Source organism: Mustela lutreola, chromosome 3 (assembly GCF_030435805.1).
Source record: "Mustela lutreola isolate mMusLut2 chromosome 3, mMusLut2.pri, whole genome shotgun sequence".
Taxonomy (NCBI): Eukaryota; Metazoa; Chordata; class Mammalia; order Carnivora; family Mustelidae; genus Mustela; species Mustela lutreola.
In genome coordinates, this window is record NC_081292.1 from 49949467 (window position 1) to 50003386 (window position 53920).

The window sequence follows — 53920 nt, forward strand, 5'->3', positions numbered from 1 at the left end:
TATATATCACTCCTTTACTCTCCTTTTGTACTTCAATGTATGTTGGTGCAGTTAATGCGATCCACATTTCTGAGGCTGTTAATTTTCCTTCAGTATTTTTTCTCTCTTCAGATTGTGTAATCTCCAAGTTCAGGTTCTTCTACTGGTTCAAATGCACTGTAGAGACCCTAAAGTAATGTGCCTGGGTGGCTCAGTGGTTTAAGCCACTGCCTTCGCCTCAGGTCATGATCTTGGGGTCCTGGGATTGAGTCCCACATCGGGCTCTCTGCTCAGCGGGGAGCCTGCTCCCTCCTCTCTCTCTCTGTCAAATAAATAAATAAAATCTTAAAAAAAAATGTTTCTCTTTATTCTTTATTTGGTAAGCACTACTAACCCAGCTTCCTTTACTTTTAAAGCATGCTTTCAGTCTTTTGAACATATGGTGGTTGCCTTGAAGTCTTTTATCTAATATCTGGGCTCTCTTACAAGTATTTTTCCCTGTCTGCTTTTTTTGCCCTCTCTACAGGTCCCTCTTTTCTATTTCTTTACAGGTCTCTTTCTAGGTGAAAACCGGTCATTTTAAGGAATCTATTGTAGGCTTTTGCTTTTTTTTTTTTTTTTTTTTTTTTTTTAGATTTTATTTATTTATTTGACAGAGATCACAAGTAGACAGAGAGGCAGGCAGAAAGAAAGGAAGGGAAGCAGACTCTCCGCTGAGCAAAGAGCCCAGTGCAAGCCTTGATCCCAGGACCCTGAAATCATGACCTGAGCTGAAGGCAGAGGCTTAACCCACTGAGCCACCCAGGCGCCCCAGCTTTTGCAGTTCTTATAGAGAATAAATTTTCTTGAAGAAATGTTTCTTCATTTGCTGTATGCTCTTAGGACAATTTTCAGACTTTAAATGGGTGTTTAAAAATATTTTTTACAGGGCACCTGGGTGGCTGAGTTGGTTAACTGTCTGCCTTCAGCTCAGATCATGATCCTGGGGTCTTGGGACAGAGCTCCAAGTTGGGTCCCCCCCTCAGCAGGGAGTCCATTTCCCCCTCTGTCCTTCCTTCTGCTCTTGCAAATAAAATCTTAATAGATAAATAAAAAATAAAATACTTTTTACCAGTTGTGGTTGTTTTGCTAGAAAACATGTCCACAGAGCTCCTTGAGCTACCATTCTAGAAGTGGAACTCACTCTGTTGATTTTTCAAGTATAATTGTGTTTTCTTAGTGGCTATTGTAGGAATTACAATATGGATTTTATCAGCCATCTTTAGATTAGTATTAATCTAGCAAAATAGCCATTCCTTCCCCCAACTTAATGCTATTTTTGTCACACGTATCCCACCTACATATGCTGTCAATTCAATATACTGTTACAATTATTGCTGTATATAATGTATTCTAATTAACAGTAAAAATATCTATACAGTCTTAGGAGAGCTTACCTACATATTTACTGTTCTCAATATTCATTTCTTCCAGTGAATTTGAGTTACTATCTGGAATCATTTTCTTTCAGCCTTAAGAACGTCAACATTTCTTTTGAGGTAGATTGGCTAGCAATAAATTTTGTCCATTGCCTGGACACGCATTATTTTGCATTTATCTTGACAGTTTTGCTGGATTTTTTTTTTTTTTTTTGGATGTAGAATTCTTGGCTGATAATTTATTTTTCCTCCATACCTTAAGTATGTTACTCACTGCCTTCTGGCCTCTACTTTTTTTTTTTTTTTTTTGCCTTTATTATTTCTGATGAGAAGTCAACAGTTAACTATATTGTTCATTTACATGAATCATATTTTCTTGCTTTCACGAATTTCCCACGAATTTGACTATTAAGTGTATAGGTGTGGTTCTTTTTGTGTTTATCCTGGGTTTTACTGAAGTTCTTGGATCTATGGGTTAATCTTTTCATTACATTTAGGAAATTTTCAGCTATTCTTTTTCCAATTTATGCCCTACTCTCCCACCCCCACTGTGCATGTTGGTATGCTTGGAATTTGTCCCATAGATTTCAAGGAGCTTGCCTCTCACGAAATGGAGCCCTCTCTTTTAGAAGCATTCACCTTTTTTCTGATTGCATTTAATTTTTAAAACTTAGTTCAGGGGTGCCTGGGTGGCTCAGTGGGTTAAGTGTCCAACTGTTGATTTCAGCTCAGGTCTTGATGTCAGGGTCATGAGTTCAAACCCCATGAGAAAAAGCAAACAAAGAAAACCCCAAACAATTTAATTCAGTGGTTATTAGTTAAAAATGTGATATTATATTCTTTCTTTTAGAAATAGTAATAGTACTTAGGTTTTTGTTCTGCATACATACTAACAAAAGAGATGACAAAAATGAAAATAAGAATTCTTTCAAATACAGTGATTAGAATGGAAAATGAAGGTGGAACAGGAGTGTTCCTCTTGAGGAACAATATTTATAAAATCTTACATGTAATCTTTAATGAACTCATATGCATTATAAAAAAGGGGTCATTATGAGTGATCTGGAGATGGCTACATATGCTTTGTTAAGAATGCCATATCTTTTATCATACAGACTTCAAATACTTTTCAGCTACACTTATGAGCATTTAAAAAAAAAATGGAGCTACGTCAACTACAGGATGACCAATAAATATAATTAGTTCATCAACACAATAGGGTAACAACAACGATGAAAATACTTGACCTCATATAGTCCAAATACTAACGTTAATTTCCATTTACATATTTGAAGGCAAATGTGTAATTACCAAACAATGTATAGCACAGAAACAAGAAAGTGTTGTAAGTCTAGTTATTTTGATAGGTTTTTCTACACATAATTATCAACAATTTATTATAAAAACCTACATATACAATTAAAAAATACTTGATCAAAAGTCTTTTAAAATATAATCAGAATGAAATGTGTAGAAAGAGACATTTCAAAGTCGTAGCAGTTACTACTATTACAATATTTAATCATTTTTACAATAGGTCTGTTGTTCCATTTCAATTAAATTCATTTCTTGGAACCATCACATTTCTTGCTGAATTTCAGTCAGAGCAAAAGCAAGTTGTCTAATTTTTTCTTCCATTGCTTTTTTGTTCTTGCATGTTTCTTGAAGAAGTTCACGCATTTCCTCTTCAACCCGATGAACCTAAATCAACATGTAAAGTTTGCATTTAAATTTTTTAAAGAAAATATATTTAAAAAATGCATTCTGAAAGAAAAAGTCAAACTTTACTCTCATTAATTTTGTAACTTGTGGTATTCATTTAAAGCAAAGAGGTATATATATAATGTAACTTGTTTAAATACTAATACTGTATACAAAGTACTTACATTTATATTGTCTAGATCTCACAGGTTCTTGTGATGAGTACACAGTAATTTAACTTAACTGTATTTTAGAGCTTAGAAAATTTGTTCAAGGCTGTGCAATTTCTCAGTAGCATATATGAATAGAAACTCAGTCTTCTGACTTATGTTACGTATGAATGAGGAGTCATGAGTTCAACTAAAACAATTCCTCACAGACTTTTAAAACTGAAATAACCTCCCTTCCTATTTAATCTGGTCTACTGTATTTTTCTTTTCTTTTTTTTTTTTTAAGGTTGTATTTATTTATTTGATAGACCGAGATCACAAGTAGGCAGAGAGGCAGGCAGAGAGAGAGAGAGGGGGAAGCAGGCTTCCTGCTGAGCAGAGCCCGATGTGGGGCTAGACACCAGGACCTGGGATCATGACTTGAGCTGAAGGCAGAGGCTTTAACCCACTGGAAAATGGTGCCCCTGGTCTACTGTATTTCTAAAATTGCTGTTGGTTATCATCTCTTCCCAACCTATATTCTCCTAGAATTCTCTGTACTGTATACTATTAATTTCTGCTTGAAATTCTCTCTCCTATGATGCAACATTCCTGATAGTGCTAGCAATATGACCATTCCTTTTTATTTACTTCCCTCTTCTGAATCTCTAATACAGATTTCCTAAACTTTTTCCCTTAGAAAACTAATATTTCTCCTACTTTAAATTATCATCTTTATGTAATAATTTGTAATTTTTTTCAGTTATCACATTTAAGCCCTGGTGCCATTTCTGTAACTCTCTAACATCCCTTTGATATTACACCATATTGGCACCAGAGGTCCAAAATCAAACTCAGTATTTTCCTTTCAGCTAAGGGCCTAATCTTATGCTTTATTTGGTATTACCTGATGCACCCTTGTTAACACTTGGTAGATTTTAAAGAAAACTTCTGAAACATATGTTGACCTGAAATAAAATAAAGAGCTACATTTTGAACAAGTTATACTTCCTTATTTATTGTCATTATTTCCAAAGACCTTGTTGCTTTTTTTTTTTCCACATAGACTCCTGAGGGTAATGTCACCTAATCACACAACTGTCATTAAAATTTTAGGAGTTACTCTTTCCGTTTATGAACTCTTTCCCAGTTAGCTGATTTTCAATCGCTGTATCACAGATATGTTTCTTACTGCCGCTTCAAAATCAAGAGAAAATGGAAATTTACAACTCTTCACTCACCTAGTGGATGTCAACAGAGGGATTATATCAAACTAAACCGGGTACCTGTTGCATTTTTAAAATACCTGGATATAACCAGAGACAGGAAATGAAAGTCTCTGAGGGGGAAGCTCATGCATGTGTATTATGAAAAAGCTCTACAAGTGATTCTGATATCCACCTCTGATTTATCATCACCCTAAGTATCTCTGTCAATGATATTAAATGATATCTTGATATTAAATGATCTCATTCAAGATAATCAGTGACAGTCTTAAACCCTAATTAATAAAATACTCTTTGGAAACTTTTTCCAAAATAGTGATGGATTATACTTTTTATTTATATAGTACCTTTAAATTTGCAGAATCGATGTATTTCTGCTTTTCACTTGCCAGTTGTATTATTTCAGCATGATGAGCTTCAACAATTGCATCAACTTGTTTTTTAAAGGCATCATCCATACTGTGAAGCTTTTCCACTGCATCCCTTAAAAATAAAATAAAAACCATATTATCTTTGTGCGTAAAAATTAGCATTTTTTCTCTTCTTGGATGGCAACTCTTATATTCATATTTTAATGGAAGTATACTCCATTAAGTAGCAAAGTGCTATCTTGGGTAACTAAAGATATAAGTGGTTCATCATCCAGCGGCATCTGTTAGTAACACAACAGGGTAGGGTAACATCAAGGAAAACTTGTTATACTTTTACCCTCTGAAAGTTAGAGTACTCTGATTCTCATTTATTTTGAGTCTAAGGATCTGAGTTTTAAGCACATTCGCAGATGACTACTATCAATCTTTTTTTTCCCCATGTGTTTGTAGTATAACTTGAGAGGTATACACTACGGGAAGATTTGAGTCTATGCATATGTATTATATGTCTGACTTCTTTATGCTAATGCTTAATAGATAATACTCTATATTAATAAGCACATTAAATAGCATTCACAAAATTTTAGTGCTAAGAGTTTCTTAGAGGCCAAACCCAAATTCCTTTATATTAAATATGAATATAAGAAAGTTAAGTCCATAATGAACACACTTTCTGCTTTTGGTATAGCCCATAGTAAAATGGATTGAAATTAGGTCCATGAATCAGATTTTTATTCCCAGTTGCAACACTTATTAGCCATATGACTTAAAAGCAAGTCACAAGCTCTGCATTTAAGTTTTTTGGGTAACTATAAAACAGGATAATTCTACTCTTCTGCCAACCTCACAGAACTGTTGCTGGGTTCAAATTAAGATATAAGAGAAAAAATCAATTTATATGTTATAAAAGGCTATATAAATAAAATGTTTTTGTGAAAATTCTATTAAGTCAAAAATCATATATGCATATATACTAGTCCTAGTCATGAAAGTATTAATGTATAAAATCAGGTCTTCATTGTTTTGCGATTAACATAATAATGTAATATAAGAGATTCTGAAAACTATCAGGCTTTATGATTTATATTAAAGTTTAGAAACTGCTCTTTATAGAAGATGCTATTTCTTTTAGGATTGAAAATACTCCAAATTGTGACAGGCAAGAAAGAAAATTACAATAGGTTTCAAGCCATGGTCCTTGAATTAGCACTGCTGAAAGCAAAGAGGAAAAGGTACACGTAACTGTATTATCCATTAAAACTTTCTATAGAATATAATATTTTTCCACGGCAATTACTGTGTGTCAGGCACTAAGTACTAATTAACTCTTATAAGCCATATATATATATATATACACACACACATAAATATACATATACACAAAATTTAAACCTCACACCAAACATTTGAGGTAGGAACTATTATCTACATTTTATAGATAGAATGGAAGTAAAGTACTTGGCAAATAACTAAGTCCAACACACTTTAACCCTTTCCTCTGTCCTTCTTTTTACATTATCTCACCCATTCCAATTCAGTGTTTATGTTTAAAGATCTCCCACATACTCTAGGACTCAGTGCTTACTTTTGTAGTTCAACACTTTTGTCTCTTTCTGCTTTAAGTTTCCTTTCCTTGTCTTCAAATTTTTCTTTCACTTCTTTTACTTGCATTTCAAGATGACTTAGAAGCTCTCCTTTATCATGCCATTTCTGATTAAGTGTACTAATACAAAAAGAAACAATTTAAAAAATAAAACTGGTTATATGAAATTATTTAGCCACATTTTATTTCTCAACAGGAAATACCAGATACCTGTAAGCTTTTCTAATTTCTTCAAGTTCTAATTCCTTTACTTTCAACTGTTGTTTTAGTTTTTCTTTTCTTTCATTGTGTCTTTCCAGTTTTTCAATTATGTCATCCAGTTGTGAAGATTTCTCATCAAGTTGTTCTTGAGTACATCTTTGTATTTCAGTGATCTTTTCTTGTAATATTTTGATTTGTTCTTCTCTTTCTTGTACACACTTGAAAAAAAAAATCAGCACTTTACTTTTATTAACCCTAAATGTCTCATTTTGTAATTAATTAGATATGGTTTAAAATTTTTCTCAAAACTACAAATTAAAAAAATAAATTGAGAGACACCTGGGGCTCAACTGGTTAGGCATCCCCCTTCAGCTCAGGTCACAATACCAGAGGTCCTGGGATTCTGGGATCAAGCCCTGTGTTGGGAATCTCTGCTCAGTGGGGAGCCTGCTTCTCCCTCTGCCTCTGCCCCTTCCCCCTGCTTGTGCTCTTTCTTTCTCTACTAAGTAAATAAAATCTTAAAAAAAAAAAAAAAGTAAATTGAATGTTTATTGAGTGTTTTCAAAGAGATTTATAGGACATATACTTAAGGCAGATGCTTAACCCACTGAGCCACCAAGGTGCCCCTCAGGATGTTTTAAAATCATAATCAGTACGAAACATTACTACTTTAAATGTTATTAAGAAAAATAAAAATTTTTATTCCTCTCACATTTTTTATTTCAGTAAATTAGGCAATTATCAATCATAGAGTGAGAGAGAAGGAAAAGAAAGCAGCACAATAAAAATTTCAATTACCACAATTTCACATTTGAAAAGATTTCATGACAGAAACAGAAAAAAACTCTTGAGTGGATGACTGATACAGCAAAGACTGATATTCACAGTATATGTCATGGCACAAATTAAACTGCTATTTCTACTGTGCTAAACAGAAGTGCTTTCTGTATCAGGATGAGCAAATACTTCACTTCAAAATAAAGTACAGTTTTATCACTATTAAAATGCCACATTAAAAAACAGGTTTTATAGGTGCCTGGGTGGCTCAGTGGTTTAAGCCTCTGCCTTCGGCTCAGGTCAAGATCCCAGGGTCGTTGGATTGAGTCCTGCATTGGCTCTCTGCTCAGCAGACAGCCTGCTTCCCCCACTCTCTGCCTACTTGTGATTTCTCTCTCTGTGTGCCAAATAAATAAAATCTAAAAAACAAACAAACAAAAAAACAGGTTTTATACCTCTCAAAACATTTTTTATTCTATCTTCTATGCCATGAGCCAGACTTTATCCTGTATTTACATAGTAAAAATCAGATGATAATGAAAGATCAAAACCACCATGGGTACTGTTAGAAGTCTGCAGGTACTAGGCTTCATATAAGTTATTTACTCCAGTGAACATTTGTTTGCTTTATGTGGGCATGCCTGGATGTCTGGGATAGCCCTGCTATATACCATCTACTGATACTAGTCGCTGTGAGTGAGAAAAAGAGGAAATTGGTAGTTCTGAAATAGAGTAGTTTTTAACCCCGTTTCCTCTGGCCCACCTTGCCCTTTTTCCTTCTGGGAAGATGGAGGCAAACAAACAAATACTGGAAAAGGGTAACTTAAGTATGTATCCATACGTATTAGAAGGAGGTGGTTTAATTCCTCAGTGTGTTACATATCTAAAAACTCTAAGTGAAGATGTCGGGTAGTCTTGTAATCTGGACCAACATCTTCATAAAAGCCATGAATTGTTTATTTTCTCCCTGTGACTCTGAAACACTTAATGAGCAGAAGTCTTATGAAATAATCCCATTAATAAAAAAGAATAAACATTGCATCATTAGAGAGTACTGTAAGCCATATATACTGAAAAATACCAAAATAATATATGAGGAAGAAAAAGAGTTTAAAAAAACTTCTGCTTCTGATTTCCAAAATCAGAAGCTAACAGAATCTATTTAATTTAAATCAAACCCCAATCTGAAAACATCAAACATCTTTATCATGTTCATTTGCTTTTTGCAGACTTGTTTTGTCTGCTTTGTCAGACTTTGTTTTGCAGACTTCTCTTTCTACATAAACTTTCAATCTGAACCCTTGGTTTCCTATGATTTGGGGCTAGAGACAAGTCTGAGAAACAATATTATCAGTAACAAACTTTAAAAGACCCAGAGAATTTCTATTTTATGAACAAATATAATTTAACAATGAATTAGGATCATTATCCATTTTAGGTATTAGCGATGATGAATTTGCTGCTGAAAGAAATTAGGCCAAACTATCGCTCTATGCTGTATGATTAATGGGAAGGCACCACTAATACTCGTATCTTTGAGGCTGATGCAATGTTGTTTAGAATAAATGTAGTAAATTGTGGGGGAAAAAAATGACGGGCTAACTTTTTTTGGAAAAAACAAAAAACCTAAAATCAAAACTCTTCTGTGTTTCAGATCAACTGTTATCATTCATGATTAGTCATTTCCTTCCTGCTCAGAGATTGACAATTAGGCAGCAGTCTTCCATGGAAGTAGCTTTGTTAGTAACAATGTATTATACCCAGAGCGTCATCTGTTTTACCTGTGAAAATTAAAAGCAAACCACAAGTCTCTGTGTTTCGTATTTAGCTTAACTCAAAGGAAAATATGCTTGGCTAGATTTTTAAAAAAAGAAAAAAGGTTTACTGCTAAAAAAAAATTTCAGTGATTTTTCGCTACTGCTTGGCATATATGACATATATATTTGAATTTTTGGATATACCGTAACCAAATTTCCATTGAGGGAATACCGCTGTAATTGTTTAAGGTGGTACAGTTCAGGCATTCATAGCCTAAATCTAGCTATGATATAGCAACATAGTGATAAATCTTGATTTTCTGTACTTGATAAAGTTCCCAAGGAATTTTTAAAAAAATGACCAAGAAAAAGAAAAAGAAATCTTATGCAGTTATAGCCACTCTGAAGAATGAGTTCTTTAATGGGTGATAATCTCATTTAGAAGATTCTTAACTCTTTTCTCCATTTTTATACTTTAAGAGACAATCTCTTGAAGAAAATTTTGGAGATCAAAATTTGATTCATTGCTCAAGATAAGAAATCCTGTTAGTATCTCTCTTAAGAAAGGCAATATTGAAGAAGAGGGTAAAAACATGGTCTCCCCTGGGAAAGCATCTTTTACAAACAATTTATATTTTTAAATATAGAATAGTTGGTTTTGTCATAATTCTGAGATGCGACTTAGCAATATTGGAACATCCTAAACAATGCTCTTTTTTTTTTTTTTTAAAGATTTTATTTATTTATTTGATAGAGAGAGATTACAAGTAGGCAGAGAGGCAGACAGAGAGAGAGGAGGAAGCAGGCTCCCTGCTGAGCAGAGAGCCCGATGCGGGACTCGATCCCAGGACCCTGAGATCATGACCTGAGCCAAAGGCAGCGGTTTAACCCACTGAGCCACCCAGGTGCCCCCCTAAACAATGCTCTTAAAGGATATTTTGAAGATATAAAACATGAATTTTCTTAAGATTCCCAACCCTTTATTGACACTAATTCTAGTTATTTCACAGGCCATAATAACATCATCCCATAAAACTTTGAGGTAAAAGTAATTTAAAATTAATAAATAAAAGCCATACAGTCCTTTTTAAAGGCAAAGGGCATATATCATACAAGGAAACACATGACAATCTGTCCAAATTAAACAACAGTTTGGATTCATTGAGATAGATATTTATTTGATAATTTGACCCACTAATTTATAAATCTGCCACATGTTCTTTCCCCCAAATAAAGTATCAAACTTACGGTTTTTAATTTTGTAATGGTTTCAGTTTGGTCTTCTATGATTTTGCACTTAATTCTTAATGCGTCATTATCACATTCATTTGCCTTTCTCAAAGACTCATTCTCTCTATATAAGCTTTCAATCTGAGCCTCTAATTTCCCACGATCTAAGGCTAGAGTTGATCCTGAGAAATAAACATCATCAGTTACAAACTTTAAGAGACCTTGGAAGACTTGTATTTTATGAGCATCTAATCTAACAATGTATAATACAGTAAATAAAAACTGAATAAAAAAACCAAAATATATAAAGTATAATAGAAAGGAAAGGGGAAGACAACCAAAAGATCTTTTAAACACCTGTGGCTATTTGGAAAACCTAAAACTACAAATCAAGAACAAGTAACTCAGACATGTAATATTTAACTGGTTGAGTTTTGGCATTCAAACAAAAAAATCATATTCAAGACTCTTATATGGAATGGACAAATGAGCAATTCTCCATTAAAACCAACATCTACCTAATTGTAATTTGTAAAGTTGTCCATCTACAAATGCCAAATAATAGTATCTAGCTCTTGCTTTATAGTGACAGGAAACGAAAGGAGACTAAGAGTAAACTTACTTATACCTAAGGTGGTTTTCATTCATACACTATCTCACATTTTCCCATGCATAACACAGTAAGTGTTACCAACACTTTTAGAAAAAAACTGAATATTGCATACTCTACAAATAATTTAAAAGCACTAGGAAAGAATTATTTCAGTGACTTAGTTAGTTGTAGCACTGTAAAGGTATACCTGTCCAGAAAAGTAACCAAATTATATTGGGCAGTAAACCAACAACAACAACAACAACAAAATCAGAGCTGTAACTTCCTAACTAGTGTAATAAACTGACATCTTAGGAGACATTCCATTTGGTTGTTGGGCTGGCAAATGCCTACTCATCCTTCCATACAAAGTGTCACTTTCTTTTTGGTGTGTCTTAGGCAGAGTTAATAAGCCCTTCCTTTTCTAAATACTCAGATCTGTTGGTTTAGAAGAATGGGTTATTTTCACTTTGAAAATCTGAAAATTTTACCCTGTTGTGCCAGCTCATGTCCCCATACTTTTCTTTCTGTCCTTAAACCATAAATTAGCGATTCCTTGGCGGCTAGCTCAGAAATAAGCTGGACTTTTTCATGCTTGAGAAGTTCTATTTGAATACTCTTCTGCTTGTCATCTTCAATCAGGATTTCAAGGGTGTTGATTTGATTCTATACATCCCCAGAAACATTGAAGGGGGGGAAAAAAGCAAAGTAATTATTACATTTAAGTGCTTATTTTTTACTTTTTGCATTTTATGAGAAAAGATGTTATTTAAGCAGATATATAGTAAATGCTCCTATATTTTGCATCAGAAAAAGTTTTAATTTTATTAAAAACAGTTATAGGTCATGAAATAAAGTTAAAATTTAAGAGCTACCCCTTTAAAAACCCTGAATTTTACTCTAGTATCAGTTAAAAGAGTAACCATGCATAGAATACTCAAAAATTTTCACCAGCATTTATATCAATAATCTAAAGGACACTTTTAGGAATTAAGTTCTCTTGGGCAAAATACCGCTAATGTACCGCAAAATACCGCAATTGAGTAAACAGCACTAAAACATAAAAATTATTACAGCTAGGTATATCTAAAAACCACTACTATCACCACAAAATTATCAGCAATTTGCAAGGTGTTTCCAAACTCAGGATACCATCTGAGTATCACCATCATAATTTTTGCTGTAACACTATACAGCAATTTACCTAGGACATTTCTTAAATTCACTTATTTTAAATATTATTTTAGTGTAAGCAATACCATCTGTGAAATCATGGTTTAATCTACTTCTATTACTTTTCTCATATACCTCAAATATATATAATTAGTATTATTTAAAAGTTTATAATTGTGTTACTTTCTAAAATTATTATAAATAAAAATTAAGTTGAGACTATGAAATAAAAAGTTACAGTGTTTTACCTGTAAATTTGCTGCTGTTTCCTGTTTTAATTTCGAAACTTCTGCAAGTTTTGTTTTTTGCTCCTTCACCATACAGGTCAGATCTTTAATTAAAGAGGAAGATTCATTTTCTTTTCGTTGGGCCCAAACAAGAGCATGCTTGCTCTTTGCTAACTCAGTTGCAACATTTTCAAAACCATCTTTAACCTATATTTCAAAATTGCATTATAAATAGCAGTTCTCCAAATAAATAGAAACTAACTGTTTCTATGGCTGTGTTCTAATAAAACTTTATTTACAAAAATAGGTCCTGGGCTTTAGTTTGCCAATCCCTGCTCTACAGTTATAGAAGAATTCAGGCTGCCCAATTCCTATCCTAGTGCTCTCTTTACTTGACCATTTATAATCTCACTTAGTTTTTGCAACAGCGCTGAAGAGTAGCTATTATTTATGTGAAGAAACTAAGGTGCTAATAATTTTAAGTAATTTGCTTAAAATCATAAACTAATGTGTAAATAGGGCTAGAATTCTAAAATATCTCATCCAACCATATCTTGCTGATTCTCTTTTCAATAAAAAGCTAGATGCCAATTCTTACATCTTGAAATCTTCTGGCTTCAACAGTTAGAGCAATACGGAATTCATTTTCTAAATCCATATATTGTTGGTTTAATGTATCAATTTTTTCTTGGTATTCTTTTATATCCTGCTCATGCTTTCTTTCTTCTTTAGCTACTTCTTTAGCTAAGGCTTCCTGGAACTCAGCATCACTGAAAAACTCCCTTGTTTCAAGTTCTTTCCTGGAATGCAAAACAAATAAAAATCACAGGATATTTATTCACCTGAAAACAAAGAAAAACTTTCAAGGTTTTTAATAGTTGTTAAAATAGTCTATATTCTCTATTGTTAATTTATTTATTACTATTTTTTTCTATTGTTAATTTAAAATCAGCTCCTCACTTTGGAGCAGAGAAACTGGCACAGTAGAGGAAGGAGATATGAGTATTATTTGATTGTATACTCAGTGGTGATGGGGATAAAAGGAGTGTGCCATTTCTACACCGAGATAGTACAGAGTCATTATATGACTTCTAAAATTCTTTAGGTGCATTTGGAGAGGTGAAGTTCTCCTGCACTATATCCTCTACTTTGGCTGAATCTTTGACATACAACTAATACAGTCTGACCATTACTGGTGGTTGGTTAACAGAAAAAAAAAATCAGTTGAAGTGTGAAATTATTTACCAATCTTCTGATACACAGGGTAAGGTTTTTGCTTTTGTTTTTTTTTAAATTTAAATGTGAGTTCATTCTTTAGAGTTCTCCACTATTTTTCCTGAGTACGTCAAACCCATAATACAAAATCCATTATTTCTAGTTTATATTTTTTTAAACTAGGACAAAAAGTTAAAAGATATTTCTAAAGGAAACTAAGTACAAAATTTTAGATTTTTACAATTATCTCCCCCAATCTTTTATAGTCCTTCTGCCCCTGCATATGATGACAATTTTCCCCGGCACATCAAAATTTAATTTATACATTAAAATCTCATTTATGTAAGGTTAAAAACAAAACAGGTTTGGGAACAAACAGAATTAACCCATGGCAAATACACAATTCAACTGGTAGGGCAGTAAGCGTAGATAACTAGCTACAAGTATTCAAATTATTGTGGATTTCACAGAACAGGGCCGGCACGCTATAACTAATGGACCAAATCTGGCCTGAGACTCTTTTTTGGGAAATAAACTTTTATTGGAACACATCATGCCTATTCATTTACATATTCCCTATGGCTACTTGTTTTACTACACAAATATAGTTTGGTATGGCCCGAAAAGTCTGAAATATTTTTCAGACTTTTTTATCTGGCCCTTCACAGAAAAAGTTCATTGACTCCTGCACTTTAGAGGAAAAAAGACTACTAATTAATTTAATAGGCAGTTACTTGAAGGTCAATTAGAACAGTTTTCTCTGTATTACAATGACCAACTTTTGGTTGTGTTTGGAAAAATACAAAATAAGCTTCATTGTTATAAGCTCTTACCTCAATAAAGCCACCGACTTGTTTTTAAGCTACTAGTTCTTAATGTAATACTGATTTTAATGTATACATAAACATGTTATTTTTCACAAGCCAGTTGTTAGATTTCACCACTGATCAATCAGTCTAGTTTTAGGTAAGGGAGTAGGGAAGGGAGGGACCAAGAAACTTTTCTTTTTCTATTTTTAAATATCATTACTTGGGGTGCCTGGATGGCTCAGTCAGTTAAGCATCTGCCTTCGGCTCAAGTCATGATCCCAGGGTCCTGGGACTGAGTCCCGCCTCTGGCTCCCTGCTTAGTGGGGAGTCTGCTTCTCTCGCTGCCCCGCCTCCTACTTATGTGCTTTTGTGTGCACATACACACATACACTCTCTCTCTCTAATAAATAAAAAAAAGATCTTAAAAAAAAAGTCATTATTTTCCTGATACATCTTTCATTTACCTGTGTTCTTGTTCTTTCAATGCAAGAAGTTCATGAAGTTGCTGTACTTGTTCCTTTTCTTGATGAAGAGAAGTTCTAAGTAAGTTTATTTCGGTATCAGCCGCGGCAGCTTTGAGCTCCACCTCTTGGATTAGTCGCATCTAAGTAAATATACACCATTACAGTATTTAGATAATACTCTCCCTGCTTCTTCTATTTTAACGCCAGTTCTCCAAAGAAAAGTGTCTTTTTAATAATAGGAACTGGTGACTAAGCTGATTTTGAAAATCCATTAAATTAATGATGTTACGGTCACATAAAGTATAGCCTTAGAAGCATCAAATACACTAGCATTATCTATAGCTTAATTACATCATAGATCTCAATAATTTCCATTCGGAAAGTATGAAAATGCAATCTTCAGGCTCCCCAAAGACTTTTGAAACCTGGCTCTCAGAATATAAGCCTAACAACCCACACTATTTCCACCAACTATTCTTGTAATTGCTTTGTGAGGGCCAGTCAGAAATAATTCCAAGGGGGGTGGGTGGAGGGGTGGGTGGGTGGCGGCATGGTGTGTGTGCGTCCATCCATCCTGGCTGGCTCAGTTGGTACATACGGCACGCGACTCTCGATTCTAGGGTTGTAAATTTGAGCCCCATGTTGGATGTACAGACCACTCAAAAATAAAATCTTCAAAAAGAAAAAAAAATCCACAGGAATTGTTATGTTTACATTAATTTTTGCATATATACTAATCTTTTAAGTTTACTCTGTAACAATATAACTTGTTTCAAGATACAACTATTAATTTGTGTTAACTCATATGACTGATAGATAAAAACGGAGAAGTACCTGTGCTGCTTGCTGTTGCCCTTTTTGTCTCTCCATTTTTTCTAATGCTTTTTCCAGAGTTCTTAAGTGTCTAATGTGATCCTCTTGTTGATCTCTTGCTTTAATTAATTCAATAGTTAGTTTTTTAATTTCATTTTGAAGTTTGTGAACCATAACTTCGAGCTGTACTTTGGAATTTCTCTCTTTAAAAATAATTTCCCTTAGCCTAAAGGAGAAAACAAATGTGACTTTAATATGTATTATACATACAAAAGGATAAAAAAAATGTAGTTAATATTAAAGGGCTTAAGAGCAAGCAAGATGGATTAAGATAAAGCCTGTGCCTTCAAGGAGTCCAACACCTAGGAAAGGGAACAGACATGGATACAGTTATAAAGCTGTAAGAGAGAAATGATATATAAATAGATGACTGAAAGTCAACTTTGACCTCCCTATATCTTCCCCAGACACAAAATATGGATTTTAGCTTTCTCTCAGTTAAACCTTTTGATTACAACTAAAAACACTTAACTACTGAACTTAAAAGTGAGAATTTATTGACCTACATAAGCAATTCAGAGGATGGTGGGGATGATTCTGAGGGACCACTGAAAGCATGAAAGACCACTGAAGCCACGAAGACCATAAGGATTCTTGTCTTGTGATTCTCTACGAGCTGGTTTCCATTTCTCTTACAGTAGAGCTCCTTGTAAAGTATGAAGGAGAGAAGGAAAAAGCTAAAAATATCCCTAGGCTCACATTCTAACACCTCTGAGGACTAAGGCACTATGTTTACCTAGCCTGGGTCAGATGTTCATCTTTTTTTTTTTTTTTTTTTTAAAGATTTTATTTATTTATTTGACAGAAGAGAGAGAGAGACACACAGCAAGAACAAGCAGGGGGAATGGGAGAGGGAGAAGCAAGCTTCCTGCTGAGTAGGGAGCCTGATGCGGGGCTTGACCCCAGGAACCTGGGATCATTACCTGAGCTGACGGCAGATGCTTAACGAGTCGAAGGCAGTTGCTTAATGAATAGCCACCCAGTACCCCTAGGTGTTTATCTCTAGACCAATATTATAGGCAGGGAGGTGAATGATAATAGAATACAAGTCTAGCATTTGGAAATGGGACAACAAATAGCAAAGACAGCCTCATGAAAAAATACTAAGCTAGGTAGCCACTCCTATATGTATCTGCTGTAATTCCCAAGCCATAATTTAAAAAAGCAATATATCCATGAGCTTCTATACTAGCCATTTCTCTAATCCTTATTCTTATTATCTCTCCTCTTGCCTTTGAGAGTAGTCTCCAAACTGGTCTTCCTTTGTTCACTCTCTCAACTCCAGTTTGGTATACTATATGAAGAGTATTGAACTTTACTCTGCGGACTAGATGGTGGGTGGGAACAGAGTGACTACAGATCACTAGAATTAAAGCAATTCTCTAAGCAAGAGATACGGGACTAAACTAAAGTGACAGTAAAAGATAGTTCAACCTCTTAACAAATAGAATAAAAAAGACAGCAATATCAACTGGTTGTGGGATAGAACAAGAAAGGAAAAAAAAGAAGATTCCTAAATTGCTAGCTTTGGTGGCTGACTGGATGGGATAATATTTATTAGAACAGAGAATATAAAATAAGGAGCAAGATAAGTACAGTATGGACATATTGATTTAAGACACTTATGAGCAATGTACACAAGGCATTTCTAGTAGGTTATTAACTGGTAAGATTTGCTCATTCAGGGGATGCCTGGGTGATTCAGTTGGTTAAGCATCTGCCTTCAGCTTGGGTCATGATCCCAGGATCCTTGGATCAAGTCCCATATTGGGCTCCTTGTTCAGCACGGAGCCTCCTTCTCCCTCTGCCTACTGCTTCCCCTGCTTGTGGTCTCTCTTTCTGAGAAGCAAATAAATAAAATCTTAAAAAAAAAAAATTTGTTCATCAAGGAGGTTTGGATGATAAAGATTTGGGAGCTTATAGATTAGGTATTAAAAATCACAATAAGATTTGGTCTTTGAAATAATGTATACTCACAGCATGGCACCTAGATGATAGACTCTGTATTAGGGATAAGGAATATGGAATTCCGACCAGGTTATGTAAGAAAATAAAAAATGTGTGAGGATCTAATGCCAAACAAGTATCTGAGGTATAAATAAAAGCAGGATCAGAAAAGATTGATGCTGGATTTTCAAGAAAATAATCTATATGTAACATGGTAAACATGGACAACAATGGAAAGATTAAGGAAGGATAAAGATGAAGTATGCCCAAATTTCAATTTAAATGGAATCTGGCTAGCAGCCCCAGACACTGCTTCCTCAAATATACCACTAAAAGATACCTACAATACAGAATAAAGCAAAAATTCATACACATAAAATTAAAAACAAGAAAAAACATGCCAAAGTCTGGAAAAAATTTCAATTATAAGGCAAACAAAACTAAATTAAAAGAAAAACAACTAGAACACTCGGGCTTAACCTCATAAAACCCTATCTTTCTTGGGGGGGGAACGAAGATAAATTCTCTCTCTTTCATGACTCAAGGTCACAGAAGCTCTATAAATCTACTATCCCACTCTATTAGCTACCTAGGTACCTAATGGCAAAGAGAGTGCTGTTTTTCTGAGGTAGTCAGAGATTGTCAATCTATCCATCTTGTTCCATTACCTCTGTCTAGTATCTTCTTGTATCAAAGATAGCAATTCCTAAAACAAATAAAGCAGGAAGTTGGTGGGTGGTGTAGAAGGGCTAGTAATAGTATAATGCATCACAGCTTGCATAATTGAGAGGTTCTCATAGAACTCATGATGGGTATTATAATTTTCCTTATAATCCAAAGTTACAAAGTACAAGAAAAATAGCTGCTGGGGATAGAAAATACCACATGAGTATCATAAAATTTTACTAGTTAAATACCTAAAAGAACCTGAGAACTGGGTTAGCGGCTGTGTACATGAACTTACTAATCTATTAAGATAGTAGAAAGGAATTTATCCACTGTATAAACAGACAGGAAATGGAACAGAAAGCAACTTCCCAAACTGTACTTGTTGGCAAATACTAAATCCAGAAACACAGTGCTCATTCAAGAACAATAAGAGATAAAAATCAACAAGAACTCTATGGAGAAGTCTTGTAACCCTTTGAGGAAAAGCATAACCTTAGAAATAATTATCTGCAGGAAACAGAAGATAAAAGTTACTATAATTCAGAAAACTGGTATTTTCAGAGAATAGAGTAAGACAAAACTGCATTAGAGTATACAGAAAAAAAACAGATAAAATGAGCAATGGAATGGAGAAGATAGAAAAGCAGAGACACCAGGGTTATTTAGTATCAGAGCCCACTGTAGAAAACAATATGCAAGGGAGACCAAATATGACTCACGAAGCTGAAAGTTTCCCAATCCCTATTCTTTATAGAAACCAACACTTTATAGAAAAAAAAAAAAGCCAATCCCTGTTTTAGTCTTTTGCTCTTCTTCATTTATTATACTTATTTTCAATCTAACACTTCCCAGCTTGAAGGCACAAGTAAGTGTACCCTGAATCCTCCATTTACATAACAAAAAAGCATTAAATCTTTAAAATTAGTTCAAAACAAACTAAAACCACATACATTGTTTTTAATCTTACTACACCTACTGTATACTAAAGTATTCCAGTTCCAGGTTTAGTATTCTTTGCTCTAGGAGAGATCTTTCAGTTTACAGATTTTCCCCTTACCTATCTGTGGTGAGTACAGCCAGGCTATGAATATCTTTTTTTTCATTTGCATGTTTGTGTAGTTCAGCAATATAATCCATAAGTTTCTTTTCAGCTTGTTCAGCTTTCCATCTCTTCTCTCTCTCTTGCTCTAGTTGTTCAATAAGTGTCTGAAAGAAAACAATAGTGTTATATGAACCAGCAAAAGTTACTTAACCTCTCACTGCTTCAGTTTTCTCATTTATAATATAGGAATAATAGTTAATTCAAAGGGCTGTGGTTAGAATTAAGTTAGTGGAAGTAAAGTATACAGAACAGGGCAGAACAGTGTGTGGTACATAATAGTCACTCAATAAATGCTAGCTGCTATTACTTTTGTCCTAATGATAATTATTATTTTCAAGCATTAAAGGCACTTTACTTGAGGACAGGCATGGAAGGTTTGAAATTGTTAAAAAAGCAATTATACTACTGGAAGAACAGTGCACATTATAATCGAAAGTGTAACTAGCACTTCATAAGTTAAAACAAAACAAGTTAATATTAGAAAAATAAAAATCAGTGTGTACTAAAAATTCTTAACTACAGGAGAATTATTAAGGCAAATACTGAGGAATATTTAAATTCCTGAAGGCCTGATTTTTTTTCTTGGTTTTGTTTCTCTTTTTAAAGTAAGCTCTCTGCCAAATGTGGGGGCCTGAACTCACAATCCTAAGATCAAGGGTCTCATGCTCTTCCAACTGAGCCAGCCAGGTACCCTTCTTTAGCGCCTCTTAATCTGGGATCCATGCTTTCAAAACCAGACTTCAGCAGAGTCATGAAAACCTTGACATTAAACACATTTTTTGAATGTGCATAAACCTTCTCTGAGAAGACCCGTAAATCTCCTTAGCTATGGATCTGAGGGTCCGAGACCCCAAAGTTTGGAACCACTGTTTTAAGAAATAAGAACTTGAAAATTTTGATCTGTTTTTTGTCTCCACAAACCTATCACAAATGACTTCACTAAAATCTGACCTTAGATAAATGTCTAATTTCCATTCCTTTACAAATTACAAAAATACACAAAATCTAGAAGTCAGGAAGGGAAAAATGACCCAATCCATCTCTCCCATAAAATTATATTCAATATTTTTTGCTCATAAAAACATGCATTATTTTACTGGGACTAATTTCATATTTAAAACTAAGACTATTCACATTCATTTTTTTCTTAATCTCTCTCCTTTTTTAAGTAGAGAAATCAAGACCTGAGCTGAGATCAAGAGTCACACACTTAACTAATTGAGCCACCCAGATGCCCACTTAATCTCTCATATCATACCCGGTAAGTGGGATCTTCTGAGCTACTGTTGTCTACTTTAATGATTTCAGTCTTCTGTTCTTCTGCTTCTTCTAACATATTACAATTTGCTAAAGATGATCTTATATATAAATCTTTAAAGAAAGGTGGTTTCATTTTACGATTACAGCTGCAAAGAATAAAACATAGGTAATAACCCAAAGAAATGTACAGTATTTATACTAGTTTGCACAACTTAGGTAATGACAGTCTATCAGTGAAAGAGATCCTTTTGTAAATTTATATATATATACCGAACCAATCAAATCTCTGACATTAGAAAAGTAATATCACTCTGAAAAAGCTTAAAGGAATAAGCCAAAAGTATTAACTTCTGTCTGTGTGCCTCATTTGAATTTCTAAGACAAAAACAATTACCTCATAAAAGGGTTGTTGTTTTTACTGTGGTGCTTAATAGTCTGAATAGTTTTGGAATGATATGGGATTTTTGATCTTCGAGGAATTCTTCTATTACATTCTTTTCTGTTGCCATAGTCACTTTCAGAAGTCATATCTGTATCTCTTTTTGGTCTGAGATCTTTCTCAGGAACATTATCTACTAAAGAATCAGAAGTCTAGAATAAAAAAACCAACAAAAGTTTGTTAAAAGTTCAGTAGAGTATATAAGATTTAAATGTGAAATTTCCAGGACATTATGACTTTTTACAAGATTAAAGGTTTGTAAACTAGGTACGTTCAGAATTAAAGACATGGAATTTAGCTTCTGGTGTGCACAAGGAAGCTCCTACGAGGTTGACTCTCAAGATAGCAATGATAAACTCTAGGAAAAATATAAACAAAACTAGAAACAGAAACTATTTGGAGGCCCTGGACAGCAAACAAAAGAAGGCTTATTATTATTATTATTATTTTTTTTAAATCAGAGAGAGGGAGAGAGAGCGAGCACAGGCAGACAGATGGCAGGCAGAGGCAGAGGGAGAAGCAGGCTCCCTGCCGAGCAAGGAGCTCGATGTGGGACTCGATCCCAGGATGCTGGGATCATGACCCAAGCCGAAGGCAGCTGCTTAACCAACTGAGCCACCCAGGCGTCCCAAGAAGGCTTATTCTTGAGAGGAGCGGACAGTTGGAAAAAATGATCAGAACAGGATGTTCTGTTTTTACACTTTTCACTTGAGAGCTTACCACAATCAGCAGTACACAAGGAGTCTTAAAACTCGGGTTGAAAAACCAGACTTTTGGGCCTGAACAATCACTGGATAGTACAGACCATAAGAAGCCCAGTACAGGATAAAAGAAAAAAAAAAAAGAATTGCTGCCCAAGAGACAAATTTATAGTTTAAGTGAAAGCAAGTTAAATGTTTGCTATGACAAAAGTATCAACATTCTTCAGAGAGCTTAGCTATAATAGCGTCCAAAGTCTCCACAGCATAACGTCCACCATGTCCAGGATATTCTCCTATTCTCCAAGGAAACACGATCAATGGAGATCTAACCTGAGAGGACTCAAATGTTCAAATAAGCAGAAAGAACAATGGTGTATTACTTAACTATAACAAAGAATTATATTGCCATCGTGATGGCAACATGGTGCCAACATGGATGGACCTAGGGTATTCTGCTAAGTGAAATTTAAGTCAGAGAAAAACAAACACTATGATTTCATGTGTAAGTGGAATCTAAAAAAAACCCAAATGAACAAACATACAAAAAATCCAAAAACAGACCCATGAATACAGAGAACAAACTGGTTGTTGCCAGAGGGGAAGTGATGAAGGGGTGGGCGAAATGAGTCAGAGATTAGAAGGTAGAGGTTTCCAGTTCTGGAGTGAATAAGTGAGAATAGGGAATACAGTCAATGGAATTGTAATAGCATTTTATGGGGACAGATGGTAGCTACAATTGTGGTGAACATAATCCACAGTTTGTCAAAACACTATGTTATATATCTGAAACTCTGTAACACTGTTTATCAACTAAACTTCAATTAAAAATCATAAGAACTTTAAAATAAAGATTATAACCATATTCAATGATAATAAAATATGCTTGTCTTTAATGAAAAGAAAAATTCAGTAGAGAAAAAGAAATTATAAAAAATTGAAACTGTACAACTGAAAAATACAACACCCGAAGTAAAAATTGGCTGGCCTTAAAAAGAGAATGGGTGATGAAAGAGTAAGTGTACTTGAAGATCAGTTTATTGAAGTTATTTAATTATTAAAATTATTTAATATGAACACAGTGGGAAAAAAGTTGGTAAGATGTACAGAGTCTCAGGGAACCATAGAAGAGTATCTAAAGGTCTAAGCAGAATCTGAGAAAAGGGAATATGGGACAGAAAAATATTTGAAATGATGTCAAAAATTTCCTAAATTAGGTAAAGACCAATTTATAGGCTTAAAACACTCAGAGAAACCTTAAGTAGGATAAATATGAAGAAAAAGTATCCTTAAGCACAATGTCGCCAAATTGCTGAAAATCAAAAGTAAAGGTAAATTCTTGAAAGCATCCAAAGAAAAATGAGATATTATATACAGAAAATCAAGGATTCTAATTAATGCTGACTTTGCATTCAAAACTATGGAGGCCAGGAGACAGGGAAAAAAAAAAGAGAGAAAAAAAAAGCTGTCAATATAGAATCCTATATTCAGCAAAAAGTGTCCTTCAAAAAAGCAAAATGAAGAGAATTTGTTGTCCTCAGATGGCCACTATAGGATTTGCTACAGTAAGTACAGTCTGAAAGTCCTGGCTGAAGGAAAATAATAACACAAGGAAATTAAATCTCCAGAAAGAAAGTACCATATATGATTTATTTTTATTTTTTAAAAAAGATTTTTTTTTATTTATTTGACAGAGAGAGAGAGAGCACAAGCAGGGGGAGCAGCAGGCAGAGGGAGAGGGAAAGCAGGCTCCCTACTTTGCAGGGAGATGGACGTGGGACTCAATCCCAGGACCCTGTGATTGTAACCTGAGCCAAAGGCAGATGCTTACTGACTGAGCCACCTAGGAGCCCTTCGTATATGATTTATATACATGTAAATACAAATAATTTTTAAATATTTTTTACTCTTAATTCCTTTAAAGCAAAAATTAAAACACTGTCTCTGGAGTTTATAATGCCAAATGAGATACATTTGGCAACTATAACGAAGTGTAATAGATATAAGAATTCTACATTTTATATGAATATAGTATTGAAAAGTCCATTTTTAGAGCTATCACACACAGAAATAAAAAGTATGACTAAAGAACCAAATACATGTTAAGACTGGATTATAACAAATATACAAGATAGAAAAAGTAGAAAAATGAATAAAAAAGTGAACAGAAAGCAAAAAATGAAATGGTATATCTAAGTCCAACTTCATCAACAATTATAGTAAATGTCAATGGACTATGGACTCTTCAAAAGGAGTGATGGCCAGGCTGAATTAAAAACAGGACACACCAATATATAAAACTTACTTCAATATATAGATAAAGCAAGTAAAAAGAAAATGGCTGCCACAATGGGCTACCACTTCATACCCAGTAGGATGACTACAATCAAAACCACAGATAATAACAAGTTGGTGAGGATGTAGAGAAACTGGAACCCTCATACAATGATAGAAGGAATGTAAAATGGTGCAGTTGCTTTGGAAATCGTCTCGTCATTCCTCAAAAGGTTAAACACAGTTACTATCTAACCTAGCAATTCCACTACTATATATAGCAAAGAGAAATGAAAACCTATGTTCACACAAAAGCATATACCTGAATATTCACAGTAGTGTTATTCATAATAGTCAAAAAGTGGAAATTACCCAAATTAACATATCAAATGAAGAATGGATAAAATGTGGTATATCCATACAATAAATTAACTTACATTTTTAAAATAATGAAGTACTGATATATGCTATAAAGTGGACAAAACTTGAAAACATCATGCTAAATGCAAGAATATAATCACAAAGGGCCACATATAGTTGATTCCATTTATATGCAATTTCCAGAACAGGCAAATCCATATAAAAATAAAATCCACTAGTAGCTGCCTAGGGCTGGAAGAAAATGGTAGTGACTGGTAATAGATACAAACCACTGAATTTCATGGTAAGCGAATTATAATTCAATAACGCTGTTATTTAAAAAGAAAACAAAAACCTGACTGATGGAAAAAATACATCACTTAAGTTATAAGCATAAGAAGGCTGAAATGGTTATATAATATCAGATAAAACAGACTTCAAGACAAAGAATACTCCCAAGACAAAGAGGAATACTTCATTAGGAAGATAGCACAGCCATAAACATGTATGTGCTTAATAACAGAGGTTCAAAATATAATAAGTGAATGTTAAGAAAATTAAAGGGAGAACACTTTTAGATGGAGATTTTAACATCTTCCATACAAATGATAAAAATCAGACAAGTAAATTTTAAAAAAATCAGTAACACTAACTGATAGAACTAGATAAAAATATCAGTAATGACATGAGCTATCTGAAAAAACTACCAGCCATCCTGACTTAACAAGTGTACAATAAACATTCTGTCCAAGTGCACAAAGAACAATCACCAAGACAGACCACATGCTGGGCTATAAAATAAGTCTCAGTAAATTTCAAAATGTTCTCTGACAAAATGAAAATAAATTAGAAGTTACTAACAGAACATATCTAGAAACCACAATACTTGAGAATTAAATGAGACAGTTCTAAATAATCCTTGGATAAAGAAATAAATCACAAGAGAAATTAGAAAATATTTCTAGGTAAACAATGATGAAAACAAATGTATAAAAATTTGTGAAATGTAGCTAAAGCAGTGCTTAAAAATATTTACTGTTTTAGATGGTTAATTTAAATTAGAAGACAGTTCTAAAATTAATAATCTAAGCACTTACATTAAGCTTAAAAATGAAGGGTAAATTCGAAGTAAGAAGAAGAAATAATAAAATGTAGAAATCAATAATACAAAACACAGAAAGCAAGTAAAATTTACGAAACTATCTTTGTAAGAGAAACAAAATCTTGGCTAAATTTTTAAAAATATTTGGGCGCCTGGGTGGCTCAGTGGGTTAAGCCGCTGCCTTCGGCTCAGGTCATGATCTCAGGGTCCTGGGATCGAGTCCCGCATCGGGCTCTCTGCTCAGCAGGGAGCCTGCTTCCTTCTCTCTCTCTCTGCCTGCCTCTCAGTGTACTTGTAATTTCTCTCTGTCAAATAAATAAATAAAATCTTTAAAAAAATATATTTTATTTCTTTGAGAGACAGAGCAAGAGAGGGAGCAAGGAAACATAAGCAGGAGGTGAGGATGAAAGGGGAAGGGCAGAGGGAGAGGGAGAAGCAGGTGATACAGGACTCGATCCCAGGACCCTGGGAGCATGACCTGAGCCAAAGGTAGACGGTTAACCAACTGAGCCACCCAGGTACCCCACCCTTGGCTAAACTGACCAAGATAAATAAATAAATAAATAAATTAATTAAAAAATTATAAAATAAAGGAGAGGACACAAATCATTATCTGTAATAAAGGAAAGGCTATCATTACATATCCTATAGATGTTAAAAAGACAGTAAGAGATATTTGTAATAATTTTATGCTGACAAATTAGATGAAATGGACAAATTATAAAACACAACTTATCTAAAGCAACACATGATGAGATAGAAAATGAGTTGCCTTATAATTATTAAAGAGAGTGAATTCATTATCACAAACCTTCTAGGCCCAGATAATTTTACTGGTGAACTTTATCAAACATTTAAGAAAGATTAATTCCAATCTTATAAAAATTTTTTAGAAAATTTTAGAGAAGTGGGGCAGTTTTCAACTCATTTAGGTAGGCAACATTAATCTAGTATCGATACCAAAGATGCCACTATAAAAGTAAAAACAAATATCCCTCATGAGGAAATTGTGAACCTTTATAAAATATTAGCAAACTGAATCCAATTATATAGGAGATAATTTATCATGATTAAATGAGGTTTATCCCCAAAATGTAATGTTTAACATCTGGAAACATGTTTAACATCTGGAAACTAATCAATGTAATTTATACTATCATGTGAGTCAAAATTAAAAAAATATATGATCATCTCAACAGATGCAGAAAAAGCATTTAGCAAAAAAAATTCAACAACATCAGAACACAGCTAATTGGGAAGAGAAGTAAACTCCTTAACTTGATAAAGGACATCTATGAAAAACACAAGATTCACAACATACTTAATTGGGAAATATAGAAGGCTCTCTGAGGATCAGGAATAAGATCCTCGTGCCCACTGTCACCATTCATCTTCAGTATTGCGCTGCAAACCCTAGCTATCGCAACAAAGCATAAAGGGCCAGCATAAAGGTCAGAGAAGAAGGAAAACTGTTTCCATATGACTGTTTATGTAGGAAATCACCAGGAATATATAAAAAAAGTACTAACACTGGGACACCTGGGTGGCTCAGTTGGTTGGACGACTGCCTTCGGCTCAGGTCATGATCCCGGAGTCCTGGGATCGAGTCCCACATCGGGCTCCCAGCTCCATGGGGAGTCTGCTTCTCCCTTTGATTTCTCCTTGCTCATGCTCTCTCTCACTACCTCTCTCTCAATAAATTAAAAAAAAAAAAAAAGTACTAACACTATTAAATAAATTTAGCAAGGTCACAGGATCCAAGATATAGATACAGATATATATCAATAAATAAATAAACAGTATTTCACAAACAAGTAGCAATCATGGAACATGAAACCACAGAAATGGTTCAATTTACAATGTTATAAAAGAAAATAATTATGAATAAATTTAATAAAAGGTATGTAAAACTTATATACTGAAACAACTACTGAGAGTGATAAAAAAGATCTAAAGAACAGATATACAACATGGAATGATTTCAAAGTTATACTGAATTAAAGAGGCCTTACACAAAGGAGTATTGTACAACTGCTTTTACATTAGGTTCTGGAAGAAGCATTCAATAATCTATGGTGAAAAAGGGAGGAAAGTGATTGCCTTGGGGGGGGGGAACTGGAAATGGGTGATGTTGATGATGGTTATGTTTATCTTCATAGAAGTTGGTAACAGGTATATACTTGTATATTGTCAATTCAGGGAAAACATGTATCTGTATTTTTTTTTAAGATTCTATTTATTTATTTGACAGAGAGAGAGAGAAAGGGGGAGGGAGAACAAAGCAGGGGGAACAGCAGGCAGAGGGAGAGGGAGAAGCAGGCTCCCCAAGCAGGGAGCCGGATGTTGGGCTTGATCCCAGGACCCTGGGATCAGGACCTGAGTGGAAGGCAGATGATTAATGACAGAGCCACCCAGGCACTCCCACGTACCTGTATTTTACATCAAAAGATATGGTTAAAAAAATACTGAACTTTACAGTTAATAATATACATGCTTAAATATTTTGAGGGAAATATACCAATGCACATAATTTGCTTTGAAATGTGTCATAAGATAGTTTGAACAACGAATAAATGGATAGATATATCATGATATAAGCAAAGTAAACTGCTGACAGTGGAATCTAGTTTCTGGGTATACTGGTATCCATGAAATTCTTACAAATTTGTGCTAAGTTTGAAAATTTTGTAGCAAAATGATAGGGAAAAACTAAAAGACGTAAGTCTTCACAGAGAACCTCAAAATCAGTGAAATAATTTTAAGTCTCATAGTTAAGAAAAAACATCATGGTAATATAGCACATTTTCAGTAATTTTATGACCTGACTTATAAATTACTACTTTTGAAATTACACTGAGTATATACATCAATGGAAATTAAAACTGTTTGTTTACCTTTCACACAAGTTAGCATTCACCTAATTTTTTTTAATATGCAGAGCAATGAATCATGTTTTTTCCCCAGATAGCTAGACTCCTATTTTTGGTTACAAAATAGGAAGAATTATCACTATAACCGAGTATGAAGCATATTGGTGGAAAGAATACCGGGCTGGATTATTGAATCTGAAGCTTCAACTCTTACTACTAAAGGACACTTACATAAACTCCTGAATTTCTTTTCTATAAAATAAGAATGATATATTGATCCCTAGCTACTTGATTGGGTTGTGGTAAGAATGAAATGAGGATGGCATTAAAGAAGTTGCAAAAGCTCACTTCAAATTCAGGTTATTAAAATTAAATCTAAGTTCTGACACTGGCAGAAGAGTCAGCCTTTAGAAAAGAGGAACGATGAAATCTGAGGAAACAGTAAGTCTAAGAACTAAGAGCTCAGTGACACGTTATCAAGGATGTCAAAGAATATATAAGCTGGTATTCTTATCCCAGGTCTATTCCTACGTACCTCTGCGCCTCACGTGGTGTCTAGGGTATTCTAGCACACACAAATCCTTACAGCCCTATTCATTTGCTGCCCTAAGGCAGACTTTTTGTTTATCTAGCATTGTTATGTTAGTGTTATAACTATGATAATAGTTCAGAATTATTAAAAACCTTTTGAACCATAATTCTACTATTAGCATTTTCTACTCCACACCCCCCTCATTTGGAGAAAAAAATTTTGAATATTAAAATTTAATTACAATAACTAGATTAAACTGACATTTGACTAATAGTGTCTTTGGCCTGTACCACAATATGTCTATCCTTTACCCAGATAGGGGCTAAATAATAATCCACTGCATTCTGAGAAGTGTGGTGCTTAAGAAAACAACTGTTATTGTAGATCACATTCAAGAATGCTACAGCACAGACTGGAGACCCAAACAGCAATAAAATCTAGGCATTGTCCATTCTCACAATTCTAAGATTCTAAAAGCCAGTGTACTAGTAGCAGGGGTAAAGAATATCTCAGGAAAGTAAAGATTAATTTGGTGAGGGTCTGCTGTAAACAGAAACTGAAGCAGGAACTATGTAAGTTAACCTGTCATTCAGCTCTAAATTCTAGAAGTACTTTTAACCTTTAATCAACTGTAGATAGTAGAGGCCCAAAGTAACTCACGTATCCTCTATGTTTATAAACATTGAGTCAGAAGAGTTCTGAGTTTGCTCAAGGTCAAAAGGTTGGTTGGACAGAAAAAAATGTGATGTACAGCAGAATAAAGGAATTAATAATAAACATTTGAAGGACAATAAGGAAAAAGTTAAAAAAGTATGTCATCATTTTCTACTACTATTACGAAACAGAATCTTATTTCTGTAAAGGAAAAAAAAAACATACATACACAACAGAATGTTAAGTATAAATCGTTTTGGGTTGGTTAGCTTATATGTTATTTTTATTTTAAATTTTTCTTAACTACTTTTTTTTTTTTTCCCCAACACACACTGCTTAGAAATATAGGAAAAATAGTTACTTCGGTGAGAAGCTGTAAAATTTGATCATCTAATTTCTGAAGTTTCATGTCGTTATGAAAATTGTTTTCATTGTTAACTTTCTCCGGCTCAGAAGATGGACATATAGATATAAATGATGTCAAACCAGTATCTGTTGGTGATGCAAACTGATCCAAGGGAACTATCTCATCAATGGGTGGTGTTACCACTGGCATACTACCAATTATCTATGATACAGAAACAAACCAAAATCTTTTAAATTTACATGAATTAAAATTTGAAGGTATCTTTTCTATTAGAAAAAAACAATACCATACCTCATCTTCACTTATATTTAGAGGAGAATCAGAAGAAACTAAGTTATCCAAAAGACCTTCTAAGCACTGTAGGCGTGATGAGTTTATTTCTGACGAATTTATTGGCTCACCAAATATGTTCTTGCAGTCTAGGATTCTAAGCTGTGGCAACGTCTGGAGCATAATTGCTCTGTACCCTTGGAAACAAATCATTCAAAATGAAAAGTCAGGCATTAAAAAGTTAATTATTTCTCAAATACAATAAATTTATCACCTACCAGCTATATCACCTGAATGATAAAATTAGTCCTGGAATACAACTAATATACTTGTAAGAAAAGCTACTTAGTCCTTCTCTAGTATGTAATCATTTTTTTTTAAAGATTTTATTTATTTATCAGAGAGAGAGAGGGGGAGAGAGCGAGCACAGGCAGACAGAATGGCAGGCAGAGGCAGAGGGAGAAGCAGGCTCCCTGCTGAGCAAGGAGCCCGATGTGGGACTCGATCCCAGGACGCTGGGATCATGACCTGAGCTGAAGGCAGCTGCTTCACCAACTGAGCCACCCAGGAGTCCCTAGTATGTAATCATTTTAACTATATAACAAACAAACACTCTCCACCACCCCTCCCACATAATCCTCCTGGTGATGATCAGAAAGTTAAAAATCATTATTGCTGGATTTATCTTTTGTAAAATTGCTTCAAAGTTATAAATGCATGATACTGGTAAATTTATTCTGAACAGAAAGCCAAACATGTCTTTTATTTGTAATATGAGTAATATAAATATAAATCAGGATAATGTGGGTAACCACCAGAAATTCAGAATTTTGCTAATGAGGCCTTAAATATTATTTTATTTTAGTATTATAAGTATTATTTTATTTTACAATTAAATGTCCCCATCTTTCTCCCTGAAATTAGATATAATTAAGATTAAGATAGGTAATCTATAAGCTACTCAAGAATATTTTCTATGTATAATGAAATATGAGAAATCTGACAAATTTACATTTGGTGTTTAGGCTAAAAGAAACACTTCAACTTTGCTGAAATATAATGTTAAAACCAAGTATTTCTAAAAAGGCCAATGAAGTGGTTGGAAGAACTCCAAAAGAAAGAAAGAATCTAGCAAATCAATATTAGAAATTTTGAAGGGAAAAAAGTTATTTTAGTAATAGTAAGTATCCTTTCAATTCTAGGGGGAGGGCAACCGTATTGAAATACCTCGTCAAATAAAGTGAAAAACAAAGGTTCAAACTGTAGGTACCAGAGATTCTTAGACAAATTGTTAGGGGGAAAAAATCCAACTTGGGTGAGTACAGAAAACAAAAATAAAGTTGTTTTAGAAATAAGGCTCCTCCCCCACCCCTAAAAACAGGGTTTCCCCAGAAAACTGAGGTCTGTCCTGATACTTAGGTATACTCTCTATTATACGGCCTTAGGAAAATAGTTCATCCCACATCTATTATATTCTTCTGTGAAATAAAATTATCAAAATGGGTTTCTATTCTGGGAAAAGCCTTCATACAGTTGCATATTAATGACAGTTTGGACCTAACTCTGTAGCCAACTTCCATTCAAGCTGATCTTTAGAGAGCTGGGCGCCTGGGTGGCTCAGTGGGTTAAAGCCTCTGCCTTCGGCTCAGGTCATGATCCCAGGGTCCTGGGATCGAGTCCCGCATCAGGCTCTCTGCTCAGCAGGGAGCCTGCTTCCCTCTCTCTCCCTCTGCCTGTCTCTCTGCCTACTTGCGATCTCTGTCTTTCAAATAAATAAATAAAATCTTAAAAAAAATTTTTTTTAGAGTATATATTTGTATTTTACATTTGTATCTTATTGCTTGGTTAAGCCATTTGAAATAAGTGATAATAAGAAATAGTAGTCTGGTCTGCTTTGTATTTACCAACTTCAGTGATTCTGAATTAGATCAAATGGCTTTTTGGCAGAACCTTCTATATATCATATTATTAAGTTAACATATTCACAAACAAAATCAAAAAGGTACACAGGAAAAAATTTTCTTAATATTTCCTGATTCCCAGCTACCTTTTCCACCCTTTCTGCATTTCCTGATTCCTACCTACTTAATACTGGAGGTAGCCATTGTTAACAATTTTTGGTATAGCCTTCTAGATATTTCATATATATAATCAGCAATTAAACACACATATGTTACCCTTTGCATACAAATGATAACCAATCACATGGAATGCTTTCAAACAAGCTTGCTTTTTTCTATCAACAGTGTATCTTGGAGATAACTGCCTATCAATAGCTAAAGAGTCCACATTCTCTTTTTTTAGTATAATACTATGGCTGCAGAGTATTATACTGTTTAAGAAAAGATCATAACAATCTAATTTTGAAACATTCACTTGTGGAGCATAACAAATAGCATGGAGGACAAGGGGAGTTAGAGAGGAGAAGGGAGTTGGGGGAAATTGGAAGGGGAGGTGAACCATGAGAGACTATGGACCCTGAAAAACAATCTGAGGGTTTTGAAGGGGCGGGGGGTGGGAGGTTGGGGTACCAGTTGGTGGGTATTATAGAGGGCACGGATTGCATGGAGCACTGGATGTCGTACAAAAATAATGAATACTGTTATGCTGAAAATAAATAAAAAAATATAAAACTGTCTAAAGAGAATTATTTATCAGATAAACATTCTTTTAACTGAATTTGTCTTGAAAAAATTACTTATTTGCAATTATGTTTTTCCAAATATATTATAAAAAGTTGCAAAGCTTAAGACAAATTAAAGGGTCACAAATACCAGTTACAGGAAACAAAGGAGCTCTGAATATTAACTGTTACATAAAGTATTACTGTTACAAAAAGTATTAATTGCTCATACCTGGTACATGACAGACAGGGTTATCGTCTCCATTTTTTTCCAAAATAAGATTAGTCAAGAAGTTCAATCCTACCACACACTGAAGTAAGTGATGGATACTATCTATACAATTGCTATGTAGGTCAATATATCTAAGTTTATGTTTAATTCCATGAAGGGGAATCAAACCTGCAGTAAGGGGGAAAAAAAAAAACTCTTTTGAAGCCACCAAAGTCATTTTTCCAACAGCTAATTAAAAATAATTCTATACGGAGTAGATTTTGAGGCAAAGAAGCATTAATAAGAAGTCTGCCAATAGCTATACCTAATAAACAGTATGAGTAAAGACATTTGTTATTTTGAAGAAACAGATTTAGCATCTCTTGAAGCCCTAGCCCAGAGGTTCCTGGTCCCTGGTTCTCTTCAAACAGAATGTATGGACCTCCCAAGGTCAACACATATACTTCTCATAGAAGTACATGTGCTCCTCTACACTATTTTCACCCTAGTCCAAGTCTCCATTATCTCTCACCTAGACCACTGAAATAGCTTCCTAACTGGTCACCTGACTTCCACTCTGATTCTCTTAAAATCCATTCTTCACTCACTCAGCAACCAAAGTGATCCTTTAAAAACAGTATGTCACTTGTTTAAAGCCCTCTTATGGCTTCCTATTGCACCTAGAATAATATGAAAACATTTTTACCCAGAGTATGAAGCTGTGATCTGGCCTTTGCCTACCTTCTCATCTCGTTTATTAGCACACTAATCCCTCATTTGCTATGCTCTAGCCATATTGCTCTAGCCATATTACCCATCTTTCTCTTCCTTTATCATGACAAGGTTAAAGATGCCTTAGTGTCTTTGCATACACTTATCATATACACTGCCTTTATTTATTGAACACATAAATTACTATCATTCTAAGAACTATCTATTAAAACTTACATAGTTGTCTATTATATTTTCTTCATATTTATTATAATCCGATATGAAGTCACTAAATGAACCCTTTCAGGTGTACAGCTCAATGTACATAAGCAAGCATATACAGTTGTGTAACTACTACCATAACTGAGATACAGAACATTTCATCACTCTAGTCAATGTGTGCCATCTTCAACCCCTGGAAACTAGTGATCTGATTTCTGCTCCTATAACCTGTCTTGGTCAGAATGTCATATAAATGAAACCATAGAGTGCATCCTTCTGTGTCTCCCTGCCCTTAGCCTAATTCTTTTTAGATCTATTCACGTTATTGTCAAGCAGTAGTCTATCAGGTGGATGAATCATAATTTGTTTACTAGGTGACAGACATATGGATAGTTTACAGTTTCAGAAAATTATAAAGAATCATATAAACAGGGGCGCCTCGGTGGCTCAGTGGGTTAAAGCCTCTGCTTTCGGCTTGGGTCATGATCCCAGGGTCCTGGGATCGAGCCCCGCATCGGGCTCTCTGCTCAGCAGGGAGCCTGCTTCCCTTCCTCTCTCTCTGCCTGCCTCTCTGCCTACTTGTGATCTCTGTCTGTCAAATAAATTAAAAAAACAACATTAAAAAAAAAGAATCATATAAACAATATTATATAAAAAGCTTTATAATGATATAAACTTTCATGTAAAGGTTTTTGAACAGACATGTTTTCATTTCTCTTAAATACCTAGGAGAGGGACTGCATGATCATATGGTAAGTGTATGTTTAACATTTTAAGAAACGTTCAAACTCTTTTCCAAAGTAGTTGTTCCATTTTCAGTTCTCCTCACAATGTGTGCAAATTCTAGTTGCTCTATAATCTCACCAGTATTTTGCATTATAAATTATAAATTTCAAAACTATCTATTCTAGTAGGTATGAAGTAGTAATTTGTATTGCCTTAATCACTAAAGATGCTAAACATTTTTTTTTTCACGTGCTTACTAATTTGCCATTTAGATTTCCTCCTGGGAAATGGTTAGCTCAAATCTTTTGCTTATTTTTGAGGGGCTGACATTATCTTATTTTTTGCTTTTCTTCCCCACTACAGGGTATGCCCTATGACAAGAACCTTATCTATCTGTTGTTTTTTTTTTTTTTATCACTACAGAACATTATTTGATACAGTTATCTTCAATAAATATTTGTTGAGTAAATGAATGAGCAATCTTATCCAAGACTCACATTTTTCAGATAAGGCAACTGCATCCAAACAGTAATATTCTTTGCTCAACATCACCACATCAGTGACAGAGCTAGGGTTAATACTCAACTCCACTACTTTCACATCTTTGGGGGCAAAAGTTTTAAAAAATTAATATACTTTTGCTATTCCGGTTTAACAGCAGGGAGTAGACTGCTTTAATTTTTTGTATATGAAATACCTGGAATAGGCTAGTATTTTTCTAGTATGGGAGAAAAATAAACACATGAATAAGACTGTTTCAAATATTGCCAGGATTATGAGGATAATTAGAAGAATTCTGCCAGTTCTAAGAGATAATTCTTAGAATAATCAAGAAACTTTGTTCATTTTATCAGTGTATCATTTTAATCAATTAAAAAATAGGTAAAATTGTTTAACCTTCTTAGACCTGCTTAAAAGTCAAAAAGAAAATTATTTGATCTTCAATTTACAATACAGCCTTTGGAATGTAGTATGGTCCAATATGCTATATGATCCCATATGGTAGTCACATGTCACATGTGGCTTTGTAAATTTAAACTAAAATTACAAATTCAGTTCCGCACCGCACAAGCCACATTTTAAGCACTCAAGGACATATTTGGCTATTTGTCACCATGTCGGAAAGGATATAATATTTTCATCATTGTAAAAAGTTCTACTGGAACTATTCCTTATAAAATAATAAAAAATATAATATATATAATAATTTATATAATTCTTTATATGATAGCATATTGACCAATTATTTAAGATTAAAACCTTATTCTCCTGAAGTAAGGCCCTCCTATCCAAGTTTTTTTCTGTTACTGATCACCTAGTTTCACCTAGTTTGTATTCCTATTTTTTATTTAGCCATAGCTTTGGGACCAACAAAAAAAGACTTAAGACTGAAGCACACTCTCTGGATGGCATTTTTGGTCAAAAATAGGATTATTCAGTTTTCAGCATGCTGAGCTTAGCCTAACTCCTCACATGTGGCAAACATTCAGCATTATAGAAAACACAAGATTATCTACTTACCACTAAGATCATTTATTTGGTTATAAGATAAATTCAGTCTAGTCAGATTAGTTAGTGCTTCAAGTCCTAAAATAAAATAAGATAAAATAATGCTATATAGATTACAATACTATTTCAGACAGTTTTGAAGCAAATCTATAGTCTGGTAACAGTGAAATCAATTTTATTGGTATTTTGCAAAATACTTAAAAATTGTTTACTTTTCTGGAAGAAAACTTTTATGTAGTAAATTTTAAATCAGTTTTCAAAAGTTTATGATAGTATTTATTCCATTCTTTTGGGAAGAAGGAAAGTGGACTTAAATCATCTTCCTTATGCAAAATATCACATGAAAATCACTTACAAACCTTCTATTCTTGTGATCAAATTGCAGGACAAATTTAAAGTGCACAGTTTTGTCAGTGTGTTTAGCCCTTCAATTCGATCTATTTGATTAGATGACAGATCTAAGTGTTGTAAATTCCAAACATGATCAATGGCTTCGATTTTTGAGATGTTATTACAATGAAGATTGATGGCATGAAGGGATGAATCTAAAGATAATTCTGATATGCTACAAGAGAAAATATAGATTATCAAAAGCAAGTAAAAAACAGATTTGAAAATTATGACCAAATGTAATTAAGATCAACCAAATAGCATGTAGATGATATGCATGTGCTCTACTCATCTTATAATAAAATCCTTCCTATTTGCGGTAGCCTTTTAACATCTTGTAAGATACAGTGCTTCTTACCACTAATCGGTATTCTGGACCATACAGATAAAGAAGAAACCCACTCAAGAGAGGCAAGTGACCCTGGGTATTTCTACCTTCTATAAGCAACCAAGTCATGAGCATATAATGAGAGCTATAATTGTAATGATGCTGGAATCATAATACCCCAGTTCAAATCTTCATTCTACTACTTTTTTGCTAAATTACTTGAACAAATGAGTTAACCTCTCTAAACCTCTGTTCCCTCATTTAATTTAATTTAATTTCCACAACAATTCTAAGCAATAGGTATCATAAGGATACTGAAGTTTGCAGAAATTAAATAACTTGTCCAAGTTCTTATATTACCTGAGGCAGTGGAAGTCCAGATCTGGCACTGTACTTTGTAATCTTACTTTCTTTACTGTCTGCAACAGCTATTAACTTAGAATGTAGTCGAATTTCAAAAGAAACCACTAGTTATTACTCTTTTTAGTGAAAAAAAAGGTCCATCCTTCCTTCTATACATTTGGAATGCACCTCCCCTAAATAGAACTCTCTCTTCATTCTCTCAAGTACAGCTATTTATAACCAGAACCTCTCCTAAGGATGGTAATTTCAGGAATAAAAACTACAGTGCATATAGTTGAGTAGTGCTGGGCAGAGGGACCGTGGGGAATGGGGCCACACGTCATGGGCATCTGTTCAATGTTCTGTAGCAGCTACTACGGAGGAAACAACTCTGGCAGCAGAGAAGTGAGAAGTTTAGTGGTCAGGGAGTAAAAGGTAAATGAGGAATTCTGGTGTGCTTCCAAATTAGAATCAATAATCTCAATTCAAAATCAAAAATCAAAACCACTTAAAGTATGTCAGAATGAAGCACATAATGATGTGTGTCAGAAAAAGATAAAGCATTTGTAAATTTGAAACTACCAATCTCTAAATGTCACTGCTGAAGTGTTTTCCAATTCCCTAGCTCCTGTCATTTACTGAGCTATCCTTGTGCTTGCTATTAACACATGCTCTTAATGACAGTCATTTATTTTCTCACACATTTCAGTTTCTGGAAATTAGTGCTGTGCAGATAATCTGCTACAGTAAAAAAGCATAAAGTGAAATTAGATAGAATTAGATAGAATTTGAAATTAGGTTTGAATTTGCACTTGGTGGCTTACCAACCGGAAGAAGTTGGGAACACTATTTACATCCTCTGAATCTCAGATCTGTCACTTGTAAAATTACTACCTTGTAGAATTATTGTGAGGAGTAGTGATAACATATATGGTATGTACACACAGATGGCGTTCAGTAAATGGCACCTATTAAACATAAATGTAAATATTCCTTTAAAAGCCATCTCCCTGGGGTCTTCTGGCAGATTTGAGATCATCATCCAGAAAAGGATGGTTTAATTTTCAGCAGCAAGGTTCCGCATAAAGCAGGGCATGCCACGAAGGAACAGCAAGTGCTGTTCGCGCACAGCAAGGAACTGCCTGTAGATCACTATGGCTAATCAGAGAAATGGAGAAATGGTAAGAGGTTAATGCCGAAAAGGTAGACAGGGGTCAGTTAGTAAAGAATCAAGACCCTAGTAAGACATGCATAAATTTGGGCTGCATGTAAGACGGAAATGATTAGCTAAATAGGATGTTTAGTACTCCCAAAAAGTTTATGTATATATGGATCATAGTGCTTTGCAAAGGAGAAATTAGAAGGGCGGCAAAGAGAATCGAGGAAAACCTAATTAAGAGCAGTAAACCTTCCCTCCACGGTTGCCAAATTTAACCAAAGCGCCACTTTTTGTCAAGATAAGAGAAAGAGGAGCAGACACAAGAAGGAACCCGAGACGACCAACCACGACAGCGCAGGCAAAGGAAGAATAATCCGTCAAGGAAGGAGAACCAGGGAAGAGGGAGGCGGGCCAAAGACTGGTGGAGAATGAGATCGTAGGGCAGTGTCCAGGCTACTCAGAAGGCCAAGGAGGAAAGGAATGAGGACTCGTTGGACCTGGCACTTCAGAAGAGCAGTTACGGCGCAGTAAGGCCGCGGGGAGCCAGACAGCGTCTGTGTGCCGTCCGGGTGGAGCTGTGGCGCCCCGGCTCCGGGGCGGCTTGCTGTCTACGGCGGCCGCCTGCGGAACGCGCGGGCCGCTCCCGGCTGCGGAGCACCCTTTACCTCCGCAGGCCTTTGTCCATGAAGCACAAATCCCCGCAGATGCTGTCGCCGTCTTCATTTTCGACTTCCGCCTCCACCGGCGCCTCCATGGCACCGGTGACGGGGACCGTGGTCTTAACCGGCGCCCAGAGCTGGGTGGGAGAGCCCGGAACACGCCTTCTCGGTGAGCGGAAGTCCAGTCCGAGGGGGCGGGGGCGAAGGCCCCCCGCCCCCCTCCAACTGACAGCCGGGCACTTTGCCGCCTTGACAAGTGCCGTAAAGCGGGAAGCCCGGTTTTCTTCCCCAAGGGCTTCCCTCCCTTTTACGGTAACCACGGCGCGACTCTTGGGACTTTCCGTAAAGGGAAACATCATCCCGTGTGTGTGTGTGGTTGTTGGGTTAAGAGTGGGTTTTTCTTGAGACGCTCTCCTGTATGATTTTTGCGTCGTAGGCGACTGACTTCTTGAAGGCGAGTTAGCAGCAGTTTGTCTTTACAGAACTGTACCCACCGGCCATTGCACCTACTGTTGATTTAGTAAGCATTTATGGGATGCCTTACAAATGCCAGGCACTTCCCTGTGACAGGAGGATTAAGTTGAAGCCCATTCTCGTTCTCTGGGAGCATTCACAGTTCAATGGAGGAAACAAAGAATTGCCGTGCAACGGGGTGAGTGCTAGAAATAGCACAGGAGCATTTAAACCCACTGTATAGTGATGTGCGTAGCGGGACAGTTTTCTAAAAAGTTTTTTGGTGACTGAGCAGATCCTTGCTAGGTCAAGGGGAATTCTGGAAGTGAATGGCATTCCAGGTAGGAAAACAATAGTGGTAGAAGGTGGGGAAAAAAAAAAAAAAAAAACACCAAAAACTGGTTAGATTGCTCTCTAACTCATGGGAATATTTTTTAAAAATATCAGGGGCGCCTGATTGGCTCAGTGGGTACAGCATCTGACTCTTAGGGTTGCGAGTTCAAGCCCCACCAAGGGCAAAGAGCCTACTTTAAAAAAAATTTAAAAATGGAAAAAAAAAAAAAAGGCTGTGTCAACACTGAACCTGTTACTATCTGGAACTCAAATCTTTGGTGGCATCTGTTAGCAGTCAAATAAAAGCCTAACTTTCTACTCTAATATTGAAGATGTTTCCAGACTTTAAATGCCATTAGTCTCCTATTATTTAGCTATACCTTTCACATCAAATTTGTAGCCACAATTCCCTGTTTCCTATAACCATGTGCTTTGCCATATGTCTGCAGCCCCTTTCAATAAGAAGTGGAAGTAGAATCTTCTCAGTGGCTTCTTGATTCCTGGCTTGCTTGTGACTTTTGTTTTTTTGCCAATAGAATTCATTTAATTCTAGTGGTGGACCTCAAGACACCTTGCATGCTTCTGCTCCCTCTCTTGGAAAACTGGCTGACCTGCCATCTGAACAAGCCCAGGCTAGCCAACTGGAGGAGAGCTACTACACAGAGCAAAAACAAGTCACTCCAGCAAGGGATGCACAGATACATACATGAGCTCAGAAGCGCTTAGTTGAACCAACCCCAAAGTGCAAAATAACAGAAATGTGAGCTAAATAAAGTGTTTTGTGTTAAGCCAGTAAATTCTGGAGAAAATGTGTTATGTAGGATAACATGATTGATAATAGTATGACTAATAATCCATGACTGAATATCTATTAAACTAAATTTTCAAAGAGGATAAGGATTATACTGTAACCTAAAACAAATAACTGATATAAGAAACAAATTATGGGGCGCCTGGGTGGCTCAGTGGGTTGGGCTGCTGCCTTCGGCTCAGGTCATGATCTCAGGGTCCTGGGATCAAGGCCCGCATTGGGCTCTCTGCTCAGCGGGGAGCCTGCTTCCCTCTCTCTCTCTCTCTCTCTGCCTGCCTCTCTGTCTACTTGTGATCTCTCTTTGTCACATAAATAAATAAAATCTTAAAAAAAAAAAAAGAAACAAATTATGTTGCAATGTTATTAAATGTATTGGGTCTTTCCTCCAAAGTCATGGGCATTATAATTAATTAATAAAAATATTGATTATTGTTAGTGGAGTTCAAAAATTGTAGATTGTATCTGAATTGCCTTAGCACTTAAGTATTGACTTTTTATTTATTTTTAAAGATTTTATTTATCTATTTGAGAGAGAGCGCAAGCAGGGGGAGTGGGAGAGGAAGAAGCTGACTCCCTGCTCAGCAGGGCCTTGATCCTAGACCCTGGCTGTGACCTGAGCCAATGATAGATGTTTAACCAACTGAGCCACCCAGGTGCCCCAAGAATTGAATTTTTAAAATGATAGTTAGATGAACTAATATTACTATTGTTTGTCTGGTTTGTTTTGTTTTGTCTTGTTTTTTAGCACAAATGCTTAGAAACTGGTTTTGCTTCAAAATTCCTTTCTTGAAAACAAAATTTGTTAAAAAAGTTTCTATAGGACACTTTAGTTCTCAAATTCAAAGAGCCTATCATTAATATTCTAAATAATATGTAAACAACACTTCTCAGTTACTATACTCTGTAGTTTTATATTTTTATTTTATTTTTTTAAAGATTTTATTTATTTATTTGACAAAGTTCACAAGTGGGCAGAGAAGGAGGCAGAGAGAGAGGAGGAAGCAGGCTCCCGACTGAATAGACAGCCCAATGTGGGGCTTGATCCCAGGACCCTCAGATCATGACCTGAGCCAAAGGCAGAGGCTTTAACCCACTGAGCCACCCAGGCACCCCAAGTAGTTTTATATTTTTAAACAAAACTTCAGTTTGTTTTGGATTTGCTTTTCATGCGATCTGTAAAGTATTTATGGGTGTAAAATGGGTAATATATTTGAAATTAGCCTTACCAGTGTGAGATCGGGGATGAGATAGGCAGTCAGAAGGGTCAGCAAGGTAGCATTATTGGAGAGGCAGAGAGAACACTGTCTATTCTGGAAATGGTAAGTTGCTTAGATAGACTAATGTGTGGTGAAGGTGTGTGTGCACATGGGAAAGCAAGAGGTGAGGCTAGAAAGTTAAGCTTGGCTCAGATCTTGAGAACCTGCAATGGCCAGTTTAGAAGTTGGTATTTGTTGAAGGAAGGTTGGGATGGGGTGAGAGTGTAGTAGTTATAAACAGCTGTGAGTGAGGTTAGGAGGGGATGCAAGAACTCAAGACAGGGTATTTAAGCAGGGAAGTGACAGGATTAGATTTGTGTTTTATGACATCTCTAGAGATTGAGTAGAGGCTGAATTGGAGGGAGATTAGAGGTGACTATTTAAATTAATAAGGTTGTTGCATTAAACCACATGAGGAAAATGGAGGACCGGACAAAGTCCCTAGGGGTCTGAATGATGAGAGGAGAATACCTGAGGAGAAATTAGTAAGTTAGATTTTATAAGCTTTGTTTCTTGATTTGGATATAGCGTATAAGGTAACCATGGTTGTTTCCTCCTTCCTTTCTGATTTGGAATATCCTTTAGTGTTTTACTGAATTCTTGAAGGATCAAAATATAATGGTGGTATTATATTCTGTAATTCTTTTTAAAGATTTATTTTATATTTATTTTAGTTAGAGCAAGAGAGCAGGTGAGGGGGGCTGGAGAGGAAGAGAGGGAGAGAGAATCCTAAGCCAACTCTGCACTCAGCCCCACGCGGGCTCTATCTCATGACCCCAAGTTCACAACTTGAGCCAAAACCGAGAGTTGGATGCTTAACTGACTGCACCATGTAGGTGCCCTTACAGTCTATAATTTGTATTTGTTTTTTTTCTATTAGAATCTACATAGCACTTTTATGTTAATTTCTCTGACAAGATACATCAGGCTATCATTTAGCTTTTTAATCATCTAAAATATAGTTAAGCTTTAAAAAAAATAAAACCCAAAGCTTTTAAAATTTTATAGTGACTTTATACATTCAGATCTCAGAGTAGAACTTCCAGTGAGTAGTGTGGGCCTGTAAAATCAATCAGGTTTGTGACCTCTGGCCTTGAAAAAATTGCATTACTCATGGATTCCAGTCATTTAGTTGACTATACCACCCTTCCAAACACATGTTGTGCTTGTACATTTCTCTATGCCAACCATTACATACAATATTTTTGTAATTTGTGTTTTGTTGATGTATTACTTTTTTTTTTTTTTAAAGATTTTATTTATTTATTTGACAGAGAGAGATTACAGGTAGGTAGAGAGGCTGGCAGAGAGAGAGAGAGAGAGAGAGAGAGAGAGAGAAGCAGGCTCCCCGCCGAGCAGAGAGCCCGATGTGGGACTCGATCCCAGGACCCCGAGATCATGACCTGAGCCGAAGGCAGCGGCTTAAACCACTGAGCCACCCAGGCGCCCCTGTTGATGTATTACTTTATCTAGAATATTTGGAGTTATTTCTTTTCACAAAATTGAACTTTCTAGATATCTGGACTTCTTTCACATGGAACTAATCCTTAAAAAATTTTAAATTTGGTGGAATATTTTCTAATATACTCTATATGCTATCCTACATTCTTAAATTATATCAAATATAATTTAATATATTCTTAAAATCTTATTGTCATAAAAATTTACTGTATTATATAAAACATATATATTTGGTATTAGAAAATTATTTTTCTTATGAAAATAATATTGGCTAACTATAGAAAATGTTGTGAAGTATGAAAATTAGTGAAAACCACTTGTTATCTTAGAGACACTACTATTAATCTTTTGTTATATCTCTATTTAGTCATGTCTATGCATGTACGTAAATGTGAACATGAGAAGTAATACAACTCATTGTAGTAAATTTAAACGTTCACTGGATTACAAATAAATTGCAACAAATTCCTAAAATATATGGGGCCAAAGGGGTTCAGAGCAAATTTCAAAATGTGCCACTTTGGCATGCAGACTATTTTGAGCTGAAGGCATTCAAGACCCTAAAGGCTCAAGATAACATTTTGCCCCTCCCTTAACTACCTAGAAGAATCTAAATTGGAGGAGTCTTTCTCTGAGTAAGAGTTGAATAGAGAGAAATTTTATCTGAATGACCCATCTGTATCGCAGGGCAAACATCTAATTAACCATCATCTTTTCTTATTGCCCTGTGCATTAACGGCCTCCGTTCCTCTTCCATTCCTTATGTCAAAATAGCATACATGCCTATTTTTTTTTTTTTTTTAATTCATTTGAAAGAGAGAGACAGAAAGAGCACAAGCAGGGTTAGAGGTAGAGGGAGAAAAGCAGACTCCTCACTGAGCTGGAAGCCTGACATGGGGCTCCATCCCAGGATCTGGAGACCAACTTGAGCCGAAGGCAGAGGCTTAACCATCTGAACCACCCAGGTACCTCATATATGCCTCATTTTACCTTTCAGGCTTTGAACCTCTCATGTTTGTGGGATTCTCATATGTATAAAATTAAATTTGATTTTCTTCTGTTAATCTGTCTCATGTCACTTTAAATTTTAGAACAGCTGGAAAAACCTTTGAAGGATAGAGGAAAATTTTTCTTCACCAGCACTTTCGATGAGCCCAGGAGACCTCACTGGCTAGGCATGACTCATTCTGAAGCTTTTGCAGTAGAAAGATCCTGGGACTTCTCATAGAGCTGTAAAAGGTAAGAGTTCTTACCACATCAGACTCCTGCAGAGTCCAGTGGAAGCAGAGTGGTGAGAGTCCTTTTTTTTCCTTTTCTAAATGTACATTAGCAGGAGAAAATATTTGTGGAACTAGCTCTTTGGTTTTAGTGACTGGTTATTTGATATGAGTACTTTTGGTTTTTTATTAATCCTTTTCCTTTCAGCGATGGTCTGTCTGCTGTGTCATTCTGTATCCTGAGAGCTTGGCTTTTTGGCCAGTGAAAATACTCTCTTTGATCTCTGACAACTGGAGGATGCATGTACTGCTGTGAATCTGGTAGACAGCCCTATGTGGATCCAATAGTCTTCGTCCAACTATGTCAGCTCTCAGGGGAATCTGTCCTAAGAGACCCTAGTCCAAAGTGGCTTTCATCATCTCAACCTTTGTTTCTTGTGCTTATGTTGGAAAAAATCCCATTCCAGTAGTGCCTGCCCATGTCACAGATTAGCAAGTCTATGACTGGAGGCTTCTCTTTCTCAGGAGACTAGAGACACCTTCACTGGTCACAGATTAGCAAGTCTATGACTGGAGGCTTCTCTTTCTCAGGAGACTAGAGACACCTTACCATCTGCACTGAAGGCCTTTGGTGTCTTAGACTAATTTTGAGAGTGAACTTTTTGAATCATGGGGGCTACATCATCTATACCTACTCCAGGAATGTCTCTTGAATCTGGTAAAAATTTATTCTAAGCTAGGAAAGCTACTCCCAGGTCTTTCCATGAAAAGACCTACTGGTTTAAGTCACTATTGAGAACTCCTCTTCAATGGTCAGATGATGGGTCCTTTGATTTGGCTGTATTTGAAAGAAAAAAATTTTAGGGAGCTGTTATCCTAAATGATTCATTGGCATCTGTGGAAGACCAAATTAAAAGGAGTACACAAACGAAATGCAATGACTACACTTGAGACTCCCATAAGATGTAAGAATAAGAGCAGAAATTAGACTCAGAATAAAAATTAAATGTAAATTTTCCTTCTCAAAATCTGACCCCATTTTCCTGTTTTAGCTAACTTTTTTGGTTGCAAGATTTACAGCGAGCCCTGTAGCCCAATCTCTAGGCTTAGAGTGGATGGATTACTCAAGCAAATGCTAAAAGTCAGGAAGCGAATTTAGCAGAAGCCCCTGGGACAGACAGTAGGACTCATTGTCCTTTACTCTGTAATCAGGCTTTGCAGCTTCTGGCCTTCTTATGTAATGTCCTCTGTGAATAAATCTTAGACCCCCACCAAAAGAATTCATGTCCCCTGGAGAGCAGCATATCTTTTCAGAAGATTCTACCAAATTTAGATGAGAATTAGAAAGATCATTGGTCATTCTTTCTCATAGTGCAAAGAGATAACCAGAATTTCTCATATTCCCTTCTACAAATGATCGATCAGCTGAAGACTGATTTTCAGGGGCTGATAGAAAAGGAAAATAAAATTTCACAATGACCCTTTCTTTCTAAATCAAACCCATTGGCTATTGACCCTTTCTCTCCCAGGGATAACTATTACTTTTTTGCTTGTCTCATTTTGCCGCCTACCTGAGGCATGTGGATTGTTGATTCTTTTGGTTATTTTGGGGAGTGACTGGATCTTGGGAAAGTAGTATCCTTTGCATCCTCTTTAGGGACTCCTCTTAAACCCAAAGAAGGATTATTCAGTGCTGCCAGAAAAATTTGCTATTTATCCTAGCTGAAAACTGACAAGATACTTAAAAGAATTAAAAAAAAAAAAAAGTTTCATAGTCAAAAGTTGGCCAGATTGGAAGCTGATATTCAGAGCTGATAAGACTTTTTCCCCTAAGCTAAAAGAAAATTATGTACCAGAAAGAAAGGAGCAATTGAAGATAATAAAGTTAGATAGATATATCAATTTATCATTTAAGTTACAATGTGATATTCTGAGAAATTGAGAACTACTGTCCTTATATTACAAATCTTTGCAAAACTAGAAATATAGACCCAGAAAGAATTCAAGGTCAATCTGTCTTTTTCTTTATTTTTAACCAATGCCAAGACCGTGAATGGATAAAGATGTGGTATGTATATGTGCGTGCGTGCGTGTGTGTTTGTTTGTGTTTATACATTATATATATATGTATATGTATATATTATTCATCCATCAAAAATAATGAAATTTTGCCATTTGCATCAATGTGGATGGAACTAGGTTGTATAATGCTAAGAGAGATAAGTCAGTTAGAGAAAGACAAATACCATACGATTTCACTCATGTGAAGTTAAAAAAAACCAAAACTGATGAACATAGGGGAAGAGAAGGAAAAATAAAATAGAATAAAAACTGAGAAGACAAACCTAAAAGAGAGTTTTACTACAGAGAATAAACTGAAGGTTGCTGCTTGGTAGGTGGGTAGGGGGATGGGGAAATGGGTGATGGCATGAAACGGGGCACTTGATGTACTGAGCACTGGCTGTTATATGCAACTGATGAATCACTAAATTTTACCCTGAATTTAATAATCACCATATGTTAACTAACTTGAATTTAAATTTAAAAAAAGGGGGGGGGGCGCGCCTGGGTGGCTCAGTGGGTTAGTTAAGCCTCTGACTTCGGTTCAGGACATGATCTCAGGGTCCTGGGATGGAATCCCGCATTGCGCTCTCTGCTCAGCGGGGACCCTGCTTCTCTCTCTTTCTCTCTGTCTGCCTCTCCGCCTACTTGTGATCTCTCTCTGTCAAATAAATAAATAAAATCTTAAAAAAAAAAAAATCAAAGTTCTTCCAAAGTAACCAAAGAAGCTTGGATACTCTCTGCCTTTGTGATGTAGATTTTCTTTTCACAGCTCAACCCAAGAACAATTCTTTGAAATGCAAACTTTAGGGAGAGGTTTCTCAACTGAAGGAAAAGAAAAAAAGAAATTTTGGAGGAAAGGTCTCTGTATCTATTCATATGTATATAAGTCGGAGAAAGTTAAATGTATATATAAGTTAGAGGAAGCTCATATATAAGTAAGTCAGTTAGAGAAAGACAAATACCATATGGTATCACTCATGTGGAATTTAAGAAACAAAACTAATGGACATAGGGGAAAGTTCTTATATATATCTATATGTAGATATATATACACTGTATATGTAAGTTCTTATATGTATATGGTATATGAAGTTTTTTATAGAACTATGTATAAGAAAATTCATATATATATATGTATATGTATGTGTATAGTATGTTGTAGATGTCTGGAATGTTTTTACAGATGGTTTATTGCCAGGATTTGTAGAAGACCTCTATATAGTTAGTTTGAAGGCAAGTACTTGTAAGGATTAGCTACTCTAAAACCCTCAGAAATATAAAAACTAACCCAAATGCTTTTTAGTTCACATGATCTAGGATCAATCTTTAATGAATAATAGCTAAATGAAGTGTGTTGGTTTAATTAAACTAGACATGCCTTTAGAGCTATCACTATAAATATAATACTTTTATTGTACCTGGATTTACTAACCAAATAAGTGTATATTGTAACTGTTAAAAAATTTTAAACCGCGGGGTGCCTGGGTGGCTCAGTGGGTTAAAGCCTCTGCCTTCAGCTCAGGTCATGATCTCAGGGTTCTGGGATCGAGCGCATTTGGCTCTCTGCTCAGCAGGGAGACTGCTTCTTCCCTCTCTCTCTGCCTGCCTCTCTGCCTACTTGTGATCTCTATCAAATAAATAAATAAAATATTTTTTAAAAAAATTTAAATCCCAACAACAACAACAACAAACAGTTTGGGATAATGGCTGTCTTTGTCGATGTCTCATGTGAGTGATCTGAACACAATTGTTAACAGCAATTAAATTGAATAGATGCAAATAAGATAAAAAGTTTGTAAGTGAACTTTAAAAATAGTTTACCAAACCTTTTTAGTAACTTAAAACTTTAAATTTGCTAACTTAAGTGATGAGTTAAGTTAAATTTATTAATATCTACACCATTTCCAAATAAGATGAAATAGTGAAACTTTACTGAATATAGGTTTATTTGCTTTTGAATTCCTCATTATGGAGAAACTAAAGATAAATTTGGGTCTCTTGGTAAACATATTTTGTGCTTTATTGAAAGATTGTGCTATGGAGACACACATGGTTCTAGAAACTATGAAAAGTATTCAGAAATTTACCAATTTAAAGAGAGCTAGTATAACAGTCCGCATTTGTTACTTCTTAGTTTTCTTTTTTTTTTAAGATTTTATTTATTTATTTGACAGAGAGAGATCACAAGTAGGCAGAGAGGCAGGCAGAGAGAGAGAGAGAGGAGGAAGCAGGCTCCCCGCTGAGCAGAGAGCCCGATGCGGGGCTTGATCCCAGGACCCTGAGATCATGACCTGAGCCGAAGGCAGCAGCCCAACCCACTGAGCCACCCAGGCGCCCTACTTCTTAGTTTTCATTAGAAATTAAGGTTTCTGAGAGTTAAGGATTCTAATAAATGTAATTAAGACTATTAGAAATAATAAGGGAAACATCTCTGTATGCAAAGAGACTAAGATGTGTGTTTTTAGTAAGAAAAGGTATAAAGAGTAGAAGTGCCTTTTTTGGTTAAAGAAAAAGAAAATAATTTTGTCCTACAACACTGAAAAGAAATAAAGTTAAAAAAAAAAGAAAATAAATAAATAAATAGTGAGGTTGACTAAAAAGGGGAAGTGTAGGACAAAATTTGCATATTAAAAAAAGAAAGTTGTAGAAGGTTTCCGGAAAAGGGATTTTGGAAAGGAATTTTATGCATGGTCAGTGATGTGGGAAACAAAGGCAGAAGAAAAATTATTAAATTTCCTCGTTATTTACAGCCTATTGCCAAGTCCCTGAAACAGGCAGAGTGACCTTTCTCTAGGAACTCAGCTTCTACCTGGATGTCAATACTTTACTAAGGCAAAAGGCAATCTTATCCCAATCCCCAGGATCCTGTAAGTTTACATTAACATATAAAAATTCCTTTGAAAATGTCCTTTATCTCTACTCCCCAAGATACATGTTGGCAATTATCCTCCAAACATATGACCCACTGATACACACGTGAAGGGTCTTATGACTCAGGTTTTATTAGATAGTAATTGTCATTTTTTTTTAAAGATTTTATTTATTTATTTTAAAGATTTTATTTATTTATTTGACAGAGAGAGATCACAAGTAGGCAGAGAGGCAGGCAGAGAGAGAGAGTGGAGGAAGCAGACTCCCTGCTGAGCAGAGAGCCTGATGCGGGACTCGATCCCAGGACCCTGAGATCATGACCTGAGCCGAAGGCAGCGGCTTAACCCACGGAGCCACCCAGGCACCCAAAGATTTTATTTATTTATTTGACAGACAGAGATCACAAGTAGGCAGAGAGGCAGGCAGAGAGAGATGGAGAAGCAGACTCCCTGCCGAGCAGAGAGCCCGATGTGGGGCTCGATCCCAGGACCCTGTGATCATGACTTGAGCCGAAGGCAGAGGCTTTAACCCTCTGAGCCACCCAGGCGCCCCAGTAATTGTCATTTTTAAAAAAGATATTTATTTATTTATTTATTTGACAGAGATAGAGCAAGAGTGCACAAGCAGGGGGAGCAAGAGAGGGAGAGGGAGAGGGAGAAGCAGGCTCTCTGTTGAGCAGGGAGCCCAGTGTGGGGCTTGATCCCTCGACCCTGGGATCATGACCTGAGCTAAAGGCAGACGCTTAACTGCCTGAATCATGCAAGTGCCCTTACATTGTCATTTTTTTAAAAAAAGATTTTATTTTTTATTTGACAGAGAGATCACAAGGAGGCAGAGAGACAGGCTGAGAGAGAGAGAAGCAGGCTCCCCTCTCAGCAGAGAGCCTGATGTGGGACTCGATCCCAGGACCCTGAGATCATGACCCGAGCCAAAGGCAGAGGCTCAACCCACTGAGCCACCTGGTGCCCCTACATTGTCATTTTTGACAGAGATACATAGACTCAAATATGACCAGACAGCTTTAATGAACTAAAGTTGACTTTATAGAGTCAGTGAAGCCCCTTGGAAAAATCAGCCTGGTACCTTGCTTCTCGGGTTCCTGGCAATCTCACCAGGTAAGAAAGGAAGTCACTTCCTGGCAGCACAGGAACCTCAGGATATTTTGGGGAACTGGATAAAAAGGAATTTACCTAAATATATAGATATTGTTGGCAAGTCTGATGGCAAGTACTTGGCTTGACTTCTTAGCCTCAGATTGTGTTAAAAGTTCAATCTGATGATTCCTCATAAAAACTTCTAGCACAGTAGTTTTAAAAAGAACCTATATGGTCACTCACTTTTCTTGCTGTACTTACAGAAATAATCATACCAAGTTTTTTTTTTTTTTTTTGAAACCAGACTTACTTTGCAAACAAATTAGTCTTAACTTAGCTATCTTTTGTGGACATGAGGGTGATTTTAGAGAGAAAAATTATGTTTCAGTAACACACCTTTGTGGATATTAGAGTCAAGTTCTTTTGTCTTTGATGGCTAGTGTTTGCCTATAAACTGGACTGGATCCTGAATTCTGGTTTTCGCAGATATCTGACTAAAATTTGCAATTTTCTCCCTTTCTTTTTGACTTGGAATCATTGAGAACTAAAGCTGCCCTTTTCCCTGAAATCCTGCAAACTGAAACCAAATAATGATATTAATGTCAGAGAAATAATTCCAACAGCCTGTGTTTAGATGATCTTTGTGCCTATTGCTATATGGGCCACTCAGAAAGATCACTAGAGACATTCAAACTTTAAACGAGGAAAGTCTGTCTGATTGCCACTGTCTGCCATTATTCTGTCAGAAGATGCTTCAAGTCTGACATCTAGAAGTCTCACTGGCAGCACTCAGGACTCAGACACTGGGTTTATAATTTGCTCCAATCATTAACCTTTGTTTCTCTTTTGTTTCTATAGAGATGGCTCTTATTAATTACCTGATTGCTTGCCCAATATAGGCCTAACATTGGGAGCCCACTTGCAAGACTGCCTCCTGAAATGAGATATAACTGCTTAACTCAATTGATCTATTCTCAAGACTGAGGCTGGTTCATTGAGGTACGTACTAGTCTATCAGTTTAGCTTCTGGACTGTGAAATTTCTTTAAGGTTTCAAAGGTGGGACTGAAGGGATGTAGAACAAATGTCCCCAAAATGCACCATTTTGGCATGTGTGCTATTTTGAGCTGAAGGCAACTGAGACGCTGCAGGCTCAAGAGAAACTGTTGTCTCTTCTATAACTACCTAGAAGCCACATAGCTCAGCACCTAAAGAGATCACCTTGGCCTCTTTCAGAGAGAAAAGTAGAGTATGCCACAAAGGCTTTGACCTATCTGGGAGCTGTTGGAGGGGCTGGTTTATGTCTCAGCTTACATGGAGCACCAAAGGAATGACCATAGTTCATGAGCTAAGGACACAGGAAGCAGGAAGAATGGCTAGCTGCATGCCCAGCACAGCTCTGCTAAATTGGGAGAAGTATTTGAGGCTTCTCCACAGGAAGAACAATAGAGCATCCTTCTTTGACCTGGCCCCTAGTGGAAGTCAGACACCAGAGGGAGCAAGAGCTTATGGGCTCCTGAAGAAAAACACATAAAGACCGGAAAAGCAGTAGAAAAACAAAAACAAACAAACGGAAACCCCCCAACAAAAAAAAAGAGCTGGGTTTTTGAAAAGATAAACAAAATTGATTAACTGTTATGTAGATTGACAGAAAAAAGAGAAAGTTAAGCTAGAAAAAGATAAAAACATACCCTAAATTCATTGATTAAAGAAGAAATTGTAATTATCATAAAAGAAGCAAAAGATAGGTTGAATATTCTGTCATAATTAAGGAAAATCTTAGCAAATTGAGAAAAGATGATGATGCTTTAATTAAATAATGGGCATTTTCCAACCACCTACAGCAAACATCATCTTTAATATAAACACATAGAAGTATTCTCATGGGAGTCATGAGCAAGATAAGGATATAAGGATTCCTTCTCTTTGAAAATGAACTTGAACCAATGTTATAAGAAAGAAAAATGATTTTTCTTTAATTTTAAGAATTTAAAAAGAAGGGGGGCGCCTGGGTGGCTCTGTTGTTACACATCTGCCTTTGGCTCAGGTCATGATCCCAGGGTCCTGGGAGGTAGCGCCTGCTGAGCAAGGAGTCACTTCTCCTGCTTGTATTCCCTATCTCACTGTCTCTGTCTCCATCAAATGAATAAAAATCTTAAAAAAAAAATTTAAGAATAAATAAACTGCTTTTATTTGCAGATGATATGATTTTCTTTCTATAGTCTCTTGGATTTTCTAAATTGACATAGCAACAAAAATTATAAATGATTATGGAGTAAATATATCAGGAAGTGTGCAGAATTTTATGGAGAAAACTAAAGTTTATGGAAGGACCCATTCCTCCCCAAAAAGTTTAATCTAGAGAAAGCTATAATCATCATTCTAAAGATGTCAGTTCTTTCGAAATATACTTCCAAATAAAATTCCATCACAATAAGAATCCCAACTTAATCTTTCATGGAACTCAACAGAATTTTAAGTTAAAGTGTGTCTCATGTTAATTATTTTTTAAAAGATCACATATGCCAGTGAACAAGTTAGTCACAGCTAATTAAGAAAGGAAGATTTCAAAAGTTCTGGGAAGAGAAATCTCCTCTGCGGGTGTAACACTGATATTATTTAACTCTGAAAGAATACTTTGTAGATGAGTACCAAGAGAAGAAACTGTAGTTTAATGGAAAAAATGTAAACTTGCATTCGAGTGAGCAAAGATTTGAATACCACTCTGTCACTTACTAGTGGCATGGTTTTTAGCAAGTTATGTTATTTTTTTGGAATCCACATTTCTTCATTTATAAAATGATAATAATTTCATATTGCAGGATCAGCAACATAGTACTGAATGAGACCGTATATGTGAAATATCTATTGGATTGTTTCACATATTAGGATTAATTTATATATCTATACTGGCCATGCGTGTTTATACAAACCCATCTAGTATTAAATGTATGTAGGCTACTATTCTTCCCCTATTTTATCTTAATCTGCCGGCTTTAGTCCACCTAATATGTATTCATTAATTCAAACATTTATTCATTTGTTAATTTTGTGGCAGAATCAGTTATGGAGAAATTAACTTATATTTTATTTGTTTTGATGTTTTGTTCACTTCATGCATAACATGTAATGAGGCTAAGATGTATATTAGACCCTAGGTTGGACCCAGGGT

At 35.5% G+C, this 53920-nt stretch overlaps 1 protein-coding gene and 1 long non-coding RNA gene across 7 annotated transcripts; one reads left to right on the forward strand and one right to left on the reverse strand.

Annotated features, from left to right (window-relative positions):
- Positions 1 to 2181: 2181 nt before the first annotated feature.
- Positions 2182 to 39445, reverse strand: LRRCC1 (leucine rich repeat and coiled-coil centrosomal protein 1). Of its 5 annotated transcripts, XM_059166107.1 has the most exons (19): positions 39196 to 39445; positions 36671 to 36876; positions 36324 to 36389; positions 33165 to 33332; positions 30331 to 30506; positions 30034 to 30240; positions 21138 to 21334; positions 20742 to 20889; positions 19439 to 19587; positions 15727 to 15931; positions 14893 to 15032; positions 13003 to 13204; positions 12426 to 12611; positions 11496 to 11670; positions 10431 to 10594; positions 6658 to 6866; positions 6430 to 6567; positions 4821 to 4956; positions 2182 to 3098 (listed from the first exon to the last, which is right to left on the reverse strand). In XM_059166107.1, exons 1-19 carry the CDS (start codon positions 39282 to 39284, stop codon positions 2976 to 2978), a joined length of 3084 nt encoding a protein of 1027 aa, XP_059022090.1. In that variant the 5' UTR covers positions 39285 to 39445; the 3' UTR covers positions 2182 to 2975. The 5 variants fall into 5 exon arrangements, with proteins under 5 accessions (XP_059022090.1, XP_059022088.1, XP_059022087.1 ...); XM_059166105.1 differs by lacking the exon at positions 36671 to 36876; XM_059166104.1 differs by lacking the exon at positions 30034 to 30240 and having other exon boundaries at positions 39196 to 39398.
- On the forward strand, positions 39285 to 51938 carry LOC131826649 (uncharacterized). 2 transcript variants are annotated; one of them, XR_009351689.1, is made up of 3 exons: positions 39285 to 39358; positions 44595 to 44742; positions 51649 to 51938. It is a non-coding gene; the product is annotated as an uncharacterized LOC131826649 (long non-coding RNA). The 2 variants fall into 2 exon arrangements; XR_009351688.1 differs by lacking the exon at positions 39285 to 39358 and adding an exon at positions 39685 to 39841.
- The last annotated feature ends 1982 nt before the right edge of the window (positions 51939 to 53920 follow it).

Coding starts and splice junctions, on each gene's coding strand:
- LRRCC1 (XM_059166107.1), bottom strand. CDS start 39,284: ATGGAGGCGCCGGTGGAGGCGGAAGTCGAAAATGAAGACGGCGACAGC. Junction 30,241..30,330: donor TAAATATAAGTGAAGATGAG/GTATGGTATTGT, acceptor TCTGTATCATAG/ATAATTGGTAGTATGCCAGT. Junction 11,671..12,425: donor AAACAGCAGCAAATTTACAG/GTAAAACACTGT, acceptor GGGGATGTATAG/AATCAAATCAACACCCTTGA.